Raw genomic sequence first — 72,089 nt, 5'->3', positions numbered from 1 at the left:
ACCTGCTTGACTCCATCGATCGGGTCGGCACCAAACTTGCTGAAACCCTAGCTCTAGTAAGTTCAATTCAAAGTCAACCTAATGAGTAGGTAACCGCTACCCACAATAGATCTACCCGACCAGCTTGGGCCCGTCGTCCTGCACGACTTGGTACAGATCTCGTGGTCACATCTACTCCTGAAGGGCGCTCCGCTCATCATCGGCCAGCCTCCGCGATAGGTCTCCGGCTCTCTGAGTACGAAGCCTCGACGGAGAACTACCAGGCCTAGCCCTACAGCCTACAAAACACTGCCTCCAACTACGCGTACAATATACAATGCTGCTTGGATCTATGTTTTATACATCGACCTCGGCTAAAGCTACGCAACTTCATTAACATGGTCCGGATTGAGGATTATCAAGAAGGATCGGTCCACATAGTTCAAGAGGGTGGCTCAAGCTCTTCGTCTGGAATCGCATCTAATGCCTCCATTCGCACTGAGCTCTAGCATCATGACGATGAAGGTGTTGAATACGATCTGGATATCCTAGACCATGCCCCGGGGTTCCCACAATTCCTATCTTTCCCACCAAGACGAGGGGACTTGATCAATGTTGTCAGTAATGACGAACCACCAGTAGTTGGCGAAACAGAACAAGAAAGGCTTACATGCGAAGCACGCAATATTGACCGATTTAATCGCTGACAAATCAAAGCCGAGGCAGAAGAGGAGGCCTGACGCATAAGGGTCCAGCCACGCGATCTTAACAATGCCTTTGACAGGGGTGGGAGACAAGCAGGTCTTCAGGACTCCAAGCGCCAACATAGCCGTTGCTATGGCGACAATGCAATGACTACCCAATACCCCAGAAACTTAGGCAATCCATGATGATATACAAGCTTACCTGATGGCTGCTATGGCCTAGACCGCAGAAATTGTAAATCAAGCTTGGGCTCCATCCGTATCAATCGAATCAAGCCACAGCTGCTAGTACTCAAGTCGCTCACAGCCACCCAACCAACGTGGCTCGCGCAACAACGACCCATCAGACAACCGTCAAGGCAGAAACTATGGCCATGATGGTGGTCGGGACAACAACCGCCGTCGGGATGACAACCATCGTGACTTCCGGGATGACAATCGCTGAGACAACCGTGATAATCATCACGATAACCATGGTCGTAGGGTTAATCAGGGTGGCAACCGAGATCGCCATGATGGCAATAATGATCTTCGCCATTACCTCGGAGAACGTGATCTGTGCGATCACATCAACCAAAGAGCCAACGATCGTGCATCCCACGAAAGCTATCGCCGTATGGAATATGATACTGCCCACGGCCCTCCGGGTTTGAAGCAGTTTACTCTACATCTTCGCCAAGTCATATGGCCTAAGAACTTCAAGCTCGAAAAACTTCAGAAGTATGATGGCAAGGAGAACCTTGAATTATGGGTCATGCTCTATGAAACCACGTGCAGATCAGCCATGGCTGATGAGCATGTCATGTCTAACTACTTCCCAGTCGCTATTGGCCATGCAGGTCACCAATGACTAGTCAGCTTGCTGGTGAACTACTTTGATTCCTGGCAAGAGCTCAAGCAAGCTTTCATCGACAACTTCATTGCCACTTGCGAGCAACCCGGCAACAAATATGATCTACAGCGAATTCGAGACCGGAGAGATGAGCCACTACGTGAGTACGTCCGACGTTTCTCGAAGATGCGCATCAAGGTCCCATCAATCTCCGACAACAAGGCAATCGAGGCTTTCATCACTAGTCTTGGCTTCCACGATGCCCTACAGGACAAGCTCCTTCGCAAGAGACCTAAATCAGTCATAGTGCTCCTGGCCACTACCAAGAATATGCGGATGCCGCTGATGCTAAGAAGATAATCATCAAAGAAGCAGCAAGGGTCCCACGCTCTGACCACCCCCACACCACGACGACTACCGCGGCAACCGTGGTCGGAACGACAATTTTGATCGCTGCAACCAGCGCAACAACCCCTGCGACCACCGTGATCAGCGTAATCAGCGGCGTAATCACCGTGACGATTATGGGGGCAAGCGTGCTCGGGAAGACGACGTGAGGTCAACACCATTAAGAAAGGTGGCGGACGTCGCAACTATGAAGAAGACTACACCAAAGCACTGAAAGGACCCTGCTAGCTCCGCCCCAAGTCAAACCATACCATGGAGAATTGCTGCATTCTCAAGTCTATCTACACGCGTCAACAGGCTCCGAATACGTCCGACAAGCCTAATGACGCAGGGGAACAGCGCAATGAGGACAACGATGATGAAGATGTAGATCCCCATCACAAGTATGTCAAGCCAACCGATCGCATCCACACCATCATTGGAGGCAAAGTGTCTATCGAGACCAAAAGAGAACGCAAGCTGCTCGCCCACACCTGCTTGAACATGGCCAACACCGACAACCTCATCGCTGATCTGCGGCTCCCTCCTTGGTCTCACCGTGAGATCTCCTTCAGCAGAAAGGACCAATGGGCCGCAATACTTGAGCCAGGACGTTTTCCTCTGGTCCTTGATCCTTGTATCAACAGGGTCCAGTTTGATAGAGTGCTGATTGACGGCGGTAGCTCCATTGATATACTGTTCAAGAATAGTTTGCCAGCTCTGAAGATAACCCCGGCTGATCTTAAGCCATATGAGGCACAGTTCTGGGGTGTTCTCCCAGGACAAAGCTCTACTCCTCTCGGGCAGATCACGCTACCTGTGCAATTTGGTACCCCAGACCACTTCTGCATCGACTATGTCAACTTTGTGGTCGCCGACTTCGAAGGCACCTACCATGCTATCCTTGGTCGACCAGCGCTCACCAAGTTTATGGCCATACCTCACTACAGGTATTTGGTGCTCAAGATGCCTACTGAGAAGGGGGTTCTAACTCTCAAGAGCAACGTGTACGCAGCTTACACCTGCGAGGATGACAGCTTCAAAATAGCAGAGGCTCACGACCTCTCTATTCGCATGGCCGAGACCACACTCAACGCTAAGAAGACCCCAGCCGACCACCTAGAGATCCCAGAGCTCGAGGCCCCATGCAAGAACATCAAGTCCAAAGAGCACAAAACGATCCAGCTGGTTGATGGTGATCCCAGCAAAATGACCCTTATCGGGGCCAACCTGGATCCTAAATAGGAAGACGCGCTCGTCAGGTTCTTGAGGAGCAACGTGAGCGTGTTCGCATGGAAACCTGCTGACATGCCCGGTGTACCTCAGAACTTGATCGAGCACTCCTTAAATGTCGATGGCAAGGCCAAACCTATCAAGCAGAAGCTACGACGATTCACTCACGACAAAAAGGAGGCGATTAGGGTAGAAGTTACATGGCTTTTGGCAGCCGGATTTATTAAAGAAGTGTATCATCCGAAGTGGTTAGCCAACCCGGTTCTTGTACGCAAAAGAATAATGAATGGAGAAAGTGCATTGATTACACTGATCTCAACAAACACTGCCCTAAAGACCCCTTTGGCTTACCTCACATAGACGAGGTCATAGATTCAACCGCCAGTTGTGAGCTGCTTTCCTTTCTCGATTGCTACTCTGGTTATCACCAGATCGCTCTCAAAAAGGACGACCAGATCAAGACATCTTTCATCACACCTTTTGGCGCCTACTGCTACACGACCATGTCGTTCGGGCTCAAGAACGTCGGGGCTACCTATCAACGCGCCATACAGGCCTGCCTCAAAGACGAGATAAAAGATGACCTCATCAAGGCTTATGTTGATGATGTAGTTGTCAAGACCAAGGAAGCACATACCCTTGTTGACGACCTGGCACGCACCTTTGCAGCCCTTAATACATTCCAATGGAAGTTAAACCCAAATAAGTGCATCTTTGGTGTTCCTTCTGGCATACTACTTGGCAACGTCGTCAGTCATGACGGTATATGCCCTAACCCAGAGAAAGTCAAAGCTATCTTAGACATGAAGCCGCCCAAAAAGGTGAAGGATGTTCAGAAGCTTACTGGATGCATGGCCGCTCTTAGTCATTTCATATCAAGATTAGGCGAAAAAGGATTACCGTTCTTTAAACTGCTCAAAGCATCCGAGAAGTTTGAGTGGTTGGAGGAAGCAGATGCTGCCTTCACACAGCTAAAACAATACCTTACGTCACCTCCGGTCCTCACTGCTCCTAGAGAAGATGAAACTCTCCTACTTTACATTGCAGCAACTAATCGGGTGGTCTCCACTGCCATGGTGATCAAGCGCAATAAGCCTAGCCATGCCTACAAGGTACAATGACCAATCTATTTCGTCAATGAGGTACTCAATGAATCCAAGACTAGGTATCCATAGATTTAGAAATTGATCTACGCCATACTGATAACATCCCGAAAGTTGAAACATTACTTCGACGGATATCGTGTGGTGGTCATGACCAAGTACCCTCTAGGAGACATCATTCGCAACAAGGATGCGAATGGGCGCATCGTCAAATGGGCAATGGAGCTATGCCCTTTCTCCTTGGAATTTGCAAGCCGTACTACAATCAAGTCTCAGGCACTCGTTGATTTCATCGTCGAGTGGACAGACTTAAGCACACCTACCTCTCAGGGGCCCGATGAGTATTGGAAGATGTACTTTGATGGCTCTCTCAACATCGACGGCGTAGGAGCAGGAGTCCTTTTCGTGTCACCATCCAAGGAGCAGCTCCGGTACATCCTTAGGATTTATTTCCTAGCATCGAATAATGCCGCCGAGTACAAAGCATGCCTACATGGTTTGCGCATTGCGGTCGAGCTTGGTGTCAAACGTCTCTATGTTTATGGAGACTTGGCTCTGGTCATCAACCAACTCAACAAGAACTGGGACACGACCAGCGAAAAGATGGATGCATACTGCAAATCGATCAGAAAGCTGTAAGGCAAGTTCTATGGCATCGAGTACACACATGTGGTCTAGGACAAAAATCAAGCAGCAGATGCGCTGTGAAAGTTAGGATCATCTCGAGCTAAAGTCCCACATGGCGTATTTGTTCAAGACTTGCTCACGCCTTCCATTGAAGAGAAAGATCCCATGGTCGACAAGCCTCCAGACCAGCTTTTGGTGGCTACGGTTCTTGCGTCAAACACCATCGAACCACCTCTGACCACTAAGAAGCCTGACTGGAGAGTACCTTTCATCAAGTACCTAACAAATGGTAGCGGTTACACCGATTTGACAGAAAACGAACGCCTGATGCGTCGTAGTAAGCAGTATCTGCTCGTCGATGGTAAATTGTGGCGCAAGAACGCAAAGGAGGAAATCTTGATGAAGTGTATAACCCAGGAGAATGGCGAACATCTCTTGGACCAAATCCACTCTGGCTCCTATGTCAACCACGCAGCCTCAAGAACCCTGGTTGGCAAGGCTTTCTGAGCAGGGTTCTATTGGCCATCAGCTGTAGCCGATGTAGAGAAGCTAGTCTGCCATTGTGAGGGTTGTCAGTTCTTCGCCAAGAGAATCCACATACCAGCACATGAGATTCAGACAATACTAGCCTCTTGGCCTTTCGCATGCTGGGGACTAGATATGATCGGGCCCTTCAAGCTGGCTCCTGGGAAATTTACATGTGTCTTTGTGCTGATCGACAAATTTTCTAATTGGATAGAGTACATGCCTCTGGTATAGGCATCTTCAGAAAAAGCCATCACATTCATTGACCAAGTCATCCATCGCTTCGGCATACCCAACAGCATCATCACTAATCTAGGTACTCAGTTCATCGGGAATGCTTTTTGGGACTTCTATGATGAAAGGAGCATAGTGGTAAAATATGTTTCCGTGGTGCACCCTAGAGCTAATGGACAGGTCGAGCGGGCAAACGGTATGATCTTGAACGCACTTAAGAAGAGGATGTACAAAGAAAACAACAAAGCTCCTAGAAGATGGCTCAAAGAGCTACCAGCCATGGTCTGGGGCCTCAGAACCTAGCCCAGTTGCAATACCGGCGTATCACCATACTTTATGGTTTACGGTGCTGAGGCAGTGCTCCCAGTAGATATAGCCTTCAGATCAGCATGGGTAGAGAACTTCGACGAAGACAAGGCCAATGAAGCGAGGGAGCTAGAAGTGAATAGTGCAAAAGAGAAGCGGCTCGATTCTTGCCTACGTACAGCCAAATACCTTGCTATTTTGCGCAGGTACTACAACAAGAATGTTAAGGAGCGGTCCTTCATGGTCGGGCACCTGGTCCTGAAGTGGAAGACGAATCAGGCTGGTGTCCACAAACTCACAACTCCATGGGAAGGGCCCTTCATGATCAAGGAAGTTACAAGACCAACGTCTTACAGGTTAGCTCATCTGGACGGTACAGACGTACCCAATTCATGGCACATCGACAAGCTTAGGCATTTCTATGCTTAACTACTAAGATATGTACTCCCCTTGTACTTTTGATTTAATTCAATAAAGCTGTTATGATTTCTCCGACCACTCTAATGTGTCACTTTGAAGTCTACTGTTATTCTAACTCAACCAGTCAAAATCGACCACCATTACTTCCTAGGTTTTCGAAGCAGGCCCTATCTCCGGTTTCTCCCAACGCGTGCATGGGATCTGCTCTCTACGCTATGGGTGATCGACAGGTCCCCTCTGGTTTGACTTATCTGCGTCTACGTGTGCATAGGCTACGCACCTCACACTCCGACCATAGGACAAACCAGGGCCATACAAACCTGTCAGGATGACGTGTCAACTAAACTGGTACAACTAAACAGAACGCTAACATGTTCTCACTTAGTTACACCAACATGAGTTCCAAGCTTAAATACATTTTATACAAAACAAACAAGCTTATGATGATATACAGTTATGTTATTACAAGCTTGCCTAAAAAGGTCCAAGTTTACAATAACACAACTACATCTTCTTCTATAGCTATAGCCTATACTATTGGCTGGTCGGGTCACGTGGCACCTGCTACTCGCTGGGCCTAGCATCATGCTTGAGTCTCGGGGACTCTTGTACTGGTCGAGCTGAAGAAGATGGCCCCGCCGATGCCTGGCTGGTCGAGACCGCAGGCTTCGCCGGTTGGCTCAAAACTGATGGCGTTTCCAGCTGACTTGTTGATGGCGTACCCTGTATAGGTGTTGTCCCGCCTCCACATAGGTTAATGTCGCCAATCATCTTTAAAGACAAGTCTAGCTAGGTAATCCGAAGCTCCTCAGCCTTGTCTGGATCTACCTCCTTCGGGTATCCAGCCTCTAGGCGCTTGAGATCAATCAGGGGGTAGTGAGCATGCACCATGCTTAGCACATGTGCACCTGTGTACTCATCTGCCTCCTTCACGAACTCTTGAAACCATCCCCATGCCTTTTGGCACCTATCGACCAGACCGAGCTATGGCGTCCTTGGCACTTCCTCTGTAAGCGCTGGGTCAATAAGGTTGAGGACTGGCAAAATGCCCGTTGCCACCTCCTGGCACCGGTCTTTCCATGTGTTCTGATCCTCGGTGATCTCTTGGCACCACGCCTTCTAGCCATCATGATCTTTCATCATGGCTTCTAGATGCTTCTTGGCATTGACTTTTAAAACTGCAAACCGCACAAGCAATTAAACCATCATATCACGACAAGATAAAGCGGGCAACAAAAGTGAGCAAAGGGGCTTGGAAACCTTACTTTTTAGTTCCTCTTTCATCTTGGTCGTGTGGTCCTAGAGCTATGACTGGTCATGCGCTAGTTTTCTGTTGTCCTCCTTCAGGCGATCACACTTCGCGACCGCACGATTGTTCTCCTCTTGGAGACAGACTACTTCGGCTTCTAAGCCTGCACTATAGCTGTTACTACTAACAACGCAACAACACTTGTCATGCACTCGTTGTGATAAAGTGACTACTTACTTGTTCTTTCCTGCTCTTTGTCATTGAGCTGGACGACCAGGTTTTGGTTCTGGGACTCTTGCTACCTCCTCTCATGATTGGTGGCTTCAAGTTGGTGGCGCAAGCGTTCCACCTCTGCCGTCAGCTCTTTATTGCTTGCAGTGATCCCCTTGATCTGGTCGAAGCACTTCTTATGGTACCTTGCAGTCTTCATTAAGTCCTATGTGCAAAAAACTAAGTAAGAAAGTTTGACTACATAGCAAGATCAGGTGATGAAGCAAAACATACCTGGACCTCCGTCACCAGTCGTTTCGCTGCTCGTTCAACCTTCTTGGTCTCTTCGACCTCTGGGATTTCCTCATGAACAACCCATTGGTCATTTTGCCAGCGCGACACATATATATGTTGTTGCCTGTCCTGTGGACGGCCTAGGACCTCTTCTACTTCATTCTCTTTGGCCTCTTCTTCAGTTACCGATGCTGGTCCGGGGTTGGTAGCTTCTGCGATAACTATGGCCTTCCCACGGGCTGCAGCATCGACAAGCATGTTCTGTGCTCTCGACTCCGGCCGCTGCTCCTTGATCTGACCCATTATCCCTAGTGCTGAGGTGTCACCCTCCGCAGGGTTGGTGCTTGGAGCACTTGTGCTTGGCTCGGCTCTCCCCTCAACCACTTGCTCAGGGACTGTTGTCTGACTGCTTGTTTGCTGAGGCTCCGGTGGACTTTCTGCTATGGGTTCCTCTATGGCCGGCTGCTGTGTAGTTTTCTCTGACAATGATGGTGGAGCCACGCCGCTCCCTGCTAGTTGGTCCGGATTTTCAGTGGATGTCGACCTAATATGTCCAAGATCAGTTCAGAAGGCAACCGTAATCAATATAAATTGTAAGCTTACATCAAGGTTACAAATACTTACATATTGGAAGCACGGAATGATGTGGCGAAGGCGTGTCTCTTCGGCCGTGTTTGCTCCACATGCTCTACGGGTGACACCTGGTCTCCCTCTAAGACCAGCACAAACGCTGGGGCTTGGTGCTTGACCCCTCCACCGCTTGTCCTCGGCGCTGCAGTGGTATGCGATGTGAGTCCCACCGGCACGGAGGAGCCACCTTGCTCTATCGACTCTAGTTGCCTCCTCCTCTTTCGAGGGACGAGTCGAAAGATGTCTACATCCTCTGTGTCGTCGTCCAACAAAGTCAAGATTGCCTAACGACGCTTGCTGGTCGCCGGCTGCTTACCAGCAGCTCTGGCCGCTGCCTCCTCTCCAACTCCGAGCACGGCCCAGTCCACGTCCTCGCCCCCGATGCTAGCCTGGGTGGTCGGGTCAACAACTTGTGGCCAATCTACACTAGGGGGTGGTGACACAAACACTATCGCTCTATCCTGACCATTAACCTAGGAAGCAAATAGGCGATCACACAGTAAGTTTCTACTACAATATGAGACTACGGGTACAAGGCAAGATGAGTTACCTTTGGGGGAGGTCGGGCAGGCTTGAAAGCGTGCTCGATGGCGCTCAATCTAACATAATTTGGATTAGCTAAGTTGAATAGCTCTCTAATTTTGGCTCTAACTTCGATCTTGTCAAGTGCCTCCTGCCTCATCCTCGTTGGATCTGCGCTACCTTGGTACTTATAGCCGGGATGTACCCTCCTCTAACAGGGCTGGATCCTTCGGCTGATGAAGTTCCCGACCACGCTCGGACCATCTAGTTTCTTCCATGGGATCATCCCAAGTAGTTCTGGGATCTATTCCAGGTGCTCGGGCTTCTTCGACCAGCTGGTTTTCTTCTCCGGAATGAACCCCACATCGTACAGTGTGATCGTGTTCGGCTCTTCACGGATGTAGAACCACTTCTTATACCAGTCATCAAGCGATGTGTTCCAAGGGTAGTGTAGGTACTGGGCCTTCATCCCATCACGAAGGTTGAGGTACACACCTCCGGCTATCTTCGAGCCGCCGCTTCCTTTCTTTCATAGACAGAAAAGATGGCGAAAGAAGTTGAAATGGGGCTGGAAGCCGCCATATGCTTCACAAAGATGAATGAAGGTGGAGACAAGAAGAATGGAGTTGGGATGCAGGATGCAAATCCCAATCTCATAATACAGATAGAGCCCCTGAAGGAAAGGGTGCACTGGAACCCCAAAACTCTGCTTGAAGAAATCTTTGAAAACCACAATCTCACCTGGTTGTGGATTGGGGTACCCCTTGCCCTCCGGCGTGCGCCATCCTGTGAGTTCCTTATTGTAAAGTACTCCCATGGTGACAAGGTCTTCGATGGTCTGCTCATTGCTTCTCGACTTCCACCGCTCCTTCGCCATGACTCCGGCTTTCTTCTGGGTGTCACTTTTTGCCATGAATCTGGCCTTGCTAATGAAAGCGGATATGGTGGAGGAGTGATTGGTGATGATTTTGGAGGTATTAGGGTTAGCAAGAGGAAGAAGAAGGCTATGGCGGCGAATGGTAATGGGGTTCGGTAAAAAGTAACTTACCAATTCTATACTATATTTAACCAAGAGTTGCGCTGTTTTATCTACCCGAGATTCTTGGGAGATGTGCGCACGCACCACAGACGGTTGTCTTCACAACCTTGAGATCTATGCCAATATATGCACCTCTTCGTTATCAGTGTATGCGCCTCTTCATTACCAGTGTGAGAGGGTCCACACTAACGCACCTCCTTACAGGTGTCAAGTGACTATTTGATTGAAAGGACAAGAAGGTAGTATGACATGTTATACCCGTCTACTTTTTTGACCAGACGTGTTAGATTGGACTAGACAGAGTAAGAAGATAAATAAATACACCAAATAATAGTACAAGTGGTATTTGGTTCTTCGCCGCACGTCTCGTGCTTAGGGATGGTCTAGACCACTACCGTGCTCAGGGACTGCCCAGACCACTACCGTGCTCAGGGATGGTTCAGACCACTACGATGCTTGAGGACTGCCCAAACCACTACCGTGCTCAGGGACTATCCAGACCACTACCGTGCTCGGGGACTGTCCAAACCACTGCTACGAGACTGCTCTCCTTGGCTACATATGATTTGTACTTACATATAGTCGAGAGGCATTTATTTGGACCTTGCTACAAGGCTTATACTTCGCCTTCCAACAAGCTCGGGGACTACATCGGTACGATGCACCTGCCGATGCATCTCGTATTGGTTGTACGATGATTGGATTCTTAACTTCAGTGGAAATTCTTTTTAGACCCTGGCACCATGTGCCTATGTCACCTACTACCAGGCTTAGGGACTAAGTGGGCACACTTCACCTTGCGATGAATGTGTTTATCTTATCGACCCCTATGCTTCGATTGATTGCCAGAATTACTATTGTCCAAGGGTCACTTACATTTCTTGTCAGAAATACAAGTGGGCACACTTGATAAGGAAAGAAATCTTTTTCTTTTTTCTTTAAGAGCACCATGCATTCTTTGGACAACCAGAATCTTCGACTATAATCATGGTCTACTGCTCTCTGTTCTAACCAGAATGCTGGCACATTCGGTTGGTCAATATTTCAATCAGTTGGAGATGACATGAAGATAGATCGCATTAGTCGAAGGAGATCGAACGGCGTGTCGCAGCATAATACATGGTGCTCGGGGACTAGCTGTGGGGGTATTAACCCCTATACCCTTATGGCTAGGCTTGGGCCAGCCCAGATCAGGGGGTCCAGTCCACTAGAAGACAACATGTGGCCTGGCCAACCTATTTGGAATCCCACGCAAGGAATCAAGGCGGATTTAGAGATCAAGCAAGATCCTGGTCAGTTAGAACAGGAATCCTTATCCGGCCACCTATGACAATTGTAACTGGCTAGGATTAGTTTCCAGATCTATAACCCTGTCCCCCGGACTATATAAGGTGGGCAAGGGACCCCTCTAAAAAACATCTCTCACTGACATACAACAATATAATCAGATGCAGGATGTAGGTATTACGCCTTTACGGTGGCCGAACCTGGATAAAACCTTATGTCTGTCTTGCGTAACCATCTTGTTTGTTGCTTGCGCATCTATCTATCGATAATCTACTACCTTGGGCATACCCCTAGGTAGACTGCCGACCATATTTCGTCAACACCGGTCATATGTTGTGTGCAACCACTATCAATAACCCAATGACTTCCACCGGTCTTGTAGTTCACCTACACACAAGAGATCAAGCTTTAGGAACCCAAACTTGTTGAGGGCCCTTCACCTTCTCAACAAGTGACTTAGCAACCCAAATTTTTTTAGGCCTATTCTTGTTGGGAGGTTCTAAGAACATGACTTTCATCTTTCCACTAGAATCCTTTCTAAGCATGTAGTGAGCATTAAAGGCAAAAGGTCTAGCATGCTTGGGCAAGGGTTGTGGTGGTGGAGTTTGGCACTCATGAGCAAAGTGGCCTTCTTGTCCACACTTAAAACACTTCTTTGGCTTTGGCTTTTGTTGTTGTTGAGCTTGAGCCTTCTTCTCTTTGTTTGCCATGTACCCAATGCCACTTCTATCCATCTTCATGATGGTGTTCATTAGTAGCTTACTTTGAAGATACTTGCCTCTAGTGAACTTGCTCAATCCAATCTTGAGATGCTCTTTCTCCAACTTGAGCTTCTTGTTCTCTTCCTTAAGAGCATCATTGTTTTTCTCTTCCTTGAACTTCTTGTTTTCTTCTTTGAGCTTCTCATTCTCAAGCATCAACCCATCATCATGAACAAGGGTTTCTAGCATTATAGACTTGGTGGTTTTGAGTTCTTTAAGATCTTTCTTGAGCTTTTCATTATCATTCTTCAGCTTGACAAACTCATCATAATCATCGGCCTCAACCACTTGCTTGCCCTTGCTACTAGAACTTTGCTCAATGCTCTCAATGATCAAATAATCACATGATGTAGCTATATCAATCTTAACAACATTGTTAGTAGCATCATGTGGTTCATTGGATAAATATTCTTGAGCAATAACAAGGTTATCATGATTAATCTTAAGAGTTGTATATTCTTCTTTTAGCTTGTTATGGCTAGTGATGAGCTCATTGTGTATCCTCTCAAGTTTATCATGTTTTTCTCTAAGCTCTTTCTTAGAATATTTGAGGTCCTTGAGTTTGGATGATATAGCATCATTTGCTTCTCTAAGCTCAATACTAGCCTTTTCCGCCATATCATATTTTGCTAAAAGTGAATCATTTTTAGCTTCTAGCTTGTCATTCTTAGCTCTAGTCTTTATAATGATCTTGGAGTATTTATTTAGCAATTTAACAAGATCATCATAAGAAGGTGATTCATATTCATCATCATCACTATCGCTATCATCATTACTAGCATGTTCATCACCACTACTTTCATCATCATTTGATACCTTGCGTTCACCCTTGGCCATAAGGCATAGGTGTGTAGAGGATGATGACGATGGTGGCGGTGAAGATGATGAAGAGTCAATAACAATGTCGGCTACCTTCTCATTGTCACTATCATCATCGGATGAGCCACTAGATGAATCAATGTCCATGAGCCAATCACCGACAATGTATGCCTTTCCACTCTTCTTCTTCTTATGGAAGTCCTTCTTGCCATCTTTCATCTTTTATGGCTTGTCTTTCTTCTTCTCATCTTCATCACTTGAGTCATCTTTCTTGCCCTTGTTCTTGTTCTTGAACTTGTCTTTCTTGGGCTTTGTGCATTGGTGAGCTAGATGACCAAGTTCTCCACAATTGTAGCAATCCATCTCGGAGATTGGCTTCCTTCTAGAGCTAGTGAAGAACTTATTCTTGCCATCAAACTTGATGCCACTCTTGTTTAGCTTCTTTACCATCTTAGCGTTTTTTCTCACCATGAGAGCAAGGCTTGCATCATCAACTTCATCATCACTTGAGCTCTCATATTCAAGTCTTGCTTTGCCCTTCTCTTGACTAGCTTTGAATGCTAAGTCCTTTTCTTTCTTCTTGTTAGAGGATAAGCCATCTTGAGGTGTGATGTGCATGTACATCTCATGAGCATTGATCTTTCCCAAGATTTGTGTCGGTGTAGCGGTGGAAAGGTCACCTTGATGAAGCACGGTCACAATATGTCCATATTTGTCAATGGGGAGGACACTCAAGATCTTTCTTACAACATCGGATGGTTGCATTTGAGTTAGTCCAAGCCCATTAACTTCCTCTACAAGAACATTCAAACGTGAATACATTTCATTAGCACATTCTTTAGGAAGCATTTAAAAAAGTTAAGCTTTTTCATGACAAGATGATAGCGTTCCTCACGCTCACTCTTTGTTCCCTCATGGAGCACACAAACGTCCGACTATAGTGCATGGGCGTCTTTGTGGTTCCTCACCCGGTTGAACACATCTTTACAAAGGCCTCTAAATATGGTGTTTCTAGCCTTTGCATTCCATTTTTCATAATTCAACTCATCGCCTTGTAGGTTAGTAGCATCCCGAGGTTTTGGGAAGCCTTGTGAGGCGGCTCTAAGTATTCCAACATCTAGAGCTTCTAAGTATGCCTCCATATGAATTTTTCAATATGGAAATTCATCCCCCTCAAAGATAGGAGGAGGTCCATCCCCGTGAGACATCTTTCTCTAGGCGGCTAAGCCTAAATACATGAGCACGTGGCTCTAATACCAATTGAAAGGATCAAGATGCCCAAGAGGGGGGGTGAATTGGGCTAATTCTAAATTTCTTTGCAATAATTAAACTCTACGGTTAGCCCAATTAACCCTTTGTGCCTAGAAAGTATTTCTATTGATCTAACGCACAAAAGTTTAGCACCCTAAGTTCTAATCCTACTCTAGCATGTCAATTCTAGGGATGTAAATGACAAGAATTAAATTGCTCAAAGTAAAGAGAGAAGGAGGAACGCGGCGATATTTTGTCAAGGTATCGGAGAGTCACCACTCCCCACTAGTCCTTGTTGGAGCACCCACGCAAGGGTGTAGCTCCCCCTTGATCAGCGCAAGGATCAATTGCTCTCTACAGGTTGATTCTTCGACACTCCATCACGGTGAATCACCCACAACCGCTCACAACTTGAGTTGGGTCATCCACAAGCTCCGTCGGATGATCACCAAGCTCTCCAATCACCACCAAGCCGTCTAGGTGATGGCGATCACCAAGAGTAACAAGCACGAACTCTCACTTGACCATGACAAGCCTAATGAGAAGGGTGGATGCACACTTTGCTACTCTTGATCTCACTAATGAGGGCTCTCTTTGGGATTCTCAAGTCTCAATCACCTCACTAGGACCTTGCTCTTCTTGGCACTCTCAAAGGTGTTTCTCAGCTGTTGGAATGAGCAAAAGTACCCCCACACATGAATGGAGGAAGTATTTATAACATGGGCTAAAAAACGAACCGTTATGTGCCTCTGCGGGGTGATCGGACGCTCTGGTCAAGTAGACCAGACGCGCTAGTCAGTTCACCCCGAACTCCAGTGTTTACAGTGTGACTAGACATTGGCCAGCGTCCGGTCATGATTTTTCCTCTCTGGAACCTTACTGGAGTCTACCGGACGCTGGCTCTCAGCGTTCGGTCACATGACCTCTCAGCGTCCGGTCGCACCAGATGAAAACACCTCAGTCAAATGAACTGACCGGACCCTGAGCCAGCGTCCGGTCACACCGAAGCCAACATTCGGTCAGTATTTGACCCTCCATTCACTTCCAACTCTCGATCATATGTGAATGAAGTTTGCTCCATTGGATCTAAGGGCTATTTTGGAGCTACCTAGTGCTAGATTTAGCAAGTGTGCACCACACCTAACTCACTAGACTCACCTAGGTTAAGCTACTCGTCCATACCCCCTTAATAGTACGACCAAAGGAAAAACAAAGTCCTAAACTACTCTAAGTGTCTGTTCAACTCCAAACGACACTTAGAACTAGTCCATCCTTAACCTTGTCGTCCATCCTTTGAAAACCAAAATGATTTCCATCATAGGGGCATGACCACCATGATTGCCCAATCGATCTCCATTACCGTGATCTAACTTAATTGCCTCTGCAAAATACACGTTAGTCACAGTAATCATGTATTGTTATTAATCACCGAAACCCAACTAGGGGCCTAGATGCTTTTAGGAGGGAGTAGAAAATAAGTTTGCCCCAGTTTATTTGTACATGGCTTCATACCTCTTGTAGTTTTGAAATAAAAATTCCTTGTGTAATGATATATTTGAGTCTTAGGTTAGTCTGTTTAGGCTCAAAATGGACTCCAAAAATCCAAAAAAGTTTATCAAAATTCATGGTTCATGTAATTTCTCAATTCTACCTAGATTTGTTTGGAATGCTATTAATTTTAGCTTCAAATTTATAATTTGAGAATGCACTTTGCTAAGGAACTTTGGATTTTACCTAAACACATATGATGAGAAATTACATGAAAATTTTACTTTCCAAACCATGAATTTAGATATATGTTTATGAATTTTTGTAGTCCATTTTCAGGCTAAATATATAGGTTAACCTAAGACTCAATAGCATTACGAGAAGAATTTTAATTCCAAAACTTCAATAAATTTGACGCCAGATACAAGTAAATGGGTTGTGCTTATTTTCTAGTATCTATTTGTCGGTGCAAAAAGTGACCAACAAGTAAATATTTGTAGTTTTACTGTACGTTGTGATCGGATGTGGCCTAGCACTCAATGACATAAGATTTATACTGGTTCAGGCAACGTGTCCTATGTCCAGTTTCAGTCGGTCGATGACTTTATTCCTGAGCCCAGGTGCTCGAAGTTTGCTATGGGGTTACGAACGAATAGAAATGAGAAGGGGGTGTTAGAGGCCCGGTCGGACTCTGAACCGAGTGGCCAAGAGTGACGGGGGCTCTAACGTATGCTAAGTATTGGAGCGTATGTTCTGTGTGTCTCTAAAGCTTGTTGAGTTGTTGTATTCTCGAGTCGTCGAGAGAGACTTCGAGAGAGAGAGCCAGCCTCATTTTTCAGGAGAGAGCGCATCCCCTTTTATAGTTGAAAGGGATGGCCTTACAAGTCAAAGAGAAAGAGAGAAAATGTATACGTGTGCTGCCTAGTCTTGTTGCTCACGCCATTGGGTATGGGTAAGGATGGCAATGGGGATGTACCCGTTGGGTATCGCCGGAACGTTCTCTTCCCCGCTATGGAGAATTCATCCCGTCCCTATCCCCGTTAACTATCTTGGGTATAGATTATTGCCCATCCCTGTACCCGTCGGGCATCGATCGGGTAACAGATACCCGACGGGTATTGCATACCTGATAAACAAGGACACTTAGGGTCGCGGCTTTGCAATCGGAGACGTTTCTTCTTCACCCGGGTATAAGTGTCGGAGTCTCGGAGATGCCGAGGAGAAGGAGCGAGGTTACGAGGAGGACGAGCAAAGGTGGCAGAGAGACCGAACTGAGGAAGCGAGGGGCACGAGCGCTCGTGAGGCAGGCATGCTTGTGCTGCTGGCGGAGATGGTGAGAAAAAATTGAACTCGAGTTCCTAGAACACACAAACTATATATATGATTGTTCAGATTTGGACCAAAATACCTATGTTGAGCTTCTTTGGGCCTAATACTCGCATGACAGCTCAAATAGTCAGGTTCCCCAATGGGTTATGGGAACGAGTAAACAAGGAACGTTCCCATACCCGCTATACCCGTTGGGGATGAATTCTTACCTATTTAGATACCCGCGGGTAAAGATATGATCCCATCCCCGTCCCCTAATCGATCAAATACCCGTCGGGTATCGGGTATCGGGGCCCCATTGCCATCTTTAGGTACGGGATGGCTGCCAGCGCCCACAATACTATTTATGCCCAGACGCGTCTGGCAGGCTCTACCGTATTCGCCTGGTACGGCAAACGTCGGTGCCACAATACTGTTTGTGGTCTGACGTGTCTAGATGGTTGTATAGTGTTCGTCTGTCATGACCTGGAGGCACCATCCTGTAGGTGCATAGGGTATGGCAGGGTAGGGTCCTTTGTATTATGGTTGACTTGAGCTCCTTACCTTATCTGCTCCGCCTAATCACCAGGTCCACACCGAGCGGACATCCTTGATCGGTCGTTCCCAGTCGTCCCCGACCATGTTGGTCGAGAAAGAATAGCGAGCAGAGGTCCGGCGTATCCTTGGTCGGAGAAAGGGGTCGGACGAGGCGGAGCCCACGACCCAGAGGTCGGAGGTGCCGATCGGGGACTAGATCATGGTCTTGGCCTGTTATTGTGTATCTGGTCGGCCCAGGCGTGTGCTGTCGTTGTGCCGCCTGCTGGGTCGAGTTTTGTAGAGAAGCGGGTCCATTGGGGACCCTGGTTTATGAACCCGACACTACTTGTTGGGGGCAAGCCCCACCCTTGGGCACCCCATGGGGCTCATCCGCCGCCCCATCTGATCCCCACTGGCATTGATAGCAATTCGCGCGGGCGAGATGACAAGCACCAAGAGCATAATCGGTATCGGCCCGACAACATGTATGGTTTTTCGCTCTAGCGAAAAGACGGGCGTGGTATGATCGTCTTTTCAAAGCGATATGAGGGCGGCGTTGTCTGCCCAGTCCCAGGGCAGACCCTCATCTGATTATCCCTTTTCGCCTAGGCGAAAAGGCGGGTCATTTCGCAGGATCCACCTAAGCCCCGCGCACGGCTCGACTCCTTTCGACTTGGCGATTAGGACAGCACGGCTTGGATCGATATGGCCAAGGGTGTGAAGGTGAATCAAAACTATTCGCTCGGGCGAATAGGCATTAATGGTTAGCTTGTCCGTTGTTGCAGGTTTTGCCAATAAAGGAGTCATCCGTCCTCGCAAGGTCGACAGATCCTGACTGCTAGGGGCCCACTCGGTCGGTCGAAGGGGCGACAAGAGACAGAGGTTGGTCGGCTCTTCCTGAGCCGGCGCTACCCAAGGAAGGCGGGGACTCCGATTGGCGAACGAGCCCATTGCAACGGGGAATATTCCCCGAACATTGTAGTAGTTGTGATGGCATTCTTGTCCTACGAAGATATTTACGGGCGTGTATAAATAGCCCCCTCAGGGGAATGTAAAAGAGATAGAGCGAGCTTAATGAAATCGTTCATCTTGTTTTGCTTGAGTCCCATTTAAGACATCTTCCGTGCTTGATTTCATCTGAGCGACAACCGGTGTTCGAAGGCCTTGGCCTAGAACAACACTACTTGAAAATTTTGAAGATACATAGGCTCTTTATTTTGGATCAACAAAAACCAAAAGAAATAAAAAACAAATACTAACACTAACGGAAACCAACTTGTCACGCTAATAAGGGGTTGGCCTGACTCATCTGCACAGTCACGACACCCACTCTGGCAATGGCTTAACTAGCCAGTCAGTACCGTTCCACATTAGTGGCTTATGTGAAAATGTTCTCTGGACATGTCATCATGTCTAGCTAGTCACGCCAATATATATGGTGTAACCAATGTTATGACTCGTGCCATAGTCTCTGGCGTGACTAAAACAACTGGTTCCTGAAAATTAGTTTTGAACGTGTCTTTTAAAATATATTAGTTTTTTGGGCTAAAGTAAAAAAAAATCAGCATAGAATGACCTAGGGCACTTGGCGTGAGGGTGAGGCAACAGAGCTGTTGATCGCTGTCGCATAGCTTCACCAAGCGCACGTTTATTAGCAGCATCTCCTCCATCCTAGCCGAAACTTATTTGATTTCCTGTTGAGGGGATGCAGCCTACACGAGCGGATACAAAAGACATCTTTGTCCGGTAGATGCACTTTAAGGGTGTGCATCAGGCGAGTCTGCATGGGCTAGTGCATATGAAATATCGGAGAATGCTGTTTAGACGGTCGGCTCTATTGTATCGCGCTCCATCTGCCCGTCCAAATATAGGCATGTAGTGGCGAAGCTAGAAGAAAATTGAGGGGGGTGCGACTAAAAAACCGAGTGATTAAGAAATCTACGTTCTTGCATTTTCGAAACGATGAACAATGGTGTTATTTTTGACTTTCGTCATCTCTTCTTTCTCTACGTGGCAAATAAGGTAATTATTCATAAATTTATCACCAATGCGATTGCGTAAAGTTGTTTTCACAATCATTATGCCTCAAAAAAAATTTCTCTCAACTATCTATCACATTTTTAGTCTCCACCATTATCTGAGAATGCTTGCTTGTAATTCTTGGCATTATTGGCACTATCAAGCTCTGGTGTTTTTGTTTTGGATGGAAAACCGTTCCATCAGCCTAATAAAAGAACATATAAATTTGTACTCAAACACAAATAACTAGCCTAATACTGTAGACCGATGTAAAAGTAAAACAATAACCAATTATAGCTTTATGCCCGCATTGAAATGCAGGAATTTCGTAGAAAGTGTATAATAATTTCAGAAACACTTTATTTTTCACATGAAAAATGTAAGAACGGAAAAAAATCTCGTATTCCAAAGGGACCTAATTTGTACATAAAATCAGATTAATTAAGAAAGACAAAAAAGGCATGGCTCCATGGGAGCATCTAATTTAGTTTCATACCGGCTTAAATCCTTGATGCTTGTTGGGTGCTGGCCTGTTGGGTAGCCAGAGCACTCCAGCGACGGAGCCGGTCCTGGCTCGTAGCTGCTGCGGCCTGCAGAGTAGCCGGCCTCCGGGTGATGCCATGACGACAATCTTCGTTGGATGCGCAAGAGCGAGGCAAGGGAGCCGCGGGCCTGCAGAAGCTAGAAGCCGAGAGGACGGAACGACGCGGACTTGCTGAAACGGAACCACGGAATATGGAACGACGTATCACAATAACAGCCGGAGGTTACGAGAAACAATCGATCTTGCAGTTCTAGACCTTCCTTAATCGAAGTTGTAGGTTGGACCGCTGGGCTGTGGGGGTGCATAAAGGGTCAAAATCTGAGTACTATCTCCTATAACTAAAAAGAACAAAGTGTGGACACCGTTTTAGTGTGACAATTGCCTTGGTTCGTCCGTCTGCCACCCCATGCGATCGATCCCACCTCCCACGCTGTCTAACGGACGAGCGAGAAAAGGAAAGGTATGATAGAAAAAGAAACTGTCATCCCTGCGATCCCCGCCTGCTTTGAAGGAAACAAATCGATCACCTGAGACCATATGCATGGAAGGAAACAATAATCATGCATGGAAGAAAACAATAATCATGCATGGAAGGAAACATCAGTGGTATCAAATAAAAGATGTGCAGGTTATACATGGTGAGACTGGTGAACCTTCTGCAATTTTCTAAACGAATATTCTCACCATTAGTATATACGTCCATTCCCCTGCGTTTCTTTGTGCTCCCATTAACATATAATATGAAAGTATTGTTGTGTTCATCACCACTTCCAGTTGACTACTCCCATTAGCATATACTTCCTCTACCCAAAATATAAATCGTTATGAGATGCGTGTAGGTCAAACTTTTTCAACTTTGACTAGGTTCATAAAAAATACGTGCAACATTTATATCTCTAAATAAGTTTATTATGAAAATGTATTCAATGTTCTAGGTAATGATACTAATTATGTATTATAAATATTAATATTTTTTTAAATATAATTGGTCGAAGTTAAAAAAATTAACTTCTCGGGAAGCGAGAATGAATTCTATTTTGGGACAGAGGGAGTATATGAAAGCAGTGTTGAAAATATTTTAACAATTAAGTTCGTCTCTGTCTGATTGGTAAGCTTAGACATCATAATGGCATCAAAAATTTCGATTCTCATGGACACCCTCAGGGATCAGTGCAAAGCATCCCAATCCTACAGCATACATAAATGACAACCTTAAAGTTATGATATTTTCAAAGGGTGGACAATAAAGACCATCTTAGACGTTCTGGTATTAGAGTATATACGTGCAGACACATAGGCATGGTGGTGCAAGTGAGCAGCCAGCAGGAAGGGTGTTTCGATCCTAGACTAAAATTAGTCTCTGTCACATTGAATTTTTAGATATTAATTAGGAGGACTAAATATGAGCTAATTATAAAACTAATTACATAAGTTGTGGCTAATTCGCTTGCCAGTGCCGTGTACAGGATGATATGGAGATGTGGTGGAACTTATTCGTGGATTTATTAGCGCACGAAAGAAATGGATATCGGAAATCTCTTCCTACCGGTATAAAAAATGATCTTAGCCGCATCACGGAAAGATCTACACAGTAAAGTTTGTGAGCCGCGACGCCACGCTCTCTATGACTGTGTAAATTTCACGAACTTATTAAATGTCACTTTAACGTCGGTCATATACTTTTACAATATTGTTATCTTATCGTGTGATTCGTGTGTTTTTAGTACAAAAGTTTAGCTGTCCCGTAGCAACGCACGGGCACAAACCTATTTGCATATATACTCGAACCTGTGTGTACATGATTATATGGAGATGTAGCGGAACTTATTCATAGATTTATTGGCGCATAAAAGAAATGGATATCGTAGAATTCTTTTTGCCGATATAAAATATTATCTTAGCCGTATCACGAAAAAGTCTATACAGTAGAGTTTGTGAGACTGCGACGTCACGCTCTCCGTGGCTGTGTTAATTTCACGAACTTTGTTTTTTGAATTAAATGTCACTTTGATGTCTATATTTAATTTAACAGTATTATTATCTTATCGTGCGATCCGTATATTTTTAAGTATAAAAGATTTAGTCCGTAGCAACACACGGACATCAGGGTGGTGCATCTGCACCCACGGTCAATAACTGGGCTTCGCCCCTGTAGGCATGCATGCGGCTCCACTCACGCGGTCATTTCCACAGTTGCTCTCGGGCCTATCCCGCTAGATGCGGGATGAGGAGTACAGGCCCATGCGGCGGTGTCACATGCTAGCAACTTGTATCCACTCATGCGGCGTACCAAACAGAATATCAACATTTTTCGTATTCGCTTGTGTAGTTTCACCAAACACCTTCTTTTCTAAAATATTGTCCCACTCTACCTATATCCACTCGTGTGGGATATACAATGCAACCACCACTTCTAAAATGAGATTCACTGGGCATCCTAGATGGTTGGATGCAATGCATCTTGTGCTGATCCACACATTGTTCTCTGGCAAAGAGTCTTCGTATTTGTTCATACCAACAACCAAACGTCTTTACAGGGTTATTGAATCTACAGCAGGATTTCTGTATCCGCCCATGCAACCAACCAAATACTATGCATTCATTAGCGAGCATTCTGCATTGAAAGCAACCAAATATGCCCTGAATGAATTATCTTTCCCCAGTGTGCCTGTCCTAATCCTCATCAAGATATTAGCATTGGAGTCGTCAGGCCAATTATCACCAACAGGGTTAGACTGACGCCTTTTCCCCTACGATTGCCTCCGACCCTATTGTCCACTGAGCTTTCAGCTTTCTGTAAGAGGGATTGACTCGCGGATGTTCCTTCAACTTGTTTAGCTAGCTCGTAGCTACTTCCTCCATTTTAAAGACGCTTTGGCGTTTTTAGATACATAACTTTTGTTATGCACTTAGATATACAAATGCAGAGTAAAAATAATATATCCATAAAAGCCAAAACATCCCATAATTTTGAATAGAGGGAGCATTTTTTAAAACTAAACCAGATGAAGTCTAGCTTTGGCTCAGAGCCGAGATAGGCCAACTTGCCATTTGAGTTTTTTCATTTAACCAAACCTCCAAGGTTTCAAGTAAATAACTTTTTTGCATATAAAAAGTACGAATTCAATGAAAAGGGAAAACCTGAAAGCTTGTATAGCTAAGCATTGGATCCTAATAAAAACAATATTGGAACAAAATTTCGTAGAAGGAAATCTCTTTAGAGTTTGAAGAAAGTAAAAATCAAATATCTTTAACAGTTCCAGTGCATTTTTTCAGTCCTATATCCTTTCCCTTTATTGTTAAAAAATCATGTTATGTCCCTACTTTTCCTGTACTGTTTTCAATCCCTATGTGAGTTACTGAATTCTCTACTCTCTAGCAATTTCTCGTCCAATTTCAATAATCAGGAATCCTCATTCGGCCATCTCTGTCCAGCTGCGGACATTGAGAGAGGAGATGGTCCTCTTCTCATACTCCTCTCTGAAAGCTTTGCTGTTACACCACTGAGCCATGAACTTGTCAAGCTACAATAGTAACAAATGTTTAGTACAGGTACATGTGAGTTCACAAAAAGCCAAGGCATGAGACAACATATAACATTCAAAAAAACACCTGAGCCTTGTGGAGTGCTCCCAGCTCTGTCACCAATCTCCTCGAAGCATAATCTCTAGCTTTAGCCAAAACCGTGCGGTTTTCAATTAAGGACGCATTCTGGATCAAGTGCAGGAGAGTAGCAATGAATTGCCCAACACAAGTACTCTAGACATAACAAGACGAACACTTTGGCAAGTTTATGTTTAATCGGAGCAGGAGTAATGATGTGTTCCTGTTTCTTAGCTCAAGCATAGAAGAAAAACAAAATGATGGGAGTACACATTGGCTTATTCTTTTCATGAGGAATTTTAAAGAGATGTGAACTTACTTCTGCATCACGCACTTTTCTCAGTTCCATCAATGACTCATATGCCTTGTCCTTTCTAGCAGTTGATGCATCTAAATCTTCTTGAATTGATACAATCTCTGTGTCAACAACTCTTAACTCATCCTCTAGACCCTTAATCTTAGATTTGACTGCTTGATGCTCCTTCCTTATTCCATCGAGAGAATTCCTTATTTGACACTGAAGAAATGACCCGTTCCTTTTTTGGCCCTCAAAAAATTTTCGTTCCCTATTTGACACTGAGTTCAACTTTTGTTCCTTCCATGACACTCCGTCGCGTTTTCCATCCGGCCACCGTTAACTGCGCTGTGAAAAGGCGATTTTGCCCCTATGGGCCCCACCACCCTTCTCCTCTCCTCCTCCAGGCAGTCGCCTCACTCCCTCCGTCTCCCCGCAGTCGCGCAGACACGCCCGTCCCTCCCGATGGCGCCCTCCACTCTCTCCCTCTCTCCACTCTCTCTCCCTCCCTCCCTCCAACTCTCCATTCCGAGCCCCTCTCCCTCCCGAGCACGGCGGTGGTCCTCCCTTCCCATGGCGGGGCGGCGCTCCTCCCTTCCCTAGGCGCGGCGGCGCCCCACCCTTCCCTAGGCGCGGTGGCGCCCCTCCCTTCCGCGCTCCTCCCTCTCCTCGATGGCGACCGGCGGTAGACTAGAAGCGGCGACGACGGTGGCGTGGTGGAGCAGGCGGCCGCGACGACGACGGTGGAGTCCGGCGAGATCCGGCCTCGGGGCGCGCGGATCTAGCCTCGGGGCGCGCGGATCCGGCCTCGGGCGACTGGCGGTGGACTAGAAGCGGCGACGACGGTGGCGCGGTGGAGCAGGCGGCCGCGACGACGATGGTGGAGTCCGGCGAGATCTGGCCTCGGGGCTTGCGGATCTGACCTCGGGGCGCGCGGATCCGGCCTCAGGGCGCGCGAATCCACCCACGGATCTGGCGAGCTCGCCGGCGGCAAATCGAGGGCAGGCACGGGCGCGGCAGCGGCTGGATCTGTTGGTGGAGAAGTCGGATTCGGCTCGACGGTGGAGGATGCACCCCGGCGGCGGATCCAGCGAGCGTCGACGGCTGCCCATGGATGGGCTCAGTGGGCCCATGTGTGGCGGGGACGGCCGGCGGCCTTCTCAGGCGGCGCGGCCGTGGACTGGGGGAGGACACGGCGGCCTGGAGGAGAGGAGGGAGAAGGGTGGTGGAGCCCACAGGGGCAAAATCGCCTTTTCACAGCGCAGTTAACGGTGGCCGGATGGAAAACGCGACGGAGTGTCACGGAAGGAATGAAAGTTGAACTCGGTGTCAAATAGGGAACGAAAAATTTTCGAGGGCCAAGAAAGAAACGGGTCATTTCTTCAGTGTCAAATAAGGAATTCTCTCTATTCCATCAATGATCTGAATGTAGATCATCACTACTTTTTTCTTTCTTCAGAAAAATACTTGTAGAAACAAAAGATGAAGTTGCAGTATAATATACATATACTTGCTCTAACTTGGTCCTGCGCGGCCTCATTTCCGTCCACTGTATCTTGGAGCTTAGCTCGAATAGTAGAGTTATAAATGACCTCTGATCTGTTTTTTCAAGGTACTTAATTTCATTGACCAGACATTTCTCCTCACGTAAAGATATACTCTCATGAACTATGCGGTCACTCAACATCTTGATCTATGGAGGTAGAGAGAAAACACATTGTATCATTATTGGCATTGCTGTGGATGCTGAACTGTACACAAATGATTTTGCGAGACACTGTCCAAATATTAACCGAGGTCTTTACAAAATCCAACCGTCTCGGTTAATGCTTGGGATTAACGGAGGCGGTCACTTTTATTAACGTAGTCGGTTACAATTAACCGCCTCATAAAATCGATTTACGGAGATGGTTAAAAAATAACCGCCTCCTAAAACCTATTAACAGATGTGGGCCTTCTAAGAGACCCGCCTCCGAAAATACCTTCATTTTGGGAAAGCCCGACTCCGTAAATACTCCCAAGGCCGAGCCGCAGCCCAATCCTACTAGCTAGCGGGCTTATATAAATTGAGGATTTATGTTTCTCGACCGGATCCCTCACTCTATCAGCCGTAGCCCTCACCCTCTCCGCTCTCTCTCACGCGCCCTCCCCAACACGGATCCCTTGCTCTCTCACGCGCCCTCTCTCTCAGGCGTAGCGGGCCGGCGCGCGCGCCTCCCCTCCTCCCTCCCTCTCTCCCTCCCCTCCCTCGTCGCACGGCCTGGCGGCGCCCTCCTCCCCACGCAGCGGCGCAGTGGGCCGGCGGCGCTCTTCCCGGTGGTGGAGCGGTCGGATCCGGCAGCGGCGCTCCTCCTGGTGGCGGATCCGGCTGTGGAGTGCCCGGATCCAGCGGCGGCGCTCTCCTCCTAGTGGCGGATCCGGCGCGCGACGCTCCTCCTGGTGGTGGATCCGACGGTGGAGTGGCCGGATACGGTGACGACGCTCCTCCTGGTGGCGGATCCGATGGTGGAGCGGCCGGATCCGGCGGCAGTGCTCCTCCTGGTGGCGGATCCGGTGGTGCAGCGGCCTCTCTCACTCGGATCCGGCGGTGGGCCCTCCCCGGCTACAGATCCGGTGGAGGGCGGTCCCGACGAGCGGCAGCATGCACGAGCATATCCTGCAGCTGTGGATGGGCTCGCCAGGCCCGTGGATGGGCTCGGCGGGCCTGACCATGGATTTTTCTTTTTTCTTTTATTTTTCTACGATTAATTGTGACCTTTAGTCTGAGGCGGACGTGATGTCTGCCTCGGTTAATTCATTTTGCCCACCTCGGTTAAGTTTACAGTAGTAGTGTGACAAAGTTTTAAGCCACACCGTTTGCTCAAGCTCTTCAACAGAAGAGCAAAAACCTGCTCGCTATGCCTGCATATCATTGTTTTTAAGAAATATGCCTAAACGGTTTTGAGGCAGTTCCATCTCCTTCAATTTCTCTGCCACAACTTCATTATATTGTTTGTTCTGAGCTGTCAATGGCTTTAGCTCCGAGATTACAGTGGAGCGTTCCATCTGCAAATAAAGGATAAGTTGTGAAATGTGATACAACATGGTTAAAGCATGTGCCTCACTTGTCGAGTAGTCCACTCCCATTGATAACACATTTAGGCCAGAAAGAGAACATACGTCCATTTAAACATGATAATAGGGCATCAAATCTATGTTGATATAAAATGAAGCATCATGCATTAGCAAGGAATATTTTATTACCAGGAGAAACTAAAAACAATACCTTCTTGGCTCTTACAGCCTCAATAATTTTGCTACGAGCTTGGATCTCTTTCTAGAACTTACTTTGAGCATCCATGAGTTTTTCTCTCAACTGAGGATCCTCAGATGAGTGGATCTTGACAAAGTAGAAAACATAAGTAGATTTAGGCCATTCCGTCCCATAGTTTTGTGGCTCCATTTTTTGGTATCTAAACCAAGACAAAAGGGGGATATTCAAACATAAACCAAAAAGAGACACCGTAATGGCACATATATCATTTCACCAACCCAACAAATAGAGGGTCCAGATCAAATCCCATAGGAGAACCAAAACTAGGTCCAATATTTATGTGAATCAACTGTAAAAACTAGGTCATCCATCAAAGCATCTAAATGAATGCTATCACCATCAGCATTGTTTCAAGTGACTATTTATGTCCCATTTGGCATGGCTCCGAACGGTTACAGCTTCTACTGGATCCTAGTGAAACCAAAAATACTGGCTTCATCCAGCTCCTAATTTATTTTAGTAGGAAAGAAAAATGGCTTTACTTGAGAATGACAGTTTAGCAAGGAGTTAGAGCAATTTCGAGCCATGCCATAAGGGGCTTTATTGTACACCTACAAACTAAACATACCAACTCTGGTTCTCCTACCCAAAATTGAAATAAGCTAATCCTACATCCAATTTCCTATCTGGGAGGAAGTCTATTCTATACCAAGCCTGCACATCATACAAATAGGAGCCTGAGCACCACATGCGAATGTTCTCTCCTTTTTAGCGTAAGGAACGAAAGAGTGGCAGGATTGGTTTGTCACCTGGGACCGAGTGGAGCTATGGGCGTGCAAAAGGCTAGATGTTTAGACTGCCATAATCAGGGATTCTTTTTGGGCTTTGTAGTTTGTGTAGTGTCTGGAACTTGGAGACTGAGAAATCCGTGTATGCATTTCTTCTTTCTCTACCTCTCGGCTGGAAACATCAAACGTAGGTAGTTATTCGATACCCTGGACCTTGGCAGTATTGGGTTCAGTTAGAGCTTTTGAAGGCACATCCGCTCAAGATATCTATGTAAATGGTGTGCAATCCGCCATTGCAGATTATACCCTAAATCGGGCAAAATCATGAAACCTGGCAGAGGCGCCTGTTGCTGGTCCTTGGACATGGCTGAGTATACATCCCAGCTCCAAACCTGTTTTTAATGCGTGGTGCAAATACAATTGCAAAGATCAGAGGGTTGGAAAATGTCATTCAATGGGTCACAAACATGTGTTGATTCCCAAATCCCAGAGTCATCCTCGCAACGGATTTTATTTTCAATTCCAATTTAGTAAAAACCTTTGTGACTAAAGGGCATTAAAGCTGCTGAACAAATACTAAAATCCCTTTGATGCAGAGTGGGGGACCGAGAGGGGAGGGGAGGGGAGAGGGGCATGGGGTGTTTGGCCCCATGAGTCCCAATAAGCCTCACCCCAAGAGACTTCTGTCTTTTAATCTCTAGTCCCTATTTTAGTCTCTCCTGTTTAGTTAAAATGGACTAAAATTTAGTCTTTAGTCTCTATTATCATGGAAACAACACAGAGCCTTATAATTTGGGATGAAAGGACTACATCACAAACCACAATTTCTTATACATTATGGGTCTGATTGGTTGCCTGTATAACTCCTTCTCCAAACTAAGGGGATGCAAGTTATTCTGCAATAGTTCTTACTAGTTCTAAATAAAAATAACGGTGGGAACACACTTAGGAGTAGTTTATGACTACGTTCGTTTCTCTTATAATTTATCTTTTTTAGCTTATTTTTTTAACTTTTTTTTAGTCAGAATACTATTTTTCTCCCGTAATAAATGATCACCCACCAAAGGACGTAAAAAAAACTCGGCTTGTTTTTAGCAACCCGTACGTACCAATCTGCAACCTGAGACATCGTGACCTGGGCAATGGGAAGGATCTCGAATTCATTCACCACACGTGGCGTCGAGACTGAAGGCCGGCGCACTCACCTGACCGCGGTCGAGGGGAAAGGAACAGATCGATGGCGCCGTCGCTCTCGCTCCGATCCGGCGGGGGCGGCGGTCGCCGAGTCCGACAACTCGATCTCAAGAGGGGCGCGGGTGGAGTCGGGGCCGTCAGGAGAGGAGCACTTTGGTTGATGGCGGGCCCAGATGTCGGTGAGCGTCTTGCGTAGGTTCCATTCTGGAAGGTTTTCTCGGACGGGTGCCTCCGGAGTCTGGAGCATTTCCGAGGTGCATCCACGGCTCCACCGCGCAAGTAACGAGAAGGCGTCGCCACCACCGCTGCCGCCACGACTCGCCGTCAGACTAGGCTCCTATGGCGCGCCGCCGCGTGCTGCTCTTCCTCAAGCCCTTCGATGTATACCCTCCCCGCCCGTACGTCGGGGCCGCGGCCTCCTCTCCCACCTCTGCGCCCTCGACGCCGCCGCAACCGCGCGCCGCCAGCCCCAAGGTCGCACCTCTCTCTCTCTCTTTCTCTCATGTATTTGATTATGCTGGTCGCCGTTGCTTCCCGAGGACTGGACCGGGGTGCCAGGGTTCTCATATGTTTGGACGGTCCCATATACTATAGGGTCTAAACTGTGGCGGAGTTCACTTCTTCGCGCTTCGATCGTGAAAATCACGCTATAGGGTATAGGTTTCCTTTTCATTAACCTCAATCACAGTGTTGTTCGTTGTGCGGGAGCACGCCTGATCCATTTGAGTTGAGTGAGCAAAAAATGCTCGTCCAAATGGCAGTGGAGTTCAGGTGTTCGTTGAAATGCCTCTACGGATCGTGACCTTTTACTTTTACTTTTTGGTGTCCTGGATAACTAAGATGTGGTGCTAGGCTCCTTGCAGTAGCCATTGCAATAGTACTTGCAAAATGCCGTAGCATGACATTCCATAGGTAACTTGTTGCTTGACATTCCATAGGTAACTTGTTGCTTGGTGAACTGTTGTTGCGGTATTGATCCTTATCTGTTCAGGCCTTTTTTGTTGTATGAGTCTGACATGGTGTTTGCATGCATTATTTTCAGTTACAAAAAGATTCACTTACTCCTGGTCTTATCGGTTATCCCATTTTTTTTTAAAAAATACACTGTAGAAGTTGTTTGTTGCTGGGGGGCTCTCTTTGAACAATCTGAGTGTAGGAGGTACGACCCCGGATACCCATGGCAGATTAAATGGGCTGCGCCGCCAGGGGTGGTTCAGCCCACAAGACGAAGACTTACGTTTCACGGTACTGCTCGGCGTGTACCGCAAGACATCAAGGGCGATATACTGAAGATGCTATGAGATCTGTTAGGATATGTTCAATCCCATGATTCCTGTAATCTGTTATTACTTACCGGTTATCTCCTAGATCTAACCGACTTGTAACGCTACCCCCGGCTATATAAGGCGGGTAGGTGACCCCCTCAAAACACACGCAATATCATACGATAGTCAATACAAATTAATAGACCACAGGAGTAGGGTATTACGTCGTGCAGACGGCCCGAACCTGTCTAACTCTTGTGTCTCTGTTGCCTTCTTATTCTTGATTACGTGCACCACTGCCGATCAATCTACCTTCGTGGGATACCCCTCGGAGGACTGCCGACGATATTCCATTGACAGTTGGCGTGCTAGGTAGGGGTGTGCGTGCTGTTTCCATGACGAACAATATGGTATGTTTTGCAGGCTCTTCGTCCTCTCCAAAGCCCGGCCAGATCTTTATGGTTGGATCGATCTCCTAGGTCATCAATGCTGATGGAGACGGAGATATCATCGAGCCAGTGCAGATCGATTCTGCGCCGACCACACCAGCACCTGCAACAGCAGATCCGATCTCGGAACCACCTCTGAGGTCGTCTTCACCAACAACTCGCCGCCTGCTCTCCTGCTATCCGAGGAAGCAGATTGACAACAACGATCTGATCGCATCCATTGATCAGATCGGCCAGAAGCTCGCCGACTGCCTCTCCCTCGCGGAATCGGCTCTGACTACTCTGGTTCAGTGCCGACCACCCTCCGATTCCGATCTATCGGAGGCTGATCAGGAAACTCCAGGGGTTACGACCGCCATCCATCAAGACGCCCTAAGGGGCAAAATCGTCGACCAGGTGGGAGACATCTATCCTCTCGCCGACCCGACCGCCGACCAGCTCTCGCTGACTGTCAATATGCTGCAAATCGGTCGATGTCCCGAAGCATTCCTCCACACCATCCTGGAGGAAAATCTAGGCTTTGAGTCCTAAGGCTCTACTGAGACTGTCGCCAAAACCGCCACCGTCCAACCTCCTTTTCTCACCCTTTCGTGGAGGTGGGATCTTTAATGTCAGCATCGACAACCCTCCACAGGATGGGGAAACCGATGAGGACCACGCAGCTCGTGTCAACAGAAACGCCAACCGTGCGCAGCGCCGAGCGAATGAGGCCGCCATTGTGCTAGCCAAGGCTGCTCGCAACGGAGAACGGCTCGACTCGCAAGGGAGGCCATGCCCACTTCACCGCAACCTCGACGACGAATTCATCCGTATTGACGGCCACGATGTCTACAAGACCCCAAGCGCCAACTTGGCTGTGGCTGCTAATGAGCTTGCTCGGCTCGAGCAAACGCCAGAGCTCGCCAAGGTCGCTGCAATGCTTAAAGCTGTGCACTGCCAGGTCAACGAGATTCGTCAGGATCAGGGACCTTCCTACTCGACAAGCTCAAATCGCTGATCCGCCGCACCAAGATCCAATCGCCGCCCCGACAGAATTAGTTTCGCCGATCAACATTGTGACGATGACAACCCCTCCAGGGGGAGCTAGGGGGAACCGTATCAACTACCCTCGCCAACACGACCAAGAAGTCGATCAAGATGTCCGAGCACACATCAACCTCCAGGATGCACGACGTCATATCGATGGGCGCCGTCTCTCTCGGCATGAGGAGGAAGTACGCCGGCGTCAAGAATACGAGCAAGAGTTCGGTAATCCGGACGCAGCCCTCCAGCCACTTAATGCCGGCAATGCTGCAGATCCCGACGGTGACGATCCCGAAGGGCCCCGAGCATTCACGAGAGCACTCCGAACACTCCAGTGGCCCCGAGGTTTCAAAATCACCGGGGTCGAACCCTACGAGGGGCGGATGAACCCACACAGTGGCTACAAGCTTATGCCACCGTTGTGCGTGCCGCCGGGGGAGATGACAGTGTCATGGCGAACTATCTTCTCGTCATGCTCACGCCGACCGCAATGAACTGGCTCACGAGCCTCGTCCTAGATTCCATCGAATCTTGAGAACAGTTGAAGAAGGTCTTCACCGACAACTACATGGCTATGTGTACTCGGTCGGGCACCAAGCACGATCTGAATCGTATCTATCAGAAACCGTCCGAGCTCCTCCGTAGATACATCAGATGATTTTTTGAGATGAGGAATTCTATTCTCAACATCGCGGAAGCAGAAGTCATCACCGCCTTTGTCAGAGGACTCCACCGCGTCCTCCGCTCCAAATTCAATCGTAAGCCGCCAAAGGGGATTGGCGAGACGATCACGATCGCCGATCAGTAGCCAACACTGAAGAGGCCGAAGTTCGCTTCAATGAGGATGCGGGCACGCACGGCCCAACTCGCCGCAGCGACGATCGCCCCGACGAACGACGCCACAGTGACCGCCGCTACGACGACCGCGGCCACCATCATGACAGTGGCCGTGACCGGCCGGAAGGGTCTAAAGCTAGTCAGTATCGCCGCCGCCGACTAGACAACATCATCGCCACCATTGACGAACCTCGCGCCAAACGTAACTACGACGAGCAGTATAAGAAAATCCTCGAAGGCCCGTGCCCCCTCCACAAGAACAGCAAGCACAAGATGAAGGACTGCCTGGGTTTGACTAAGGAGTTCTAGGCCAAAAAGAAGGACGACGACAACGACGACGGAGCCAGAGGTCGCCAACCACCCAAGGACAACAATAACGCCTTCCAGGATCACGACAAAGTGGTCGCCACTATCTTCGGGGACCTCGCCACCATCGAGAGCAGAAGAGATCGAAAACTCACCGTCCGTTGGGTGCTCGCCGTCAACACAGAAGACGCTATCATTGACCCCAGCTATCGCCTTTGGTCTGAGGTCCCCATCACCTTCAGCAGGTGTAAGGTCGAGATGGCAGACCAGAGGGGGGTGAATAGTCCTTTCTAAAATTAATCGTATCGGCTAAACGAAACAAGTGCGGAATTAGAACTATTGGTATAACCAAGACTACACCCCTCTATCTATGTTCTCTAGCATCTTCCAAAGATACTAATTAGGCAACTAAGGTGCAGGGCTAGCTAGAGCTCTCCTAACTAATTCTAGGAGCAAAGTCATACAAACCTATGTCACTAGTACTTTAAGCAACAAGGGAGCTCCTACACATGCTAATAAGCAAAAGCATAAAGTCACCTGAGCTCACTAGCAATGCTCAATAACAAGGCAACCAATGCCAAATTAGAGAGCGTAATTACTTAGCTACACAAACTAAACAAAGTGACTAACAAGGTAACACAAACCAAATTAGCCACGCAAGGGAGCCACTTCTATGCTACACAAGCAAGAAGGTAATTAGTAAGCTACGCAAGCTAACTAATTACAAGAGCAAGTACACAAGCACAATGTATATGAAAATAAGTACAAGCTTGTGTAACGAGGATGCAAACCAACGGGAAGGACAAGGTTGACACGGTGATTTTTCTCCTGAGGTTCACGTGCTTGCTAACACGCTAGTCCCCGTTGTGTCGACCGCTCACTTGGTGGTTCGGCGGCTAATTGGCATCACCCGTCAAGCCCGCACGTCGGGCACCACAAGAACCTACCCCGAAAGTGAGGGTAGCTCAATGACACGCTCTACTAGAGTTGCACTTCGTGGCTTCCGCGGGGCGAGCACAATGCCCCTCACAAAGCTCTTCTCCAGAGCACCGCACAAGCTTCTTGCGGGCTTCGACAGAGACCACCACCTAGCCATCTAGGAGGTGGCAACCTCCAATAATAACAATCACCACCGGCTTGCAACTCGATCACCTAGTGCCACTCGATGCAACCTCACGATGTAATCGCACTAGAATCGTTCACTCCTAGCGACGATGCACTGCGTGACCAGAGTCCGGTCCACTCTGTGGGACCTTTCTCATCTCCGTTTCTTCACTGAGTTGATCCACATCAACTCCAACTACATCTCCTTTGTAAATGTGCCAACACCACTAAGTGTACACCACCATGTGTATGCGTGTTAACTTTTCACAACCATTTTTTAAAGAATTAGCCACTCAACTTGTCCCGCCACTCAATCCTAGCGATGATGCAAAGTTAGATCACTCGAGTAGCACTAGATGACCGATATGCAAACAAGTTTGCCCCTCTTGATAGTACGACCATCTATCCTAAACCAGGTCATCAACTTCTCTATATACCTATGACCGGTGAAATAAAATATCCTAGGTTATACATTTGCCTTGCGCATTCCATTCCATCTCCTCCAATGTTAATGCAACACATGCACCAACATGATCAACAATGATATGATCCACTTTATATCATCACGTGATCATATTGGTTCATCGATCTTGACTTCACTTGCTCTTCACCGTTGCCATCGTCCATCGACGCCAAGTCTTGCTCAAGCTTCACCGCCACGCGGTCCATCACTCCAAAGCCTTCGACTTGCCCTTCACGCTTACAACCGGTCCATCAAGCCAAAGTCTTGTCTTGATCTTCTCCACCTTGATCACATGACTCAATGTCATGTCTCATGTGAAATGAGTTTCTTCATCATCACATGTGTAAACTTTACAACATCTCCAAGCCATTTTCACCTTCATGGCATATGTTGTTCACACATATGTACCCGTGGACTAATCACCTGTGTATCTCATATAAAACACAATTAGTCCACCTATGTTGTCATTCAATTACCAAAACAACACAAGGACCTTTTAATCTTTCCCTTTTCGGTAATTGATGACAACTCTACAAAAATATGGAAATTAAGTTCTTGTGGATTCATGTTGCTTGTCCAAGCAATTTTACCATGTGAGAAAGATTTTGGACAAGTACCACAAACCCGAAATGATAGTATTAGCTCCCCCCTACATATGTGCTAGAGTGTTTGTTTTGAAGCTCGCACATATGCATAGATTGAAATTGTGGGAGAGTAATTACTACTAAATGATGCTAAGGTGTATAGAGTAAACCTTTGAAGCATTTACCAATCGGAGTTGTATCTTTAAGTTCATCCTTAGCACCATGGTTAGCTAGATATCACTTGGACATAAAAGCACTAGATAACTCGTGAGATCAACATTAAAAGCAAGGTACTAGCATTACTTTGAAAAGTATACCAAGTGTCGGGTACCATAAAAAGGGGTCCCTTAAGCGAAAACCGAAAAATAGCTTAGACCCTGTCAAAATCAAAGCCAAGACACAACTACTGGCTAACCCCCACCTTGTCCGAGGCTACCGATTCTCCGTCTCGCTCGAGGCCTCGCACGAAAGGCCTCGAACGGGTTACCGATTCTCCGTCCCGCTCGAGGCCTCGCACGAAAGGCCTCGGACGGGCTACCGATTCTCCGCCTCGCTCGAGGCCTCGCACGAAAGGCCTCGGACGGGCTACCAATTCTCCGCCTCGCTCGAGGCCTCGCCCGAAAGGCCTCGGAAGAGGAACCGATTCTTCACCTCGCTCAAGGCCCCGCACGTAAGGCCTCGGACGAGGTACCGATTCTCCGCCTCGCTCGAGGCCGGCTCGGCGACAACCCCGTTGCCTCCGCCTCGACCGATTCCTCTGACAGAACGTCACGTCCAATTAATGCGTCCAACCACTTCCGCGACATCAGCCGGACGACGGCTCGACACAGCAGAGCGGTCGACGAGATGGGAAGACGCATCAACACCATGCCGACCGGGACAGGACGGGGCAGGGGTTACCGGCCGCTGTGCTCGGTACTGTGCCCACAACTGATGTCCGCGCTGCACTGTGCTATCTAACCCCTACTCCAAGAACAACACGGCGTGGGGAGTCAAGTCCGGGTTACTGTAGCCTCGGAATCAGTGTACAGGACCAACTGCTACCTCCGAGCCTTGGCAATCCACTTTAGGGTCTCGGCAGCCTCGGGATTCGCGCCCGCTGAGCTCCCCACGATGGCTCGGCCTCGGTACCAACTGAGCATCGGCTCTTTACGCTGTCGACATACAGCGACCAGCACGTTGTCCGCCATGCCCGGGAGCTCCCACGTCGCACAGGATCGGGCGTGACCGGCGCGTCGCTCCAGTGCATCAAGGACAAAGACCGCTCCTTTGACCATGCCGCCACAGTGATAAGCTATAGGGCTCGGAAACACCGCCTCCGCTCACAGGACGCCGCATAGTAAACGCATGTATCACCCTTGTCCCCCCTTCAACTATAAAAGGGAGAGACCGGGGCCGTTTCTAGAGGAAGACAGACGGACAAAGGGTCGCAGACAAAAGGTAGACTTAGACGCTCAGACGAACACACGCTCTACACTCTGTAACACGCACGTTTCCCCGCTGTCTGAGATCAACATCTCAAGCAATCTACACCGCTCCACGTAGAGACATGGGACTAGCTCCCTCTCTCGCTCTGCTTGTAACCCCCTACTACGAGCACTTCGGTGCAAGGAATACAAGATCGATCTCTCAGACTGAACGTATGGCATCTATCGCCTGAACCAGTATAAACCTTGTGTCTCTTTGCATCACCATTTGGGATTAGGGGCACGCAGTACATTTTCACTAGTTGGTTGAGGGTCCGTCGGTCTAAAACACCGACAGTGTCTAGCTATCATCCTATGCATGCTAGTTATCAAATCATCAAACAAATTCTATAACTAGCATACACCACACAAGTATATATATTGAATTTAAAAACTTATGCAATGCAATCAAGCACATAAATATGCACATATCAAATACAATCAATCAGAGTTCATGAGCTTGCTCCCCCTACTTGTGTGCTTCTCTTGTCCAAGAATTTTGATCCTTTTCTTTTCTTCAATGTTGCTCCCTCTTTGTCCATGTCCTTGTTCAACCTCTACTTCTTTCATATCTTATCTCTCTCCCTTGTATAATCTCAATCTAAAAGTGTCGGTGTTTCGTACAAGCACCGGCAAGTAAATTTATAGTAATGCGCGTTAGGCTCGGATGGTACGCTAAAGGACACAGGATTTATACTGGTTCGGGCGGAACGTCCGTACGTCCAGTTTGCTGCTGCTTGTGTTATTAGCACCGTGAACGGTCTGTAGTAAGGGGTACAAACTGTCGAGAGAGGGACTGGTCCCAAGTCTCTGATGGAAGGATTGAAAGGTGGTCAAGAGCTTCGTAGCCGCTTGAACGTGTGTATATGAGTGCGTTCTATTGTTTTTTTGGGTCCCCTCTTGATGGAGGGAGCGCATCCCCTTTTATAGATGAAGGGGCTGGCTTTACAAGGGTGAGGGCTCCAGGATGCGTACTCTACTTAGTCTTATGGCTCACGTCTACCTGGTCAGGTCCTCCATTCTGATGAGTGCGAAGGAAGATAAGTGCTTACAATGTTGTCGATGTCTCTGTAGGATGTCAGGTTAGTCACAGAATGCTGCCCTGCGCAGTGTATGGGCTGTAGTACAGCGGTTTTGACTTATGAGCCTCCCCCAGCCTTGCTCCGCACGCCTTCTGGTTCCCATGATTCCTTGTTGGGAGAATGCGGGGTCGGGGTCTGGTGTAGCGCCGTGGCCAAGGCCTTCTGACTGGGAGGACCTGGGGGGTCGGGAAGCGGGCGCCGCTCCCCCGGGTCCACAGCGTGGTGACGGAATACCCGTCGTTCATGGAGATAGCAAATCCTTTCCTGGAGCGTAGCGGTTGTCGTATATCTTCGTCGGGTTCCGTGTCTCAGAGCTGAAGGCGGCGCCTACAACTCTACAGGGCGAGGTGCACGCACCTGTAATGCCTTTTGGGTTCTGCGGCGCCCGGAAGGGTCTAAAGCATCAGTCCTGTCGTTCCCTGGCAGTCCTTTTCCTGCCAGGGCGCAGGGTATGGTCCTTGGAGCCATGGTTGACCCGAACGTCTTGTCTCGTCCTGTACCCATCATTACGAGGGATAGATATCGATCAGGGCGAGGCTCGTTCTTGGCCGTCGGGTGAGACGGAGACCAATCCCTATCTCTTGGGCGAGACTAACCCTACCCCTCCGGGATCGGGCGAGGCGGAATCCATCACTCAGCCCTCGGGCGAGACCGAGCCCACCCTAAAGGCGTCGGGCGAGACGGAGATTAGCCTTGAGCCTTTGGGCGAGGCAGGGTTATCTCACAAAGGCATCGGGTGAGGCTGACCCCGTCCCTCCAGGATCGGGCGAGACGGAATTCATCCCTCAGCCCTCGGGCGAGACCGAGCCCACCCTAAAGGCGTCGGGCGAGACGGAGTTTATCCCTCGGCCCTCGGGCGAGACCGAGCCCGTCCCAAAGGTGTCGGGCGAGGCGGAACAGAACTCCTGTCACTCGAACAAGGGATGACACGGCGCCTTTATGCGTCCAGAAGTTTTTCACGTTCGGTGGTTATTGGTTCCACCTTCTGGGGTATCCTGGTATTAGGTCCCCGACAAAAAGCTTCTCAAACTTTCATATCTTTGTACAATCTCTCCCCCTTTGTCATCAATTTCCATAAAAGGTTTGCTTCTCATTGATGTAAAGGTATGCATTTTGGGGTAGATGGTTGAGTCGTGAATCTTGCATTTTTTATGGACATCACTTGATTGTTGGAATGACACTACTTGTAGATACCACTTGTATTTTATGTAGGGCTTCTTGAGATACCACACATAGGATCTTTGATCTTGATATCAATTTGTGGGACACTTCCCCCTATGTGATAGCATGGGTCATCCATTTGATACACTTGAGCTCTTGTAGGTGAGTGATGGATTATTCATTTGATGATTGCTTAAAGTTGAGGATCACTTGTGGAACCGTCGTCTTGCATGATTGATATTATGTATAGATGTGATATTACTTGAAAGAATCTTCTAGTATGGAACCACTTGTTGGATTTTTCAATAAAAATCATTTCTTGAATATTTGCTATTTTCATGAGTACCACTTATAGGATATCACTTGTGAGTTGATCTAGACATCATTTGTAGATTCTTGATGAAATACTTGAGTCTAGATACCACTTGTAAGAAACAAACTAGATATATACATTTGCATTGTTGTCTTGTGCTTGTACTCTTATCACTATCATGAGCTTCTATGGTCGACTTGAATTAGATTGATTTGCCTAAGCTTTCAAGTCCGATTTGAACTAATGATAAGCTTCTTTACACCTCTTGCAAGGGTTATCTTGTCAATGTTGTACTTGTCACTTGTTAGCGATTCAAATTGAGTCAAGCACTTGGATTCACTAGCTCATGAACAAATTCATATACTAACCACTAGATCAAATAATCATTCAAACAATAGTGGTAGGCTATGAATTTAATCATTTCATTTGTTATGCATGATCCTATGAAGCATATACTATATGCACTAACCGCATACTAGTAAGGGATGAAATGATCATGCACATTACAATAATACATTTGCTATGTTGGAGTAGAGGATAGTCACATAAATTTTAATTCATTACTCCAAAAGCAATGTGAAGTCCAATTATAAGCTTGGTGAAGACCAATAAATACCATGTTGAATTTCATTCTTCACCCATATAAAATGAATACCACTTATGATTAAGTACACTTTCTTGTTGTGGTTGGCTTGCTTTATCTTTTGATCTTTACTTGTATGAGAGTATCAATATGAGAATACCACTTGATATATCATGACTAGCTCTTTTTTGGGTGTTGCTTGCTTTTCTCGATCAACCCTTTTGATTGTTTCAACTAAGCATCTCAAATGTTTCTCGGATCATCATTTCCATGTTAGCCTTTCAAGTATCACACTTGGTTCACCTATATATAGGCGGCAAGTCCCTACACTAGGGAGAAGTGACCTCTCTCCAAGAATCATTCTTGATATTCACTTAAAATGACTTGATTGATTGATTCAAGTGATGGACTTAACTTGGCGAGTAACCTTTTCTTTCTTCTTATTTAAGTCCTTTTCTTTCTCCCAAATAATTTTTCATAGGCACTAAAACTTAAACTTCAACTTCATCTTGAGTTCAATCTTGATCTTTCAATTTGATTACCGAATGTGTGTAAAGTACACTCCACAATCAAATAGCCTTGTACTCTTGTCATGCTTTTAGATCATCTTAAAACCAAACTTACGTACCTCAAACACTTGTAAACATGTTTTCAACTTGAGGACCTTTCAATCAAAGTGACTCTAGATCAATCCAACATTTGTCACTTTTCTGACAGATTTTGTACCATTCAAAGAAATAAGCATATCTCCCAAAGTACAAATACAAATACCACTAAATTTGGTGGAGGTGTGCAATACTAAGTTACATAGCAGCTGTAAAAATTTTAGCTTCATTTGACTTCTAAATTGCTACTAGATTTTAATTCTTTCACCATTGCTACATGTTGAAAACAGCTGCACTATAGCTGACAAGATCCACTCCAAAATCGAAGCATTTATTATCCAATTCTCATAAAAATTGTACAACATCTTATACCATAAGTCTAAAGAATATACACCAATTTTTATGCCAATCCAATAAGTGTTAATTACTCAAACATGGCTAATGCTTCGGGAGAGAGTTATCGAGCATCGCTTGAGAGCAATAACGCGGGTCTCTATGAACCAATTAGGTTTCATGCCCGGAAGGTCAACCATAGAAGCCATTTTCTTAATAAGACAAGTTATGGAGCAGTATAGGGAGAAGAAGAAGGACCTACACATGGTTTTTATTGACTTGGAGAAGGCTTATGATAAAATACCAAGGAATGTTATGTGGTGGGCTTTGGACAAACATAAAGTCCCAACGAAGTACATTGGGCTCATTAAGGACATGTATAGCAATGTTGTGACTAGAGTTCGAACAAGTGATGGAGACACGGATGACTTCCCAATTAGGATAGGACTACATCAAGGGTCAGCTTTGATGCCTTATTTGTTTGCTTTAGTGATGAATGAGGTCACAAGGGACATACAAGGGGACATCCCTTGGTGTATGCTTTTCGCGGACGATGTAGTGCTAGTTGATGAAAGCCGAACAGGAGTGAATCAGAAACTGGAGTTATGGCGGGAGACTTTGGAGTCCAAAGGTTTTAGACTTAGTAGAACTAAAACTGAGTATATGAGATGTGACTTCGGCACTACTACTCGGGAGGAGGAAGATGTTAGTTTGGAAGGTCAAGTAGTGCCTAGGAAGGATATCTTTCGATATTTATGATCAATGCTACAGAGGAACGAGGATATTGATGAAGATGTTAGCCATAGAATCAAAGCAGGGTGGATGAAGTGGCGGCAAGCGTCTTGTGTCCTATGTGACAAAAGGGTACCCTAGAAGTTAAAAGGCAAGTTTTATAGGACGGCGATTAGACCTGCTATGTTGTATGGTGCAGAATGTTGGTCTACGAAAAGACGACATATTCAACAGCTAAGTGTCGCGGAAATGCGTATGTTGCGTTGGATTTGCGGTCATACAAGAAGAGATCGAGTTCGGAACGATGATATACGTGAGAGATTAGGGGTAGCGCCAATTGAAGAAAAGCTTGTCCAACACCGGTTGAGATGGTTTGGATATGTGCAACGGAGACCTCTAGATGCACTGGTGCGTAGTGGAATCCTAAGTCAGGATAGTAACGTGAAGAGAGGCAGAGGAAGACCGAAGTTGACTTGGGTAGAGGCAATAAAAGGAGACTTGAAAGGATGCAATATACCCAAAGACTTAGCCATAGATAGGAGTGCTTGGAAGACAGCTATTCACGTGCCTGAACCTTGATTGCTTCTGTTGGGTTTCAACTCTAGCCTACCCCAACTTGTTTGGGACTTAAAGGCTTTGTTGTTGTACTCAAACATGGCTAAGATCATAGCTCACTCAGATTTTCAATATAGGACATATTTCAATCACTTGAGCTATACTTCATCAAATATGAATCAAACTTGAAATTAACTTTTTTTAATACTTCCATAAGACATATATCCATTCAAACCACTTACTAAAAGTAATCTCATGAATTTATCCAACATAAATCAATCTAAACTTGACTACTAATCAATTATCCGTTCAATCATCTCATAGCAAGTAACATTACAAATTTATTCAATTCAATCAACTCATATGCACCCAAATAAAATAATCAATAGGAGATATACCTTGATTACCTCATGATCATCCAACTAGCAACCTTTAACTTAATTATTTGCAAGTCATCAAATATCTCCAAAGAGTCACCAACAACTTGAATTATAGCACTTGTATGTTAATAGCATATTTAGACTTCACTCAATTTTCTCTTGGCATTGGATTTGGATGTGCACTAAGCTTCATAACTTGATTCAACATATGATGAACAATGTAAGATCAATTGAATGAAGTCTCCAATGCCGATGGTACCTACAAACAATCATCCACTTTTTTATGGTACCCAAATAATTTTGGGTCCTCTCAAGTTAGGTGCAACATACTTAGGCAACGCTTTAGTATGAGTAGCGGGATGTTTTGCAATAGCAACAATAGAGATACCATTACCATCATTTCTAAGCACATTATTATTAACAATTGAAATAGGCTTAGAAATGTCACCTAGGGGATATGAATGTGCCATGTGTCCCCTTTTTCGGCATAAGTAGCACTTTCTTTTTGCTTGAGCCTTCTCTTCTTTGCTCATGTGGTGCTTTTTATTGCCTTGCCTCTCATGGATTGCTTGAGCCATCTTCTCAGGCTTGGTAGGACACTTACAGGCAAAGTGTCCCACACTTTCACACTTGAAGCACTTAATGTGAGCATAATCTTTCTTCTCATCTTCATTCTTGCTTATCATCTTGGCATCTTGAGTTTGCATTGGATGCCTTGCCTTTCCACCACTTCTTGTTTTCTTATTCTTTATCATCAAATCACCACTATCTTCATGGTTGATCTTGATTTGAACTTGGTGTGTCTTCTCTTGCTCAACTTGTGGCTTTAGTTGGGGCTTCGCTTGTTGCTTCACCAATTACTTGGTTGGGCACATTGAAGTAAGATGACCCCAAATGCGGCACTTGAAGCATTTTACATGCCTTAGCCTCTCTTCTTCTCTTCAACTTGAGCTTTTTTTCATTGGGGCAACCATTTGCAAGATGTCCCACTTCATGGCACTTGAAGCATATGAAATAAGAGAGCTTCTCTTGTTTTTGCTTCTTTATCTCTCTTTCATATCTTCTCTTGCCCCATCTTTTGTCCTTGATCTTGTTCTTGTTGAAGCCAATGCCACTTATGTCATTGCGGCTTTCTTGATGATTGACTTTGCTAGTCTTGAAGTCGATGCCACTCTTGTCACCAAAGTTTCTTTAAGTCTTCAACATATGCTCAAAGGTGACTTGAGAGTTGTAGCACCTCTCTAACTTGTTGCTCAATTTCTTCACTTATTCATTAATCTCATTGTTCTCCTTCAAAATGTTAGTCTCACAAGACATAGAAGTAGAACAAGCATCTATATGTGAAGAGTATGGCATACTAATAAATCATCACAAGAGGTGGATACATGCTTCTTGCCTACATCACAAGGGTTAGCAATAATATGTGATTGATCAATTGACACATGTGATGAACTCTCATTATTTTTAAGTTTTTTGGTAAACATTTTAATGAGAGAAGCATGTTGTTCTAATAATTCATCATGAGATGCAAGTAGTGTCTCATGATTCAATTTAAGCTCATCATGTGAAGATTTATAAGCATCAAGTAAGTCTTTATGTTCTTCACAAGAGTTCTTTAGAAATGAGTTTTCATTTTCTAATTTCAATATTTTAGTTTTCTCATTTTCTAAAGACATGGTCATGCTAACAAGTCTACTAACAAACTCATCATATGAATCAACATGATCAACCACATTATCATTTAATACCTTGGTGTCACCTTGTGATATGAGACAATGTGGTGTGGTTGGAGAGCATGTAGTAGCATCTTCATCATGGCTTGAGCATGAACCATCATCACCATCAAGTGTGCAATGGGTAGCATCATCACTTACAACACTTGTGGCATCATCATCAACCTTGTCAGGTGAACTTGTAGTTGATCAATCATCATCATCACAGTGGTGCGCCCCAGCTCTGCATCTCGCTCTACAAACGTAACGATCGACAACAACATCAAGACTGTTCGGCAATGCAGAACAAATTCACTGATCCGCAGTACCTTTCTTCTGTTCGGAGATGTTTTTCAGCTGCTCAGTGGTGCGCCCCAGCTGCTCGGAGACGCTTTTCAGCTGCTCGGAGGTGTGCTCCAGCTGCTCGGAGACGGTCTTCAACTGCTCGGATAAGATGTCCTTTTGGTACTCCAGGTCCTTGGTGTTTGATTCAGCAAGATTCCTTTCGCGCTGGGCCCTCTGGACGTTCTTCTCCATCAGTTTCATCGCCTCCTTCAGCTTCCCGTTCTCCTCGGCGAGGGGCTCCGTCCTTTTGATCAACTGCTACCGTTGTACGGCAGTTTGCGCTATGCCCTGCAAAGCACCAAGATTATAAAGGACCATAGTCTCCAACACCAAAGACGGACACCGCTAACGCAATACTAACCTCAATTTGCTTCATAGCTGTGGAAAGGGTGGACTGTAGCCTCTTCACCTCCCTGGTGGTGTCCTCCTCTTCCACGACCACAACTTTCCCCACTCGCTTGCGGAAGATGCGGACGGTTTGAGATCGTGATCCTTCATGCTCAATCTCCTCGACCTCGTCCTCTTCCTCCACAGCTGGTGGCGCTCCCTGGGGGCTCGGTGGTCGCATAGAGCGACCGACCACGCCCTGCGGCATCTCAGGGCGCGCCGCCTGCTCCTCCGACGCTGCCGGCCTCTACGCCCCCAATTCTGGCACGTCGTCGGCAGCTCCTGCTCCCGCCTTCGAAGACTCGGCGGCTCTCGCCATTGCTCCTGGCGTCTCCGTCGACTCGCTTGTCATTGTCGCTGACCGCTCTCCACCTCCAACTTCATCAGCAGCGGTGGTCGAATCCTCCGCAAACCGACGAGCGCCCGGGGACTCTGGGACGGAGTCTGCCCGCAATGTCTCCCCCGGCTGCTCACCAGTCTGGCCTGAGGATTTAGATCCTCCGCGCGCCCCGTTCTGCATCAGATTAGCTCATCGATCACCGCAACTATAAAAATCGGATAGCTACCGATCCCAAGGCAAAGATACTTACACATCAGCTTCCCGATAAATGGTTCTGAACCGGCGTTGCCTCCCCGAGCACCCAGGCACTGCTCTGGGGTCGACCCGCGTGTCCTTGGCTGGAGGTCTTGCGGTCCCCGCCGTCGGCGTCTCCTCTGCCTGCTGCTCGGGGACTTCTTTCCCTCCCTTCGATTGCACCTCCGTGCGCATGTTGCGCGATGACGCTTTAGTGCTCAGAGGGGGAGCTACTGGAGCCCTGTCATCGTCCGACCACTCGGATATCGCCGCACTCTGCGTCCAAGCGGTCTGACCGTCGCCAAATGAGATGCCGACCGGCTTGTGGGGAGCTACATCCGCCGTTCTTCTCTTCTTTCGGGCCGGCTCATCTTTCGCCACCCTTTTCCCCCGAACTTTCTCCGATACCGAGGGGGGGACTCTCCTTCTGACCAGCACCTTCGCCTCCGGATTCGGACGAGGTGCTGACGGCACCTTCCTCCGGCTGAGTGGTCGGCCTGGCGTTCACTGCCTTCGGCCAATCGCTCGTCGGCACGCCCGAGAAGTACGCCGCCCATTCCTGCCAATGGATCTTTCAACAAGCGAATTAGTCCACTGCTTAGCACCGGCATGGGATAAAAAGCACCAGTAACAACAGTCGAGATTTTTACCTGAGGAGGTGGGTTCGTGCAGTTGAAGGGTTTCGGCTGCCCCGGCACGGTGTACGACACGTTTGGAGCGAATAGTTCAGCGGCCCGGTGTAGCACAACCTCCTTCGCCAGGTTCTCCGTCCTCTCTCAGGTGCCGTCAGTATCTCCTTTGAAGTCAAAACCCGGATGAGCCCTCTCCTTTCAGGGCTGGACACGGCACAGTATGAAGTTCACCGCCACCACCACTCCGCTCATCTTCATGCCCCTTATTAGCTTGAGGAGATCCTTCACCTGTTCCATATCGGCACTGGTCGGTTTCTCCGACCAGCTCCTTTGATTCTCCAGAATCTGGTCGACATCGCATCGGATGGCATGATCACTTTGCTTCATATAGAACCACCTGGTATTCCCTCCCTTCAGCGAGGTATTCAGTGGCACAGGAATGTATTCGCCCGCCATCCCGTCGCGGAGCTGTAGATACACACCGTCGACAACTTTGGAACCGCCCCCCCCCCCCCCCCTTTCTTCTTCAGCCAGAAAAAGTGTCGGAAGAGATTGAAATGGGGAAGAATGCCAAGATACACCTCGCAAAAGTGGATAAACACAAAAATGTGCAAAATAGTGTTCGGATGAAGATTACACAAGCTCACTCCCCAATACTCCAACAGATCCCGCAAGAAAGGATGTACAGGAAGCCCTAATCCACGCCAGAAATAATCTTCGAATACAACGATTTCATCGATGTGTGGCATCGGATAGGGCTCATCGTCGGCCGAACGCCATCTGGCGGTGACACGGTCAGGAAGAATGCCCGCCCCCACCATCTTGTTGAGCTCTGTCTCCCCCATGAGTGACGGTACCCATTCCTTGTTACGGCTCGTCCCGGCGGCCGCCTTCTTCGCGTTACCACCTCCCCTCTTCGGCGCCATCCCTCAGATCTGGAGTGCGTGTGAATGCGAACGGGGGAGCGCGAGGGCAAGGAGGAAGACGAAGTGGCGGAGTGGCAAAGGTGGGAGCGCGGAGTGTGGCGACGCAGTTATAAAGACACCCAACCTACTTTTCGCATTCAAGGGTTTTTGGGAAACCGCACCATGCTAATTTGTGTCCTTCCGAATTCTCCAAAGCGGCATGGTGGGCTGTTATCTGGGCTTCCGCGCAACTGCGGTCCATATCGTCCATTTTTCGACGCAACTTGGTACTGCACACCAATTATTCGTCGACCACTCCGCAATACCATCAAGGCTCAGTAATTTCTACTGTACAGTCATTGCTTCGGCTTTTTCTCCACGATTTGAGTAATCGGCACTTTTTGATTTATCCGAGATTTTCACTTGTGGCTCGGGGACTACATCATCATTATGATTCGATTTCTCACCATACTGGGGACTTTTGTTTCTGACCCTGGCACCACATGACAACGTCACCTACTGTCAGGCTCGGGGACTAAGTGGGCACACTTCACCTTGCGGTGAATGTGCACTTTTCATTTCAGGGCTCAGCCCGTGGACTGGTTGCCTGCTCGGCTGGTCTTCTGCCTTTCTTCTACTTTCTGGACCCTGGCACCACGTGACCACATCACCTACTGTCAGGCTCGGGGACTAAGTGGGCACACTTCACCTTGCGGTGAGTGTGTTTTCTTTAATCTGGAAGACTTCGTGCCCCCTGAAGTTGAAGAAGATTATCTCCTTTTCTCGTGGTCGGACTCTAAGTGGGCACACTTGGTCCACTGCGAGGAAATTTTCGATTTTGAACTTGAGCTCCTTACATCCTTCTGGCAAGTCTTACTTGGGTAAGCCCGTCCTCGGCCGGATAGTTAAGCTGGTCGGTTACGGTCCACAACTGCTCGGCGACTCATTAGGGTGGTCGGACCATGAGTCTGACTGCTTGGCTTTGTTTACACCTGCTTGGATAAGCTCAAGACGGCATTGCATAGCGGATGCAAGGCGCTCAAGGACTAGTTGTAGGGGGTACGACCCCGGATACCCACGGCAGACTACATGGGCTACGCCGCTAGAGGTGGTCAAGCCCACAAGACGAAGACTTACGGTGCATGGTACTGCTCGGCGTGTACTGCAAGACGTCAAGGGCGATATCCTGAAGATGCTACGAGATCTGTTAGGATTTGTTCGATCCCATGATTCCTGTAATCTGTTATTACTTACCGGTTATCTCCTAGATCTAATCGACTTGTAACCCTACCCCCTGGCTATTTAAGGCGGGTAGGTGACCCCCTCAAAACACACGCAATATCATACGATAGCCAATACAAACCAACAGACCACAGGAGTAGGGTATTACGTCATGCAGACGGCCCGAACCTGTCTAACTCTTGTGTCTCTGTTGCCTTCTTGTTCTTGATTACGCGCACCACTGCCGATCAATCTACCTTCGTGGGATACCCTCGGAGGACTGCCGACGATATTCCGTCGACACTGAGCTATCTAGTCTGTAATTTAACTGCAGTTTCCCCCTCCCCCCTTGACTTATTTCAATACTGCAGATACTTTTTTATATGGATTAAGGAAACTTACCATTCCTTCTATCACCATCTTGGTTTGCCTTTGCAGATCCTGAGCTATCTGGATGATAGGTGCAGAGTTCACAAGGACACAATTGATCTCTGCCAGAGTGTCTTACAACGCAAATCCCTTGACTGGATTTCTGTGCAGCGCAATGATTTGTGTCAGCCAATACGTGATGTGGATCTTGTAATTGCTGTCGGTGGCGATGGCACCCTTCTCCGGGCTAGCCATTTTTTGGATAGCTCAGTTCCTATATTGGGTGTTAATTCAGATCCTACTTGTACTAAGGAGGTCAGTTGTTTATCCTTTTCTAACTCAGAAGTCTCGTAGCTTGAAACCAGTGAGGTACAATATTCATATCATAACCAGTATGTTATTAGCTGGTTGTTTACTTGTGAGCAGACTGGCCTTTATATTTGTGCCTCATCAGGTCTTGTTATAATTCTGTAGCTCATAATAGCCTCATGCAGGTTGACGAGCTAACTGATGAATTTGATGCAAGGAGGAGCACAGGGTATCTTTGTGCAGCTACTGCAGGAAACTTTGAACAGGTTATTTTATCTGCAAAATGTTCTCACTTTATTATTTGTTTCAAGGACATTGGACTAAAATCCATGCTCATTCTACTTCTTTGTAGAATTGTATCATTAATGGATTTTTATATGATCTCAAATTCCATTTCGACTGAACTTGCCATACTCCCAGATACTTGATGCAACGCTTGATGGCAGTAGGCGCCCTTTGGAGCTGTCAAGGATATCGGTGAAACTAAATGGAATTCAGCTGCCGACTTATGCTCTGAATGATATATTGGTGTCACACCCTTGTCCAGCAAGTGTGTCACGCTTCTCATTTAGGTATTTTGTCTGAGTTTCCTTATAAATTCATTTTCCTTTCAAATGTGATCAATCCTGATTAGTATTGCCATCTCAGGAAAAGGAACAATACGGGAGAGAACTCGCGTTTAATTAATTGTAGATCAAGCGGTCTGAGGGTCTCAACAGCTGCTGGATCAACTGCTGCCATGCTATCAGCTGGAGGATTTATGATGCCATTATCAAGCTGTGAGCTTCAGTATATGATAAGGGAGCCGATTTCTCCAACGGATGCCGACAAACCAATGCTCCATGATTTTCTAAAGCAAGAGCAACACATGCTTGTTGTATGGTACAATCAAGAGGGTGCTGTTTATGTTGATGGTTCACATGTAGTGCATTCAATTCAGCATGGGGACTCACTTGAGATATCCTCAGATGCTCCGACCTTAAAAGTTGTTTTGCCAGAATATTTGCTAAAGAAGGCACCTGAATAGTGAAATAACAATGTTTTTTGTGATGTTCCTTATCGATTTAATATGATATAGGAGTTATTTGGTGCTTAAGCGGTATCAATTCATGTTCATGTAGTGACTGACAGTTAAATGCTATCAGATGAAGCATTAATGACAAATTTGTGAGGTTTTATTTGTAAATAAAAGCAAAAGAAGGGTCAGCAGAGACAATAGGGACCTTCCAGTGCTGTACCATGGTCAGCATTTTATAGTCCCATTGAATTTGAAGCGGATGCTACTAAAATGCTTATGACTTACAGGATTAGACATTAGTACGCTACTTGGTATTTGCATTGCACTGTTGATACTTGATACAGATGTTCTGGTCTACCCTTGGTAGTTCGTACTTTATGTACACTTTGAGTCATGGTGCACTACATCTGACTCACCAATGGTCTCAGGTCATTATTTATATCTATGGTTGATGATTCATTAGTGTAATTGCAGAAAGCTTGTTCTGTCAGTCTCTGACGCTCACTTAGTTTTTGCCGGAGGTTCCTCCATAAACCACCTGTGCTCAGGCAATTCTGAGCAAGACTCAGATCTGACAGCAAGGGCTGAAGAGGCGTGTGGCCCTCAAGCAGGCTAACAACTTTTGACATCTTTGGTCTCAGTGTAGGTGCTGCGGTTGTGCATAGCAAGGCAACATTTAGCATGATGAGTGCCTCTTCTGTAGAGTAATTCGATCCTAGGTCTGGATCTACCAATTCCAGGAGAGCTCCTCTCTCATGCAGGACACAAGCCTGGAACACATTTAGGACATGCAGTTAGCTTACTATCTCAAGGTATGCCCATGAAGATTCAATATAATCCATTTTCATTGTCTACTTCCCTTGTCTACATGAAAAAAAATGTTATTTTGACATGCTAGAGGTAAAAATCCAGTTAATGCTGTGGGAATGTAAGAATCTATTCCTTTTGTAAGGGACAATGATGCAAGAACTAAATGTAGAGATTTTGTTCCTTTTGACACATAGCTTGGTCATGGGATTTACCAAATGTGAATGTTTAAACAATAAGGTTATCTTAAATGTGCATTTTTTTTCGAACTACGCAGGAGAGTTGCACGTCATTTCATTAAGGTAGAAATAAAATACATGAGTCTAAATAGACCCTACTCAAGTACAAAACACCACCAACACACACCCATTCACATTCATATGGGATGCAGGATTGAGCTAATGTTACTGTTCAAATGATAAGGTAATATAAAATGCGCTTCCATATGAAATATCCTAGTGTTGAACAAAAACTGATCATTTTCTAGCAATATGGGCAACCCATATTTGTAGCAGAAACAATTATCTGCAGTCCATAAATGCTTGGTGTGTAAGGTGATGATATAGCAAGCCCTCCATCCAACATGGTCCAAACTGCTGTTTACGAATGGATAAAGATTTAGGAGTTACCCAATCTAGAAGATGAACAAAATCTTCCGTTGGCCTGTAGTTTGTGTTACTTTTTCCACTGACAATTTCCAAAGCAACAACACCAAAACTGTATACATCAGCTTTATCTGTCAAATAGCCACGCATAGCATACTCAGGAGCCATGTATCCGCTGCATGAACACAGAATGATCAAGTCAGCTGTAAGTTCTGCAGTTTACATTTACTAAAAAGTGAGCAGAAACGTAATTTCATCAGTTGTTCAAATAGGAACTGATTAACAACACTAAGAGTCTTAATTCAATACCACTGTCAATATGCTGTTAGTTGCATCTTTTTTTTGTTTATGTTTATATGCAGGAATGGCAAGTTGGCAACCCCCCAGATTAAAAAAAAGGAATGGCATCCCCCATATGTACGTGGTTTCTTTCCTGACTCAGTGACTCTTAGCCAATGAATTCTGTTTTCTCTGGCTTCCCACTGTTTATCCTTAGGTTGCTTGCAATGTTCATTGTTACCATTGCTACAGATGCCTTCCCTTCTAGAGCTTCTTATCTATAGCCTTGTATTGTAGGTCAATCAGATGTGTGGATGTGATTGTATGTTTCAACAAAAAAAAGGAGTGTGGAAGTTAAACACTTACATAGTTCCAGCTACTTTTGTGCTTATGTGGGTGTGATCATCTTCATTAAGCTTTGCTAGCCCAAAATCTGAGATCTTGGCATTCAAATTTTTGTCAAGCAATATATTGCTGGCCTTGATATCGCGGTGTACGATCCTTATTGTGGACTCCTCATGTAGATATGCTAGACCTTTTGCTATCCCAAGGCAAATCCTATGTCTTGTTGCCCAATCCAATCTGAGTCTGTATTGATCAACTGGACCCAGCAGTAACAGCCCATGAAAGTCTGTGAGTTCTAACATGTAGCATATAAGACTAAAAAAAGGGGGTAAACCAGGAAACATGAGAGTACAATTACCAAAAAGAGCTCGTGCAAGGCAATTATTTTCCAGATACTCATAAACTAACAACAGCTGGTTTCCTTCTGTACAGCAGCCATAGAGTTTGACAAGGTTTGGATGCTGTAGTGCAGATATCATCCCTATCTCATTAACGAATTCTCGATTCCCTTGTTTAGACCTTGCTGATAACTGCTTGACAGCAATGACGGTGCCATCGGACAATAAACCCTGTCAAACCAGCAATGGCAATGTTCCTGTATAAGTTGTGCTTTGGCAGTATTAACTTATTTATAGTTTATGCATGGAAAGTAATGCTGACTGACCTTGTAAACTGAACCAAAACCACCTTCACCAATCTTGTTAGCCAGGTCAAAGTTCCTAGTTGCCACTTTGATTTGTCGCAAGGTGAAGGAGCCAGTTTGCAGGTCAAGGGCTCGGAGATCTATAGAAAGGGTTTATATGTGGTCATTAACATATATACTAGTTGGTCATTAACATATATACTAGTTTGCAGGTCAAGGGCTCGGAGATCCTCACCCGGCCAAATGTCTACTCTGTGACCAAGAACAAGAAAACATTGATCACCTCCTAGTTGGTTGTGTGTTTGCCAGACAATTCTGGTTTGCCCTCTTGCAGCGCTTCGGACTCTCTTCACTCACGCCTCAACCCGAGGATTCAGCTTGGGAGGATTGGTGGGAGAAGGCAGAGGCGGCCACCACTGGAGATGTGAGAAAAGGATTAAACTCCATTATCATCCTTGGAGCCTGGAGCATCTGGAAGCACCGGAATGACTGTGTCTTCAATGGGGTGGCACCTAACATTAACACAGCCCTTAGTATAGCTAGGGATGATGCCCATTGGTGGTGTTTGGCAGGAGCCAAGGGTCTGTCCTTGCTCACTGCCAGGGGTGCTTAGTTAGTTAGCATGCTTGGTCGCTGTACTCTCAGACTCAGGTGATGTAGCTTTAGAAATCAGGGAAGGTGTGGGGGTGAGTGTTTTTGGGTCTATGTATGACTCCTTATTCTTCTACTAATACAAATGATACGCAGCTCTCCTGCGTGTTCGAGAAAAAAAACATATATACTAAGATATGGTTTCTTTGCTGCCCACATAAATATGGAAAGCTTTACTTCCTGATTTAACTACTTTGTTGCCAAGTAACCAAAAATTGAGATATATCTACCTGTTTATTACACAACACAAAATTTGAGATGAGTTTACTATAGTACCTTTATTCTTTGAACTCTTTCTCCTCTTCTTAATACGATAAATGCATACAACCAGAACAGTCAAAATTGCTATTATAGGAATTCCAATCACCAAAGCATCGGATATAGGTGCCCGTGAAATCTTATTGCTACTGCCAGTTTCGGGAGGTTCAAGAATAAAATCTGAACATGCTCAAAAAAGATCCAAACATCCAGGTCAGTAAGGAAAATAACAGTTTTGTTTCAAAAGTATAATTTGCACAGCTAAATGCTTCCTTGCCCATAACAGTTACTGGATAACAAAATTGACAAGTTTAAGAGTCAGGACACACTTGGTGTTATTGATATTGCAGATATCAGTGGGCCATAAGAACCTCTATATGGAATGCCTGTTGTCCCTCTTCCTGCCCAATACAACTGAATTTCTAGAGTATGATTTGTGATATATGTTTGAAAAGTCTTGATAACTAGCTTTCCAACTGCACTGGATGACTGCTCGATATCAAAATTCTCTAGCACCATTCTTCCCTGAAGTTAAAGGGCCTATTGTTAGCATCAGTGCTAACAAAGGGAAATGTTTTATTAGTAAGAAAACAGGTAAAAAAAACTAGTTTACCTGTACGAACACATTGAATCTTCTTTTGCCAAGGCTACAAAATGTGCTGTCATTTGTGAACACAATTTCAGCAAAGTGGAGTTTAACTGTGTAGCTCCCACTGAACATACAAAGCCCATAATATGTGAGGGAAAGAGGAGAAAGACGGGCTTTGGTGTACAACTCTGAATAGGGCATGTCCAATTTTGATGTGCTTGTTGCAATGTAGCTGTCATCAGTGATGTTGTCGTCCATGAAGTTACCAGTGCTGCTGAATGCCCAATTTGAACCTGGGCTTACATACAGCAATGAAGCACCTTTTGGCGTCGTGTCAGCTTCGTATTTAACTCCATTAATAGTTGTTTCTTTGTCACCACAATTGATATGCAATGAAGATCGATCTGTGAAAAATTGTAGGTAAATGTTCCATGTAGCTTCAGTGCTAAAACAAGAAGAAAACTAACTATGAACTGAGCTTTTTATGTAGATTAAAATTAATGTACCTTTGTGTAAGCAGCCAGAAATTCAATGACTGATTTTAATAGGTGTATTTATTTTGAGTTTACCATTTGGAGTTTATATAATCCTACAAGCAATGGCAATTGTAACTTATCCAAACATCATTAGTCGTTATCAATGCTACCCTTGTCACAGTTATCGGTATCCATGTGAAATTCATGTAAACAAATCATTTTCTTCTCTGTTTATCTATACGAATGCATTATGGTATACCAATGCTTCAGAAATAACTGTGAAGCAACACTAAGCATCAACTTACATTGTCCATTTGAAGCAACACATGGGAAATTCCTCTTCAAGCATGACTGAACACTACTTCTGCACATAAGGTAAAAGCGACCAGTGTTCGAGCATTTTATTTCATCTAGACAGGTCCATTGCTATAAAGTTTCTAGTTGTATTGAAGCAACAAGCTAAAGAATCTTACAAACTGTTCATGTCAGATGAATAGCTCTCCACTAGATTGCTGCAGTCAAAGGATTCAAAGGAAAGGGTAATGTATTTTCATAAGGGTACCAAATAGCAAGAAGATTGGATATAGCTAAAGGTTTCTTACACACTCCCTGGAAGGCATTGGTTAGGACCTGAACTCCCCATCGTGAAGTTATTGAAAGATATGTCTCTGCATATGATCGTTTTCTGTTATTTTTTCTACTGTGCTAATTGAAAGTATTTTTTTTCTCGAACGACGCAGGAGAGCTGCATGTCATTTCATTAAGAAGAAGAAAAAGGGAGCTACAAGGGAGAGGTCAAAGACCAATCCAGAACCCCCCACCAGAATGTTACAAAGGGAGCGTCGAGAGACCAATCCCAAAATCTCACACAGCACCAAAACTAAAAGAAAAAAAAATGCTAATTGAAAGTATGACTTGTAAGTTCAATAATAACAGTTATATTGTTGAAACTCTTAGTTACATGTACATATGGGTATCGGGCAATTCTTCTCTATGCCCTAGTTAAACAAGGGTGGACATAAGAAGTAAAACTCAAACTGACTCAAGGCTATTTCTATTATCACAATTATGGATGCTTTTAAGAAACTAGGAAATTATTTATCAATTTTCTACAATCATGTATGAAGGCCGGTAATTGGGCATTGTATTAACACACCAACATCTTAGAATGTTGAAGTCGTCCTTTCTTAACTTTAATGCTAATATTAAAATGCCCAAGAAAAGAAAGACATGTGCCATATTTTAATGGATATATGTGGGTCTCAGGGTTTGTTGGAAATAGACCCCCAAAAAATAGCGATCAAAATAGATAATAACTTACACGATTTTGTTTCTTCTTAATAACCATCCAGGTATGTCCCCAGTGAGTGAGTTTGCAGTTAGATATCTGCAGGACAATTTTGGTAGAGGCACATTGAAGGAAGGGGCACAATGAAATGTCCTGTAAGAGTTCAGTTTATGCAAAACACCACAACTTACATGTAATCAACCCTTCCCATGTTAGCAAAAGAAGCTGGTATTTGTCCACTCAATTTATTAAAGCTCAGATCCCTGCATAGACAATGTCGATAGTAAAATATGTGACTTTTTTAAAAAGGGTACTTAGTAAGTTGCCATTTATTACAGATGCTTCAGAGTTGTCCATGTGCCAATATAAGGCGGGATGCTTCCACTGATGGAACAGTTCCTTAGTACCCTACAAGTGATTAATTTTGTAGCATATGACAGCCAGCATACGGAAAGCTTGAACTTCAGTAAACCACGAACTTACAATTTGTTCAAGGATGACATTCCACTTAAATCAGGGAAAGGTGAACCACTACCTCTCAGATCACTAATCCTCCTGTTTTACACAGAAACAGAGCCATTTACTTAGGACTTGTACGGTTGTGCAAACTTATACATAGTAAGAAAATATAATTATGTCATTATGTGTGAAGTTATAAGAGTTTTCAGCATTGTGCTGGCATACAGATCATGAAGGTTTGTCAATTTAGATAGGCTGGGGGGAATAGGGCCTTCCAACAAAGATCCTTCGATTTGCCTGCACCAAGAGGTGTTACACTAAATAAAAAAAAACATATTGATCTGTGGTATTTTCTGTTGGTAGTTATCATCGTGAATTCACTGGCTCACAATGTTTGGAGCCTTGCCAATTTTTCCCAAAAATCAGGCAGCCTTCCAGATAAATTGTTGCTAGAAATCCTCCTGTAACCAGTTCCAATAGTTCAAAAGGACTTCCCAAAGTGAAACAGAGTGGGAAAAAGGAAAGATGAAGGTATCCTTACAAATCAGTTAAATTTGTCAACAAGGATAGAGTTGGTGGTAGGGATCCAGTGAACTCATTGGCTGATATTACTCTGAATTTCAGGATCAGTGCACAAGCCGTCAGAAAGCAAAAATTACATCCACAAACTCTACCGATGAGTATACCTTCCTTAGTGCTGTATGAATCATCAAATACACTCACAGCCTCTCCAGATGCTTAAGATGTCCAATTTCAGGAGGGATTGGCCCATAGAAACCATTGCCTTCAATGTCCCTGCAAATTAATTTACCAGTCAGAACTTGGAAAGTAAACTGATTAAGTAAACTAGTTAACAACACCAGACTTTTCACTTACAGGTGAGTCAGGGTTGTGATATTTGTGAGAACCATGGGAAAAGGCCCTGACAATCTGTTTCCCATCAGTAATCTGCATGGATTTTGCACCAACAGATCAACAGAAATGTTGTGCAATTCTGTTGTACATTATGAAACACACATAAGTCTGATCTATATTATACTCAGCAATGTATTGCTTTTTCGAGAAGTACTGTAAGTATGGCGTCCCGAAACCTCTCAGGGGAACTGGGAAGGTTAGTATGGGATGCAATTCATTTTTGTTTAAAATATACTCCACCCAGTCATGAATACATCACATTTTGGACAAACAAATTAATTAATAGACATGCTAAATGTAGCCTTTTTTCCTTTGTCCACAACATCCTAGGCCCTACACCACAGATAAGATCACAAGACAACAATGACACTGGCTTTTACAAATGGCAGGAAAATTAGCACCCAGTTGGACGAATATTTTTCCTCCCCTGAGGCTCCATGGTAGCTCCACATGCTAGCAGTAGCACATCATTTTGTTTCTACTACCACTCTACCATGCAGTAACCAGTGTAGGAAATTAAGAATGGGCCGGGGTAATTAAGGAAAGTGCAAGGGCACTCACAGTCCTTGTAACTTCATCCGGGCCCACTGGCTGGGCACTCCACCATGAAACAAGCTCCGGCTTAGATCTCTGAAACATGAAAAAAAAAATACAAGGACTTATGTTTTTTTTGCTATTTTTTATTCTCTTAACAGATAGGAGCAGTAATGTTTTGTGGCACATGTTGAAGGTGCGTTGTTTACATGTGGAGAAGATAGGGGAGGTCGGCAAAGTCCGGTGGGAGCTCGCCGGAGAAGTTGTGCCTCCTGAGGTCTCTGCAAAACCAATGGATACAATACTTACATTGCCTGATGATTCAGCGAAGTTAAAGTATGTACAGTTGTATACATGACAATTGACAACACACACAGACTTATTATATTATATATATAGATAGATAGATAAGAAATACAAGAAACTAAACCACGCATGCACGCATACATACACGTGAATGACATGGCAGACTGTATAGTTGGAGTCGGAGAAGGTGCAGTGGCAGTCCACTCCGGCGGCAGGGTCTTCGCACGGACCGGCGGCGGCGAAGTCCCAGTGCAGCACGCCGAGCTTGGCAGCGATCCGGCGAAGGACACGCTCTGCGAAAAATCAGCTGAGTTCAAGAGGAAGGGGGACCGTACCAATCGCGCAGGCGCAATGCGGTGGTGAGTGGTGACTCATGGTGAGCAAGAGCCAACAGAAGAAGGCACGCACCTTCAGGTGCGAAGAGGGTAGGAGTGGGAGCTGGAGCAGGTGCCTGCTGCTCAGCCGCCCCTGCGCCATGGGCGGCGGCGGCCTCGGTGAGCAGCAAGCACAAGAGGCACACCAAGAAGAACAGCCTGCCACACGGACACGGGGGCGGTCTCCACGCCATTTCTCTGTGCCTAAACTCTGTGTCCCTCTCCTCTGATCTCTCTTCCAGCAATGCCAGTGGCCGGAGAGTCTAGTTAGTTGGCTTCGGAAGGACAGAGAGGGAGAAGTACATATCGTTGGGCGTTATCCGGCATGTGTATTGTTGAGTAGTACTTGTGTGCATTGCGTCGTCAGTGCAAGTGCGCTGCTGCAGCATGTATGCAACCTTCCTGAATCGTTCCAGTACGTTTCGGAGCCGTAAAGACCCAGTCAAGCATGCATCAGAGGAGGAACGCGTAAGAATAGTCGTATCTCTGGTCAGTTTCGGATGCAGCAGTAATCTAGTGCTGCTGGCTTGCTTTTTGTGGGCAGCTCTGCACTTGTTATGGTGACCTGCTGGCTGGCTGCTTTCTCTCTTTCTTTGGTAAAATGTTCTCCAAACCCATGCATACTGGAAGTATTCTTCTTCTTCATGGTTTAGTTACCTGCGCACAACTTACGGGGGTCAGTACCTGCACGGTCGTGTGTGTCTGCCTCCAAAATTTCCACGGCGTTAACCGGATCGATCGGAGAAAAGTGGCTACCGGCTGCCGGGTGATTGGAATGAATCTCGTATCATCCAAACAATTCCAAAGCGCCGACACCAACACAATGCATGTATTTCAACGACTGCAAGAGTCATGAGTTCTGCCGTGTGAACGCTCGATGTCACTCACAAAACTGACATCGGTGAAGGCGTCGCGTGATGTATTCTTCCTTGCTGACCCAAACTGCATGCTTTAAATCCGGTCTTCGCATTGGCTGCTGCTCTACTTAGTACCCGGTCCAAGTCAGCCGGATCGGAGTGCCGGACGTTTGACTCCCTCGGTCAAGGCCATGCATCATTCAATCAAAAGAAAAATAAAAGAAAAGAAAAGGCCATGCATCATGCACAGCTGCACACGTCCGTCCCTGTCTTCACTCTTCATGCATGTGCTGATGCCGCCAATTTTCTCTCGATCGCCTCTCACATGTTGTCGTGGTTGTTGACCTTAAGTCAACTCTAACGATGACCTTCAGTCAAACGCATAAAACATGACTGCAAGTACACTTTACTGCACGCGATTTAGAACTAATTCTATTTCTACTCATTCTACATCGCATTTGTGTCCCATAACGTGCAGCGGCCCAGAAAGTGTTCAACTTCAACAAAACCGGTGAAACAAAAAAATATTTTTTTCTTTGTCCAATCTGAACTTTTCCAAAAAAAAAATCAACATTTTTTTTACAAAAACGTGTTAAACAATCCATTTATCTTTCCAATAATCTCCTATAATGAACATTTGGCTTCACTAAATTGGTACTTCAAATATGTTAGTTAGTAGGCACTAACGATGTTGAAATACTAGTTAGTGTCGAGTTATTATGATATAGAATAAGGCCCTTTTCGTTTGGAGGAATTTGTGAGAGAGTGAACAGTATTTTTCATCCATAAACAGTGTTTTCAGCTGAATTTCAGGGCAGCCGAATGGCCCCTAAGAGAGAGCGAGAAACATGTGAATTCAATCAGGCGTCTAATTAAAGCTTACTTGATGTAGTATTTGTAAATTAAATTTGCATATCAATCTACCCTACACTCCTATTGTAACGGAACCGACTAATTTATAAGAGCACAAGTACAAAAGCAATCACCGAAGTGATCAAACCGTCATACTTGAACCCATATAAACCCGGTAATCAATTGAAACCACGGAAGATTCCAAACCAACTTGTATACAACCCAGATCACAGTAATTCAACATAACAAGCCACATGTTACATCCGTTTCACAAGTAGTTCATAAGTACCACATACATCAGAGTACAAATAGTTATTACAAAACGAGTTCACAAATAGCGGAAGCAAAGTAGTTTAACACCATCACACACACTTAGTTCAAATACAAGCCAGTACCATAGTCATATCCAGCAAAAGCAGTAAGATAAGATAACATCGATGATCATGCAAATGATCTAGTCTTCATCCCCCGCAGGGTGGAGACAATACATGCAGAAGCCGTTATAGAGCACGTCATCTGCAACAAGGGGGAAATAAACCCTGAGTACGAGAAGGTACTCAGCTAGACTTACCCGTCGAAAACCAGAAATAAATGACACCAAGGATTATGCAAGGCTTTATCGGTGGATCTAGCTTGACAACCATTTTGCATAAAAGCTTTAGTGATACGAGAACATAATTTGATTTATGAGTAAGCAACAATTTAACAATATTAACCTATCAACTAGATTAGCACCTGTACTAGAGCAAGCAATTGATTAACTCCAAACATTAGTAACCATATCCGGTATAATGTTGTATCATCATCATCATTGATTTAACCATCAAGTTCAATTAAGTGCATCTACGTTGCCGCTGCTCAGTCAAGTTCTCACTATCCGGGAGAGACGGCGATTCGAATCGATTCCTATCCAGCTGGAGGGGTATTCCTAACACAAACCCAGGCATACCTCGCGAAGGCAGCCTTAGGTCACCTTTGGTACATCTCAGGAATCGTGGCTCTGAGCAACGCCGCACCCTCAGGGAGTCCACTCTGCCAGGTGGTCAATCTCACCACGGACTTACGCCAATAGCTCCCCGCACATCCTTACTACCGCCAGGGTGCACACTTTCACTTCTCGGTCTTCCGGCCTGAGTTGAGCTACTCGGCTTCGCGGTCGAAACGAGTTATCCGGCTAACTAAGTGATAGGCATGCGTTCAACATGACATGAGGACGTACAGCGAATCGGTCCTTAACCGACACAGACGGGGATAGATCTACAACCAAGACCTCCTTGCCTTGTTGCTTCTCTATCGACCTCCCGCCCGGTCACAATTCATTATTAACACATGGTTATTCTCCACGATAGCAATTATAGCCAACCGTGACTAGACATTTTCCTAATATGCAGGTGACAGGAAATCACCTGACTCTTAACGGTCTAAGCATGGCTAAGCTTTGATTCGCTCCTGGACCTAAATAGGATTTAGGGTACGTATACTGGCCAAGGAATAGACATATATGCAAGAAGTGTTCGCATCCAATTCCTACCACTTAATGCATCAATAAATAAAGATACTCAAAGTAATCATTTTTAAAACATAGGAGTCTTATAATGCTCCGAGGCTTGCCTTTCAGAAAAGATGAAGGTTGGTGATCGGGGCACTCAAGAACTCCTTCGTTGACTCCTTCTTCGGGGGCCTGCACCTCCTGCTCCTGAGCTTGCTGCTGCTCCTCCGGAAGTACTGGCTCGAATTCCAGAAGCGTAACTCCCTCCGGAACACCTATTGCATGCCGATGCACAAGATAAATATCATGGATGCATAAGGAATGACATGATGCTCATGATGAATGAATCACAGTAAGTGTTTAACGAAATATCACTAGACACTCGTTTATCGATTAAGAATAGCTCTATTCAAATCACTTTAAACATGTATCTAATCTTAACTTAAAGAACAAGATCAACTTACCTAACTTGCATAACCTAAGGTAAAGCTGCTCATCTTCAGTTAAAGGCCTAACACCTAAGAACATTACCATAAACTTAGAAATAGTAACGGTATACATAATTTAACATTTAAAGCTTCGTATGCATACAAGTAGTCCCTTAATTCAATCACAACCAGAGTTCTACAATTTCAAATGACTTGTATGAGGACATTCTGGAAAGCTATGAAATTCTCTACAAAACAATTGTAAACATCACAGCATGATACTTACGTTAACTAACTCGAAATTCCGTAAACCTAGAATTTGTCCATAATGGCAGGGTTACTAACTTATTTATTTAACGATGATGCAAAAGCCTAATTTGACCAAACCAAGCTTACCAACTTGTTACACATACCAGAGGAACACTAGAAAGTATGGTGCTGACTTCTAAATAAATTATTTAATATCCTTTTCCAATTTATTTAGTTAATTAGGTGATTAAAGCAATATATAGTAAAACTATTCATAAAAATCTACAAAAATTACAGTAGCTATCTCATGCTTCACATAGACTACCATAAAAATTTCAAATCCATTGAGCAAGCAGAACTTGCTGTACCTAAAATAACAAGTGGTATGTCCATTTTTAGCATAATTAGGAAACCCTAATGAAAAGTGTCAAGCAACAGATTTCTCATTTTTCCTAGCATCATTCTAGCATAAGAACCTTACTCACCAAATTTTACCTACACTGGATCTATAGAAAAATTATGAAAATTCACACAAGATCCATCCATTGATAAAAAGAAATTCTATAACTTAAAAAACATACATGCACTAGCTCTAAAATTTTAACCAGAGATTTGCTCATATAATATTTTTATTAAATACTAGACAATACTAGGAACTCAACAAAATTAGAACTATAACATTTGGATCTATATACTAGGAAATACCTATTTTTGAATATCAACACAAATCTGTGAAATAATAAAGCAAAACAAAATAATGAAACAAATCACAGCCACAGCTGGGCCGGCCCGAGGAACGGCGGCCCGAGAACGACGCTGGCGTGACCCAAACAATGGAGCGGCCCACGCTGGGCTCCCGCCTCAGCCACGGCGGCTGACAAGGTGGCCCGCGCGTCAGAGAGAGAAGCAGGGGAAGGAAGAAGACGACGGTGGGACTCACCGTCGGTGGCTTCTCCGGCGAGAACAACGGTGCTACGGTGCTCACTACAGCAATGCGCATCTAGTCATGCCCTTGATTGATGCTTTTGGCGCGGCTACAGGGTCAGCGACGAGTAATGGCGGCACACAGCCACGGCAGGGCCGGCTCCGATGACGCTACGGCGTCAAGGTCCCTAACGGTGACCCTACGGGCTTCGGTGGTGCTCCTATGACCTAACGCGAGCCAAAGGAGGGAATGGGAGGATGCGAGGAGCGCTGGCCATGAGAAGTGCTAACTCCGGCGAGGTCCGACAAGGCAGTGGTGGGGAAAAACCGGCGATTGGCCCTTACCGATGCACGATTGACTCGCTAGCACGGTGGAAAAGGGAGAGGGGATCACAGCGGGGCTCTGGGTAAGTTGGGCAACGCGTTTTTGCCAAGACGTGGGAGCTAGGCGAGGGCGAAGTTCCGACAGCAATGGCAGGCGGCTTCGGTGCTGCGCTGTGGGAGTCGAGAAATGCGAACTGGGGTGGGCGACTCGGTCGGGCAGGCGCGGGGTGGCTTCAAGACGCGGCTGGCCATGCCAGGGCATCCACGGCGCATGGCCTGCACGCTCAGGCGAGCGGCGACAAGTGGCGCCATGCGGCCAGCAACTTCTGAACCGGTCGGCCATGACGATCACTGACCGATTTCTGAAAATGGTGATTCAGAGTTCATCGACGATGACTGACAATGCAGGTTAAACGGTGATTATCTCCTAATCCATGATGATCTAGACTATGCCATAGTTAACAAAGTTGATCATCCATATGTGAACTACAACTCTTGTTATAGGAGCTTGAGCTGGTTTGGCTCTGTTAGGGAGATACAATTTGAAACAGTTGGGTACACGAAACTGCAAAACACAAAAGACTTAGGAAAAATTCTTAGTACGAAATCAGCAAGAAATCCTGACTTGTGGGCCATGTTTGACCATGTTCCACACATTTTCATGAGTTGACCATAAAACAACTTTTGTTTCTTAATAAATTAGCTACAACTTTTGTAAAGAGTGTAAAGCCATGCAAGGTTTCTAAGTTGATCTTTTGAATAAGTCAAACAGTGACAATCCAAGGATCAAATCTAGTCAAGCCTTCACTTGAGGGCATTTTGGTCATTTTGCTCTACATGAACAATGTTCCAACAAGTAACCTAAGTGTAGTTAAGGTGTAATAGACCATGATCAACCACTTTACCAAATTGGTATACCACTTCTAACGATTACATGTGATAAAGCAACTAAAACAAGCAATTCACTCATATGTTGCAATGCAATGTTTCATATGTTGCATGACTTTTGTTGCAAGCTTAACTTGCCACATTCCTACCATGGTGCCATGTTTCCAGGTATGAGAAATTAAGGTTGCATTCACATGTTGCACTACTACCATTCATAAGCAAGAAAGTATGATCAAACAGAATATGCGAATATTGCATATGCATGTTTCAGTGACAAATGGCATGATGACATAGATGATGCACATGTTTATGAAATGAAATGCAATTATGTGGAAGCCAAACACCTAGGGTGTTATAGCCCTCCCCCTTATAAAAATCTCGCCCCGAGATTTGAAAAGCGTACCATTTTGAATAAAAGGTAGGGTATACATCCTTCAAATAATCTTCCCGCTCCCACGTTGCATCGCTCTCACTACCCTGGTTACTCCACATAACCTTGTAGAACTTAACCACATGATTCCGGGTTACTCTTTCTCTCGTGTCGATAACCCGCACTGGTCTTTCTTCATAGGATAGATCTGATTTTAACTTGACATCTCGAAGTGAAACTCTTTCTTTGGGAACACGGAGACATTTCTTCAATTGAGATACATGAAAAACATTGAAGATAGCTCTCATCTCGTAAGGTAACTCTATCTTGTAAGCTACATTCCCACTCTTCTCTATGATCGGATATGGACCTACATACCTAGGTGCAAGCTTTCTCTTTACTCCGAATCGCTGCACACCTTTCATCGGTGATACCTTCAGATAAACGTGATCACCCACTTCAAACTCAATGGGCTTCCTTCTTTTATCCGCATAGCTTTTCTGCCTAGCTTGAGCGGCTTTCATATGTTTTTGGATAGTACGAACTTGTTGTTCAGCCTCTTCAACAAAATCAATGCCGTAGTATCTCCTTTCTCCAGATTCCACCTAGTTCAAAGGAGTTCTACACTTGCGACCATACAATGCTTCGAACGGGGCCATCTTGATGCTTTCTTGATAACTATTATTATAGGAAAATTCAGCCAAGGGTAACCACTTATCCCATGAACCTTTGGATGATATGACGCAAGCTCTTAGCATGTCTTCCAATATTTGATTCACCCGCTCCGTCTGTCCGGAGGTTTGTGGATGATAAGCAGAACTTCTAACTAAGTTGGTCCCTATCATCTTATGTAATTGTTCCCAAAAACGAGCGGTGAACTGAGGTCCTCTGTTAGATACAATGGTTCTAGGAACACCATGGAGACATACGATCTAGTTAAAATACAGCTCAGCATAGTCACTTGGCCGATAGTCAACTCTAACTGGTATGAAATGAGCAGACTTTGTTAAACGATCCACTATCACCCATATGGAATTAAAATTCTTTTGGGTAGGGGAAAGTCCAACAATAAAATCCATACTAATCTCTTCCCACTTCCATCCTGGTATAGACAATGGTTGGAGAAGTCCAGCAGGCTTCATGTGAATTGCTTTGACTCTACAACAATTATCGCACCTTGCAACATAAGCTGTGATTTCTTTCTTCATTTTGGCCCACCAAAAGCGAGATTTCAAATCTTGATACATTTTACTACTTCCTAGGTGGATAGATAACTTGGATGAGTGAGCTTCTCCTAAGATTAGGTTTCTAAGCTCTTTGTCCTTCGGTACTACCAGTCTATCCTTAAACCATAGAACACCCTTCTCATCAATGCGAAAGTGTTTTGTCTCATGTTCCTTCATCTTTCTTTTGATGTGGAACACACCCACATTGGTTTTCTGAAGCTCGATGATTTTACTTTCTGGAGAGCAACTAAGGGTAATACTGTGCAACACAGCAGGATGTAACAGATGCGCCAAATGATAATCTACCTCCAAGAGAGAATTACAGTGAGATTTCCTACTCAAAGCATCAGCAACAACATTTGCTTTACCCGGATGATAATGAACTTCTAAGTTATAATCTTTAATAAACTCTAGCCATCTTCTCTGTCTCATATTCAATTCTGGTTGAGTGAAGATATACTTGAAACTTTTATGATCGGTATAAATATGGCACACGTTACCGAGCAAGTAATGCCTCCAAATCTTCAAAGCATGCACAACCGCAGCTAACTTAAGATCATGAGTTGGATAATTAGCTTCATGCTTCCTTAGCTGACGTGAGGCATAGGCGATAACTTGACCTTCCTACATAAGGACACATCTCAAACCGGTACCTAATGCATCACAAAACACATCAAAAGGTCTCTCGATATCAGGTTGTGCCAACACAGGAGCTGAAGTCAATAAGGTCCTCAAAGTGCAAAAAGCAGTCTCACACTCTGGAGTCCAAACAAACTTTACATCTTTTTGAAGCAACCTGGTCATGGGCTTGGCTACCTTAGAGAAATCTGGGATGAATCGATGATAATATCTAGCCAAACCAAGGAAACTTCTGATCTCATGTACTGAAGTTGGTGCTTTCCAATTCATGACTTCTTGCACCTTAGACGGATCGACCGAAATCCCTTCATCGGACAACACATGACCCAAGAAAGGTACTTTCTTAAGCCAAAACTCACATTTACTGAACTTGGCATAAAGCTTATGCTCTCGTAGCCTGGATAAAACAACTCTCAGATGCTCGGCATGTTCTTTAGCATTTACAAAAAAGATCAAGATGTCATCAATGAAGACAACTACAAATTTGTCCAGTTCTTCCATGAACACCGAATTCATCAGATATATGAAGTATGCAGGAGCATTGGTCAGGCCAAAAGACATAACCAGATACTCATACAACCCATATCTGGTGGAGAAAGCAGTCTTATGCACATCCTTCGGTCTAATCTTTATCTGATGATAACCAGATCTCAAATCAATTTTTGAGAATACCTTTGCCTTGGACAACTGATCAAACAAAATATCAATGCAGGGCAATGGGTACTTGTTCTTGATTGTCACCGCATTAAGTGGACGATAATCCACACACATGCGCAATGACTTGTCCTTCTTCTTCACAAATATAGCCGGACAACTCCAAGGAGAAGCACTAGGTCGGATAAGACCTTTTTCTAACAGATCTTGTAACTGAACTTTAAGCTCTGCTAACTCATTGGGTGGCATCCTATAAGGCCTTCTAGAAATAGGTGTAGTGCCCGGCACTAACTCGATCTTGAATTCAATATCTCGATCCGGCGGTAAACCAGGTAGATCATCAGGAAATACATCTGGAAATTCACACACTACTAGGACGTCCTCAATTCTCAGGGTCTAGATAGAATTAGCAGTGTTGTGGAGTTCTAGCTCTCTGGGAAGTGGCACAAGGAAAGCTTCATTGCTGATAGGATCCCTCAACATAACGACTCTAGTGGAAGTATCAATGAGCACTCCATGACCGCTCATCCACTTCATTCCCAAGATTACATCTATCCCTAATCCTGGTAGAACTACCACATCGGCCATAAACACTCGCCCCTCTATTTCAATACTCACCCCCAGCACTATTTGATTGGTCGAAATATTACTTCTAGCTGCACTAATGCAATAACTACCCATGGATACTGTAATTACCTTCTGATTGTATTTTGATGCAAAAGCTGGACTCATAAATGAATGCGAAGCACCAGAATCAAATAGTACAATTGCCAGATGGTGATTCACAAGAAACTTACCCACGGTGACTACCTCTCCTGAGAGTATCTCGGTCACATTGGTGTAGTTAACATGTCCTTGACGAGCACCAGAATTCCCTTGCTTCTGATTGTTCTTCTGAGGATACGGACAATTCTTGGACCAATGACCTGTCCTGCCACAATTCCAGCAGGGCCTATTAGCTGACAGAATAAAAGAATTTCCTGGTCCTGTGGTACCCTTTGGAAGAGGTACAGTGAATGCCTTCTTAAACCCAGTCTTTGCCTGATTCTTCTTTTGTGGCGGCCGGTACCGAACAGCTGTAGTCGGTGGGCGAAACTGAGTCTTCGCTACTAGAGTTCTAGCCTGAGAGACACCTGCCTCAAAGACCCTCTTGCGATTTTTGGAAGCGGCATAGACATTATCGTTATTCTCTTGAGTAAGAGCATCGCTTACAAACTCATTAAAAGTGATACTCTTGTTATTTCCCATGAACTTCATCAGTTTGGGACTAAGCCCTCTCTTAAAGCTAGTGATTTTCTTTGCTTCTGAATCAACGAATTCTGGAGCATACCTTGCTAGATGGTTGAAGGCATGAAGCTATTTAGTGAGTGTCTTGGTGCCCTTCACCAACTTCATAAACTCATTGTGCTTTATGGCCATCAACCCGGGAGGAATATAATGACTCTTGAAAGCCTCCTGGAATCGATTCCAAGTGATCTGGGTATTTTCTAGTAGGGTGGACCGATAATGTCGCCACCATATACCTACTGGTCCTTGTAGTTGATGCGAAGCATACTCCGCCTTCATCTGCTCTGTCACCCTAAGCAAACGGAACTTGTGCTCAAGCGTGTTTAGCCACTCTTCTGCTTGGAGCGGCTCTTCAGCTTCCTTGAAGACAGGTGGCTTGGTATCTTGGAATTCCTTGAAATCACTAAACTGGTTGGGCTCTGGTCCCTGTCATTGATTGCGGCCTTGGGCTTGATGCTGGGCCATGGTACGCATAGCATCACCCAACGCACGCTGACCTTCCACGAGCATGGCCAACAGATCAGACGGTGTGGGCGAAGGTGGCGGTGGAAGATCATCATCGCCACTACCCCCACCACGGCCTGAACATAGATTGCGTGACATCTACAGAAGCGCATTTGTGAGTAATGATGGACGAGGTCAGATACAATGCAGACGAATTGTAGAATTATGCCAAACTAAACTTATTAGAGAGATTAATTTCATACAATAAACAGAGGCACAATAATTCATCCTCATAACATCGCCATAACTTTACTCTGCACATTCATGCGATGAATACGCTCACATGCCAAATTTTTGGTCACTTCAACTTTTAGAGATTACATCTAAGTATAACGAGACTGCTCCATGTATCCTACTGAATGTAGCACCATCCACAACATGGTTGGGGTGCCAAACACATGAAGGAATGTGCTGCTCTAGGGCGGTAGTGCTAGTGCGGTTATCAGTAGTAGCATTGCAACTTGGGTGTAAGAGGATTACCTTACAGGATGAGAAATCTATAATGGAATAATTAAAGATAAGGGAGGGAGTGATGCACAATTGTAATGGCATGAGTAAACATGATGCATGCATGTTCCGTACGTCCTCACAAATCTTAAGAAAATTTAACATTCTAGCGACATGGACGGTGGCATACATACGTTCTCTCATATACGTATCTAGTTGAGCTACACGTTGCGTTGTTAGTGTACCTGCAGAAAATTTCATTACAGCCCATCCCAACAAAAGAAATAAGTACGCAATGAAAGCAGTAAACTAAGATACTCTCCATATATACATCTTCGGATATATATACTTCGGTATCCAAAACTACCCGATTGATACACCCACAATTAAGTACCTTCGTATGTACATGTGTGCAACATGTAAACATTCCGGTAACCAAAACTAACTCTCCCTTACACCGACAGTTGGACGGTCATGCTCTCACAACTCACTTTACCTGGACGTAGAGGCAATTGATCCATACATTACCACCCAAACGGATGGCATCCATACAATAGCACGCCGTATGGACGACAAAATAAAATGAAAGCATTTACCCCCCAAAAGTTATTACATAAATAAGCCACCTGAAAGTCCTTATTTGGGCATAGAGGATATGACAACTAGCATACTTAGATAAAATTTCAGATTTGATCACCTATATAAAGATAACTATAAGTTGTCAAAACTGATTTTCGCAAACAAAAGCTTTTGTTTTAAATACACATATGACACGTTTAATGTTGAATCTAGCTCTGATGCCAGCTGTAACGGAACCAACCAATTTATAAGAGCACAAGTACAAAAGCAATCACCGGAGTGATCAAACCGTCATACTTGAACCCATATAAACCTAGTAGTCAATTGAAACCACGGAAGATTCCAAACCAACTTGTATACAACCCAGATCACAGTAATTCAACATAACAAGCCACATGTTACATCCGTTTCACAAGTAGTTCATAAGTACCACATACATCAGAGTACAAATAGTTATTACAAAACGAGTTCACAAATAGCGGAAGCAAAGTAGTTTAACACCATCACACACACTTAGTTCAAATACAAGCCAGTACCATAGTCATATCCAGCAAAAGCAGTAAGATAAGATAACATCGATGATCATGCCCATGATCTAGTCTTCATCCCCCACAGGGTGGAGACAATACTTGCAGAAGCCATTATAGAGCACGTCATCTGCAACAAGGGGGAAATAAACCCTGAGTACGAGAAGGTACTCAGCTAGACTTACCTGTCAAAAACTAGAAATAAATGACACCAAGGATTATGCAAGGCTTTATCGGTGGATCTAGCTGGACAACCATTTTGCATAAAAGCTTTAGTGATACGAGAACATAATTTGATTTATGAGTAAGCAGCAATTTAACAATATTAACCTATCAACTAGATTAGCACCTGTACTAGAGCAAGCAATTGATTAACTCCAAACATTAGTAACCATATCCGGTATAATGTTGTATCATCATCATCATTGATTTAATCATCAAGTTCAATTAAGTGCATCTACGTTGCCGCTGCTCAGTCAAGTTCTCACTATCCGGGAGAGACGGCGATTCGAATCGATTCCTATCCAGCTGGAGGCGTATTCCTAACACAAACCCAGGCATACCTCACGAAGGCAGCCTTAGGTCACCTTTGGTATATCTCAGGAATCGCGGCTTCGAGCAGCGCCGCACCCTCAGGGAGTCCACGCTGCCAGGTGGTCAATCTCACCACGGACTTACGCTAATAGCTCCCCGCACATCCTTACTACCGCCAGGGTGCGCACTTTCACTTCTCGGTCTTCCGGTCTGAGTTGAGCTACTCGGCTTCGCGGTCGGAACGAGTTATCCGGCCAACTAAGTGATAGGCATGCGTTCAACATGACATGAGGACGTACAGCGAATCAGTCCTTAACCGACACAGACGGGGATAGATCCACAACCAAGACCTCCTTGCCTTGTTGCTTCTCTATCGACCTCCCGCCCGGTCACAATTCATTATTAACACATGGTTATTCTCCACGATAGCAATTATAGCCAACCATGACCAGACATTTTCCTAATATGCAGGTGACAGGAAATCACCTGACTCTTACCGGTCTAAGTATGGCTAAGCTTTGATTTGCTCCTGGACCTAAATAGGATTCAGGGTACGTATACTGGCCAAGGAATAGACATATATGCAAGAAGTGTTCGCATCCAATTCCTACCACTTAATGCATCAATA

General features: G+C 45.4%; 2 protein-coding genes and 1 pseudogene across 2 annotated transcripts; 1 reads left to right on the top strand and 2 right to left on the bottom strand.

The window, feature by feature from the left end:
* Nucleotides 1-23,704: 23,704 nt before the first annotated feature.
* Nucleotides 23,705-29,688, bottom strand: LOC136544005 (proton pump-interactor BIP103-like; annotated as a pseudogene).
* Nucleotides 29,398-50,326, top strand: LOC136541878 (probable NADH kinase). The gene is made up of 5 exons (XM_066534044.1): nt 29,398-29,915; nt 48,897-49,142; nt 49,322-49,402; nt 49,557-49,708; nt 49,785-50,326. The coding sequence occupies exons 1-5, from the start codon at nt 29,781-29,783 to the stop codon at nt 50,161-50,163; spliced, it is 993 nt and encodes a 330-aa protein (XP_066390141.1). The 5' UTR covers nt 29,398-29,780; the 3' UTR covers nt 50,164-50,326.
* A 223-nt stretch (nt 50,327-50,549) lies between these two features.
* On the bottom strand, nt 50,550-58,877 carry LOC136544004 (probable LRR receptor-like serine/threonine-protein kinase At1g07650). Its single transcript, XM_066536298.1, has 24 exons — nt 58,718-58,877; nt 58,455-58,602; nt 58,213-58,284; nt 58,031-58,099; nt 57,431-57,502; nt 57,278-57,349; nt 57,096-57,167; nt 56,944-57,015; nt 56,780-56,851; nt 56,579-56,650; nt 56,432-56,503; nt 56,287-56,358; nt 56,129-56,194; nt 55,410-55,475; nt 55,281-55,319; nt 55,113-55,171; nt 54,356-54,735; nt 54,072-54,267; nt 53,761-53,922; nt 52,855-52,973; nt 52,549-52,759; nt 52,212-52,446; nt 51,591-51,741; nt 50,550-50,924 (listed from the first exon to the last, which is right to left on the bottom strand). The coding sequence occupies exons 1-24, from the start codon at nt 58,875-58,877 to the stop codon at nt 50,556-50,558; spliced, it is 3,078 nt and encodes a 1,025-aa protein (XP_066392395.1). The 3' UTR covers nt 50,550-50,555.
* Nucleotides 58,878-72,089: the final 13,212 nt, after the last annotated feature.

The sequence above is a fragment of the Miscanthus floridulus genome, chromosome 3 (genome assembly GCF_019320115.1).
Source record: "Miscanthus floridulus cultivar M001 chromosome 3, ASM1932011v1, whole genome shotgun sequence".
Classification (NCBI taxonomy): Eukaryota; Viridiplantae; Streptophyta; class Magnoliopsida; order Poales; family Poaceae; genus Miscanthus; species Miscanthus floridulus.
The sequence above is the reverse complement of the archived record's forward strand: the minus strand, read 5'-3'. Positions and strand labels throughout refer to the sequence as shown.

What these genes read in the sequence shown, in the direction of transcription:
- LOC136544004 (XM_066536298.1), bottom strand. Translation starts at nt 58,877, where the DNA reads ATGGCGTGGAGACCGCCCCCGTGTCCGTGTGGCAGGCTGTTCTTCTTG. An exon ending in TTGGCAAGGCTCCAAACATT is followed by an intron (nt 56,852 to 56,943) that starts GTGAGCCAGTGA and finishes CTCTTGGTGCAG; the next exon opens with GCAAATCGAAGGATCTTTGT. An exon ending in TTGTTCATCTTCTAGATTGG is followed by an intron (nt 50,925 to 51,590) that starts GTAACTCCTAAA and finishes AATGTGTTCCAG; the next exon opens with GCTTGTGTCCTGCATGAGAG.
- LOC136541878 (XM_066534044.1), top strand. Translation starts at nt 29,781, where the DNA reads ATGGCGCGCCGCCGCGTGCTGCTCTTCCTCAAGCCCTTCGATGTATAC. An exon ending in CGCGCGCCGCCAGCCCCAAG is followed by an intron (nt 29,916 to 48,896) that starts GTCGCACCTCTC and finishes TTGCCTTTGCAG; the next exon opens with ATCCTGAGCTATCTGGATGA. An exon ending in ATCCTACTTGTACTAAGGAG is followed by an intron (nt 49,143 to 49,321) that starts GTCAGTTGTTTA and finishes AGCCTCATGCAG; the next exon opens with GTTGACGAGCTAACTGATGA.